We start from the raw sequence: 72,089 nt of genomic DNA on the forward strand, positions 1-72,089 counted from the left end.
ATCATATGCATACATACAAAGAATTTAAATTTTCATCCTCCGACATTTATTAAAAGTACTGCTACTGTATAGAGAAATTTAACATCTATTAAGCTATACAGTTCTGATGCTGAACCAGTGCTAGCATTTGTCACTCACAAATCATGAAACTTTATCTGAAAAAAATTAGGCCAACATTTGCCCATCAAACAAAATGCCTATGACATTTTACCATATAACCATGCAGCTAGCCAAGTTTGAATTTTTTTCTTCTTCTTTTTCCCCCTTGCCTTGCAGGACATTTCTAGAATTTTTGTCCAAATTTTTTTTTCTAACAGTATTTATTTGGAAAACTATAAAATATTCCATGATGAAAGAATACAACTGAACAAATCCTGGATGATATTTAATGTGAAGAGAGAAAAAGTACGACGGACTTCAAACACGTCTTTGAAATGTGACATGCATTATATATGTGCCCAGGGTAAAGTCAGAGAGGTGACATTGACAGCTGTGGGTCAGGACAGGAAAGTCAAATGCTTGTCTAGACACCGTCTTTGATAACAATGGACATTTTTAGGTGACTATAGAGAACATCTCCTTTTCTAAAAGGTAACCAGAGAGGACGAGGTGGTCTCACATTACCAATAATTGCCGTTAGAATTGAAAGTATAACATTGTCCTTTCCCCAACTGGCTTGTGTATCAGGTTAGAAACCGTCCTCTCTTTCATAAATGATATTCAGTGAATAGAAAATAATCCTGGTTTTTATAAAAGCAATGCATTGTTAGAGACATCATTATCCTGTTAGGTAGCACACCAACTTTTATAATGGCCCCCTCTTTTAGTAGATTATATGAATCTATATGGATGGGCAGCTTTAGTCGTGGCTCCTTAACGTTCTGCTATATGCTCTCCAATCAGATGCTGCTGGCGCGTGTTTGTTCCTCTCTCCGCCTTTTGTTATTAACAAGAATGCATATACGATATAGAACAAAGTGCTGCTGCTCCCCCTCCTTCCTCTTTCTCTTCGAGGCCAGGGTGAGCTGCTGCTTGCCGTCCTGGGTAAAACCGAGACTGCAGGCACAGCGGAGCCAGCTGAATTGGACCTTCATCGGGTTACAATGCAGACATATCGTGACAAAAGCCCGTGTTCCATCTTGCCTTTTGATGAGCGCGGTTCAAAGCAGAAACTGTTCCCATTTAGCACCGACTGCCAAATTTCTAAACTGGCGCCCTAATTACAGCCTCGCAACGTGAAGACCCGTCCCTTTGCGCATCAGTGGAAAGTAAATCCTGCATTGTATTGGGGGGTCGGAGTGCTGTCAGTGAGTTTCCAGAGTGTGTAAATGACTCTTTGTCTTAGGCGTGGAGGGGGAGGGGGTTGTCCCCTAACAGAGTAGAATGAAACGTTTTCCAATGTGTAGCAAAGTTGAGAGAAAATTTCCAGTGAACATCTGTATACTTTCCCCCTCAGAGTCTCCCATTATCGGCTAATTATGCATAGCTCAGCTCAGATTTAGCTCTCCATCCACACCTCCACCTCAAAGTAATCCATAGTATTCTAGTAAAGCTTCTCCAAGTGAATCACAGCATTGCTCTCCCCTAAACACTTCAGCCTGAGGTAATGATTTTGATGAAGAAAATGGATGTATTTCTCCCTAACCAACTTTGAAAGGGCAATTTTAGAGAGGCGGATGAGGGTAGAGGAGCTTATATCCAGGAACAAAGACGTGAGGAAAAAATAAGTTTGGAGAGACCCCCTAGGGTCATTTCCTGGTGCGTTACTCCAGTCTTGCTGGAATTTCAGTCAATATACCTTCTTTTGGCTCCTGAGAGCAGGAGGGGTTTTCTTATCATCAGACTTTCGTGACCTTCATGGGGATCGGCAGCACGCTAGATGAACTCAGGGCCACGTAATGTTCAAACTCTAAGAATTGTTAATAGATACTGCTGTTATGCCACTAAGCCGATTGTGAACAGGCCGTTTGCTATCTGCTGTTAGAATTAAATAGTGTATTTCGGACAACTTGGGCTCGGAATGTGATACCCGTTCCCCTTTCAGGAAGCTTTTCAGACACTTTGGTATCCCCGCAAAATATCACATTATCTTTCAGCTAAGCAGTGAATGAATCTTCCTAGGTCACAGGCAGTTCGGTAGCTTAGCAAGAAGGCTTAGGGTGTGGAAACTCAGTGATACAAAGTGTCCTCACATTGATGGTAGACTAATCCGCTTCATAGGAGTCCCTACACTCGAAACGCAAATAAATTAAAGGGGTAGTGCTCAGACTGACATATGCGTGGAATGAGGGATTATTGTCCTTCAGAGTGCTCCAGGTTTCAGTGATTTGTGGAGCGAAGTCACGGTGCAGAATGTGAATCAACTGCACAGGGCAGAGACCCAAGTAGGGCACTCCTAGTGCCAGAGGGTAGAGGGCGGGGGGGGGGGGTAGAAAACAGCTCTAACAGGCTAACTGGGGTCCAATCCAAGAATGAGATAGAAGGGGAATAATTCAAATTTTATCAAGGTTAGAGAGAAACAAGGAAAATATTTCAGGGGGGTTAAGGAAGATTACCGATTAACGTGACAGATTGAGAAGGAAACTGACTGGAGAGATGCAGGCACTGACAGGTGCGCATTCTTTTACTGAACATGGAATTTGGTTCATGTGATTCTCCAAAGCGGGAACCTCTGACTTTCTGTTTTGTCCAGAAGTGTCTACACGACCAAGGTTAAAGTCTGGACCTGGTCTCACCCAGCTTCGACTCAGTACTTCAAAGTGTTTCTATCTATGTAGGTTTGGAATCAGTGCTGTGCCCCATCTCTCCAAGGGAAGCTCCTAAAGAGTGTGACTGGAGAAAAGGCCAAAGATGGCGGATTATTTTGGTCTAAAGGAAAAGTACTACAGGATGAGAAATTTTCAAGAATATGAGTCTTCCAATATTAGGGGAAGTTTAAGAAATTTTCCTAAATCATACTGAATGTTAGCTAAAAGCATTGCATCTACAATAGTATCCTTTGGGGGAGCAAAATGGTGGGAATGGGGAAGGGGGAGAGCAAAGGAATGGTGAGGTGCAGGGTGTAAAAGGGGGGGGGGAGTAAAAGGTAAATGGAGGTGAAACATTTCCCAGTATCGAGTTTTTTATTTTGAAATTTCCTCCTTCTCTTCTATAGGAAACTACATTACTTATAGTTTTCTTAGGACTTAGCTTATACTTTCTATAGCTGTGCTTGGTTGACTCACATTTTAAAGAGAAAAAAAATAGATTAAATAATAAATCCCAAGATATGAAACATGTCCACCAATTCGATTCATTTTTACGTGTATGTTTGTATGTCTCTGTGTGTCTGAGCAGCTTGTAGATGGCAGGAGAGGACAGCAGATCCCCAGGAACTGGAGTCACATGTACTTGGAAAATGGAGGAGAATCTGTTGTGGATGCTAGAAGCAAAACTTTAGCCCTCCTAAAGAACAGGAAGTGTCTAACCTCTGGGCCATCTCTTCAGCCCCACAAATTCTAAGATTATGTGCTTATTTTATTCAGCTGAAAACTTCATGGCCCGTGTCCTTTCTAAAATCCATGGTTATGTTCAGCTCAGAGCTCAGTGGACAGTAAGCATACATCCCACTCCTCTTATTAGCTTCCTTTGGTACAGTGTATGCATGAACATTCCACTAGAAAATAAAAAATAAATCAAGAATTAGATAAGATATAAAGTCTTAATGGAAAAAACAACTCCATGGAAAGGAAATGCCACCTAAAGTTTTTTGGAAAAGCCCTCAGAAATCATTAGTGAAAAAGTTGCTTTGCCACTGCTGTCAACAGCCTCATCCCCTCCCCCAAGTGACCTCCCTTCCCTTCTTCAGCCCTTACCGACACACATGAACTCTTGGTTCATAGAATGTTTGTCACTTTCCTAATAAGAAGGAAGCTTAGAATTTATCAAATGGGGGCACCTTTCTCCTCATCCTTTGTTCTTTTCACAAATACAGAAGTCAATGCTCATCTTCTATCCAGTTGCCATAGCCAGCAACCACCCATTGTCTGCTTGACAATGGAATGAATTTGAATTTTAGCATAGGCCTAGTTTTAGACTAGGGACAATCAATAAGCAATAAATACAGGCCCAGGAGATTCTGAGAATGAAAATCGACACCACCTTGTGCATGCTGAAGGAGAAAAGGCTGATCTGAGAGCCTAGAGGAAGGGATTTACAACAGAAATTGGATACAGAAGTTTTCTGCGTTGTTGCCAGAAAAATGGATATTTTGTCATCATGTATGAGATTTTCAATCTATTCAATTGTTTTCAGTATTGTGCAAAGGGCAAAAACAAACACAAAGCAAACCAAAGCAAACAAACAAAACACCAGTTAATTACAGATATTTTAAATGGTTGGCAAATTGGCAAATACAGATTTTTTATTTGTCTTCACAATTTTCCTATCATTTATCCATACATCCATATACTATAGATACTATGGATACTATGTATACTACCCATCCACCCATTTATCCGCCCACCCATGCACACATCCTCCCTATAAAAAAGACTGTATCTCGATATGTATAATGTTATGAAGAATGGAACACACATCCTTCCTCAAGGACTCACCGTGAATTCCTGTGAATTCTCAGTGAGATGATAAGCATATCTTTCAATTCAAGGTTTATATCTGGGTTCATGGAGCACAGTCTCTAAGGACAGAGGATAAAAATGGTGTGTCATCTTGAGAGTTTTATTTTTGCTTTTCGGCTAAATTATTGGAAACACCATTTAACAAGTCATTTAAAAATTTCATACATAAACATAGAAATGGTTTATGGAATTGGCAAAAATCTATAGAGATTTAAAAGTATCGAAGCATTAACAATGAACCTGCCTGACATTCTCCGATGCTGAAAAGGTTTGCATTAAAGCTCTGAGAAGGAAGCTGAGTCGGTGCAGATATCCTTGGGCAAGCTTTGGGAGCTACACTGCCTGGTAGGTGAGCCAGCTTGGGAAGGGCCTAGAATGCAGTGCTGAGGAACTTGGACTTCATCCCAGAGGTTCCAGGAAGCCAGCCTAAAAGAAACAATGGGATGAAACTCCCAGAATGGGCTCAGTGCTTGGGTAAGCCGATAACAGATACTGCAGAGAACTTGATGAGTCAGCAAAATAACCTGAATGAAGTGCTAGAGACTATGAGTCAGGAAACCTCCCTCCCGGTGCTACCAACCACTGCCCTATGAGAGAACTTATATATATGCTCTTCATCCTGATTGCGATTCAGACGGAGGTGTCTACTGAAGAGGGAGAAGGCTTTTGTTCTTCTGTCCCTCCAGGGCCATTGTGCATCTCAGGGGAGACATGGCCATGAATGCTCTGGGTACATGGGAAAACACTGAATGATACACGGGATGCTAATGAGTATGAGTCACCCCAACTGTAGCATAAAAGTGCTCAGTAAATATTTTCATAGATTTTTCTAAGTGAGTTACTCAATGCTGTTCTCTCTCTCTCTTTTTTTTCCCCCCATTTAAATTCATGCAACATGCCCTTAACCAGAGGATTAAAGCTTCATGTTCCTTCAAGGTTACTGTTTCTCTATTTTCACAGTACCTAAGCACAGCCTCCAGTACAGTAATTCAGCAGGTACTAGGTAAGCATTCTTACATGCCAGTGTTCTGGTAACCAGTCATTCTATAGGCAGTCCTTTTATCCCTTACTCAACAACAACAACAACAGCAACAGCAACAGCAACAGCAACAGCAACAGCAACAGCAACAGCAACAGCAACAGCAACAGCAACAGCAGCAGCAGCAACAGCAACAGCAACAGCAACAGCAACAGCAACAGCAACAGCAACAGCAACAGCAACGGCAACAGCAACAACAACGGCAACGGCAACAGCAACAGCAACGGCAACGGCAACAACAACAGCAACGGCAACGGCAACAGCAACAGCAACAGCAACGGCAACAGCAACAGCAACAGCAACAACAGCAACAGCAACAGCAACGGCAACAGCAACAGCAACAGCAACGGCAACGGCAACAACAACAGCAACAGCAACGGCAACAGCAACAACAACAGCAACGGCAACAGCAACAGCAACAGCAACGGCAACAACAACAGCAACAGCAACAGCAACAGCAACAGCAACAGCAACAACAGCAACAACAACAGCAACAGCAACAGCAACAGCAACAGCAACAACAGCAACAACAACAGCAACAGCAACAGCAACAGCAACAGCAACGGCAACAGCAACAGCAACAGCAACGGCAACGGCAACAGCAACAGCAACAGCAACGGCAACAGCAACAGCAACAGCAACAGCAACCGCAACAGCAACAACGGCAACCTGTTTCTCTCTTATTTCTGAACTGCGGGTTCAAAAATATGTTTTGAAGCCCCAGGAGTCCTCATCACTGTTTTATTTGTGTTTTTCTATGCCATTTGCTGCTCTCTTAGAGGTAGACGCTTAACTAGGTCTTCTTCTCTTTCATGATATGTGTATTTATTCCTATAGCAAGCATGAAATGTGTCTCTACCTTGAACAATACTAGATTCTAGCAAAATGATAAGAGTATTGAAGGTCTCTGTTTCTGATGTCAGGGGCCTCATAAAGGGAGCAATGCTGGAAGAGATTGCATGCAAAGCAATGCAAGAGGAGGAAGACAGGGGCAAAGGAAGGCTTGTGGGCAATGATTGGCATGGTCTGCACGGTATTGAAGAGGAGTCATAAAACCCAAGGAATTAAAGGATGTCAAAGAAAGGAAATGTGTTGATTAATTTAATCTGGTACAAATTGCCCTCAAAGTGGTTTCAGATGTATTTCAGCATTATAGACAATGTGTTTGAAAGTAAATGAGAAATTTGGGACACTGAGCAAAACAGGAAGAGGAAAATAATATGAAAGCAGGGTGAGATTAGCCTACACAAATAATTAAGTTAGATCCCAAGGTTTGTGATCTTCATGGCAGATTTGGAGCTCTCACAAAGATGAGTAACATTGTATAAAATAAACCAGAGTATACTTAAAATAAAACACAATCCAACCATTTGTTGCTCTCAGTCTTTCTTGACACTGTAAGACATGGCTTTGGTTGCCACATGAGGAGAGTCTAGTGAAAATATAAAGCCACATGTTTGTAGAGTGTCGCTGTACCCAACAGGACAGCTGAGGAGTTTGTTCTCACAGCCATCCTGCTGGGAACCAGTGCTGATGTCTATGCCAAGTCCAATGAAAGCACTTCTGTGTTGTCAAGAATATAACTCAGAACAATAAATACAACTTTGCCAGGTTGGGCTGATGTTTGGAGCTGAAAGGACAGGACCTGCTATGGCAAAGAATTGGGAAAGCAGCGAGGGTGGCTGCAGAACCATGCAGTTTAGCATGCCCATAGCTTAGGGTGTGTCTGGGAGCCTCCTGATGCCTGTAGGGTGAAATCCAAACCCTCAGTGTTACATCAAGGCCTTGATGATATGATGTCTCCTTTTGTGTGCCACCATAAGCATTACCCTGTTCTCACCTTGGAATCATAAATTTTAATTTCCCTTAACTCTTTATATTCTGTTTGTTTGTGTGTTCTCTCCTGGTTATCCTATACTTTGTCATGATTGTCATACCTAGCTCCTGTCTGGTCAAAACTCAACATTGGAAGGAACCTACCAAGATGAGTTGACATTTTTGTTCTGGACTTCTCAATACCTCTAACATTTTATCATTATTATTATTATTATTATTATTATTATTATTATTATTATTTTATTTTGTCTCTTGTTATGTGATCATAAGTATGATGGACTTGTTCTGTCCTCTCTAATCTATCATATCACTGATATAATAAGATTCTGTCCCATTCATTTGCATTTCTCTACTACCTGGTGAAATGTCTTACACAAGAAGCCACTCAATAAATATTGGTAAAAAGAAGTGGAGATAGCAAAGAATGAAGGTAAATTAGGGTGACAGGCCATCAGGACATTAGTGTAGTTGACTGAGAAAAGTTTTAAAGGATGGCATATTTTTGCTGAAAATATTGGGTTTCATATTCTGTAAAAATGAAGGCACAGGAAGGAGTGAAGTTGACAACACAACATTTGGGAGGGATTGCTGGATGCATTGTTTGACAGGACCAGTGGCAGGTGGCTCAGTAGGCACTTTTCCAGAAGTTGTGCTGATGTGATATAGTACAGGTCTAGGCTGAAATGGATCTGTGGGAACAGTCTGTAAACTAAATCGCTAAGACTTTGTAACTATTTCAAAAATACATACTTCATCAGCTAGTACTTTCTTGATATTTTTAATAATTGTAAAACAGATACACATAGTGTATACTAGCCTTAAACATATAAGGCAATGAATCTGATACCTTTATACAGTTGTAGCTGTCACTCTAACACATCAGAAGGCTCCTCAAGTCTCCTCTTAGACTTTCTCACTCCCTAGGGGTAGCCACTTCTCTGCTTTATCACCATTCACTGGTTTTACATGCCCAAACTTGGTGTGAATGGATATACAATGCACACTTTTATGTTTCCTTTACATTGCATATGATATAATCATTTTTATACGCACACAGTGTTCTACCACTATGAGTAATAAATATTATTAACTTATTCTATTGTTGGATATTCAGGCTATTTCCAGTTTTTACATATTGTGAATGAAACTTTATCACTTTAATACCTTGAAGTATTCCCTGGAAACTACTGTTATATTACACAACACTTATATTACTCAACAACTTGAACGTAGGGTCTAGTGCTGTCTGACAGTTTGAACTGTATTGTATTTGTGAACAAAACCAGCTCCATTCTTAGCAAAATGAAGATACCACTGTAAGCCTTCCACTTGACCTAGGAGTCCCAAAGCACACTAGACAATTCAGTGGTCCAAATGACACTAAAAAAAATTCAGTGTCGGTGTGAGATCATCAGGTGAGTCTGATTCACTCACTGTTGGAGTTAGCGAGTTTGACATGCATTAAACGCCCCCAAATTGTTGAATAAGTCAATGAATGTTAATAATAGTTAGCAATTTCACCCTTCATCTTCCCTGTCTAAGCAATAACCTTTCTCATAGACATTTTAGTCACATAGCAAGCCAGCCCAGAATTCATGGGTAAATGACTGAGGTACGGCAGCAAGTCTGCTTCGATGGCTCCTGTGCGCACCATACTGGGTTTTACAGTGTGTATGTTACACCATTCCTGCTGTTTTCTTAGTCACTGTTTCCTTAACATGACATTCTCAGGGAGGTGAAAGTGTTGTTTGATCGGGTTGTGTGCTCCATGGAGCACGTCTCAACACCGACTTATGATAGAGAACAGATGTTGCTTGCCTAATGCTCTATGTTACAGCTTTAATCTCTGTTCTACCACATGCACTTAGCCCTTATGAGTCACTGCAGATACTTGTAATATTTACCAAACAGACACACTTGTGTAAGAGCAGCCATTGTGAGTGTATCCCTCAGAAGCTCGCTCTCCCTGGTATCTATACTCAGCTGCTTCTGAGGGGGCCCCCCGTCATAGCCCTTTACTCGGTGCCAAAACAACTATTTGCTGAATGAATAATTAAATCAGTCTAGTTGTTTTGATTACGTGATATCCAAATAGCTGTTTGATACATATAGAAGAGGAGACTTTTTTCCCACAGGGAGATGGGGACATTTTTAGAAGAGAAACTACAACTAATTTTTATACATTGTTAAACTGAGACTATTTTTGATGATTAAATCATGAGAATAAAACTAAATCTGTCTGTACTTTCCCATGTCACTCAATTTGGGGCTGTAGTGTAGACTTCTGGGGAACTGTCTTTAATAAATGGCAAGCTTCTTGTGGGTGATTAAGAATCCTTTCGGTCCTGTGGAGGTTTGATGCCCCAGTATAGGGGAATGCCAGGGCAGGAGGCGGGAGGGAGTGAATGGGTGGGTGGGGAGCACCCTCCTAGAAGCAGGGAGAGAGGGATAGGATAGGGGGTTTCTGAGAAATGGATTAACATTTGAAATGTAAATAAAGAAAATATCCAATAAAAGAAAAGAAAAAAAATGTATTCTAGTTTTCCTTCTAGGTACCATGGTCATCTCTCCCAGTGAAAACTAGGCATGTCAGAGTCTCCTTTTCATTTTTTATAAACATGGTGTAACCTTATGTCCTTGATCATGAGAAGTCAGTTTGTATGAACTAGTGCCCATTCTCCCAGACACTATGTCAACCAATCATACAACTTGGTGACATCCTGAATTGGTCCACTGCATCTATGGCTCCAACCTCCTCATTCTTCCTACCAGTAAGGCCCCTTTTCTTTACACTGTTATTACTAAAGACTTACCACCTCACATGGATGGATTACTGTCTTTTGTTTCCTTTTCTTCTAAGACCAAACCTTCTCCAACTCAGACACTGAATTTTACTTGACTTGATTTTTTCCCCCTTTAAAATTAACACTACACAATCTTACTTTTGCCTTAAAAACCTCCACTGATGAAGTCTCCAGAGAACAAAGAGTCCTTTGTCCAGGCCCTTTTGTGTGTGTGATGGCCTTGGCTTGGTGCTCCATCCCCAGCCTCAGCTTCAGCCTCACCCTTCTCTGGCAGGCATCTGTCACCCTTATAATAACAAATTTCTTCAAAGGTGTGATGCAGTTGCTCTTTGCGGTAGTGACTAATCTTCTTCTTTATACTTACATGATTCCAAGATGAGAACATTCTTACTATAAAAAGCCCCAGCATGTTCAACCATGCAAAGTACCATATAGAAGTCCCTTCCAGCTCTATACTCCCGGCCCCTAGTCTGTGCTAGTTCGTATTTATGAATGTGCATGTATTCTCTTTCCCCACCCTGAGTTGTCCTCCCATTCACTCTAAAAAGATTCATGTTCTCTTTTAATTCTTGGGCTGAATGCTGAGAAGCTTTGTCTAATCCTTACCTTTGCCTTGCAACTTCTTACACAAGCCTGAGAAGCAAGCACATGGGTGCTTGTCCTGGAAGTTCCCAGCTAGAGGAAAGGTTCCTTGCAGGAAGGCAGAGTGAGCTCAGTTGTAATCCCCATAAATTATCCTTAGCAGATGTTTACCACAAAGTGAATAAGAAAATTGTTTATCATTTGAAATATGAAGCAGAAAAGAACCACAGAGAAATTTACTTTGGGTGATTGAAAGTGATATTCTGTAGATCTATACAAGTAATACTGGATGGACTGAGCATGTCATATTATTTATTTAGAAATATATGGAAATGTATGTATATGCATACATGTGCTTATAGACACACATATATGTGTATACACAATTATACCTATAGCCACCATCTGTCTATCTATTCATCTATCCATCCATCTACCTCTCTATCAACTATCTATCTATCTTCTCATCTATCTATCTATCTATCTATCTATCTATCTATCATCTGTCTATCTATCTTCTCATCTATCTATCTATCTATCTATCTATCTATCTATCTATCTATCTATCATCTGTCTATCTGTCTAATTAAAGAAAAAAAGACCAGGATTTCTAGGGGTTTTTTTTGTTGTTGTGTTTGCATTTAGTTGTTTTTTTTTTCTTTTTTTCTTTTTCTTTTTTTCGGAGCTGGGGACCGAACCCAGGGCCTTGCACTTGCTAGGCAAGCGCTCTACCACTGAGCTAAATCCCCAACCCAAGACCAGGATTTCTAGATAGATACATCAAAGGGATCTGGTACATGGAAGGGGTTGGAAGAAGAAAACAATGGGATAAAATGATATATTTTAGTTTAAGAAATAAAAGGAAAAATGGCAAAGATTTGTTACCTGTAGCAGGCACAGAGACCCCTGCAATAATTTCCAGTGCAAATCTTTCTCCAGCGATGGAAACATGGGGTTCTTATTAGAGGGCCATACAAACACCAAGAGGTGGGTCAGTTTCCAAGCATTTCCGAGCATGCGCATTTTAGAAACGGACTGTTAGCAGGGTTGTTGCCTTAATACTTTAATTGAACTTTAAATGTCATTTAATTTCATCAGCATTAAAGATAAATTTGTCTTGTTTAACTTTTGTCGAATTTTGGTTTTGATAATTTCACACATATAGAGAGCTCATTCTGATTATAAATCCCTCCACCCTGTCAAATTTCAATCCCTTCGCTATAACTTGCTCACTTTCTCCCTAAAGTTTCCTTTCCATCATTCATGTGTTTATTTGTTTATGTTTTTGTTTGTTTGTTTTAGGGATATTTGTTGTGTTTCATCTACTGAGCCTAACCAAGGTCTTCTGATTGACCAAGGGTTTGGAACTGTTTATTGGAGCTTGGTGGACTCCTAGTAGGTATGCAAATGAAGACAATGGCTGTCCTTCCATTAGAATCCATCAAAACTCAATAGATTCATTAGGGAGTCCAGTGAGCTCTTCTCTGAGCCATGACTGACTATTGACAGGGCCAGTGCTGTATAAGCAGCGAATACAGTGAAAGAATGATTACACTGTGCTATGTCCAGAATGCTTTTTTATGGCTCTTTTCCTTCCCTTCCTGCTCTTACATTCTCCCATCCCATCTTCTTGAATGATCTTTGAGCCTTAGGGAACATGGTGTAAATGTCCTCTTTAGGATTAAGCACTTAACTACGTGTCACCCTTAGCCCCTTGAGCAGCCATGTGTCTCTTTGTTGACTTCTGTTCATTGTAAAGAGAAGCTTCCATGATTGGCCAAGGTAGCACTTCTTGATGGTCATGAACATAAATATTTAAAAGATAGCTTGGTGCTATGACAGTTCAGCTAAACAATGGTAGTAAGTTCACTCTAGGGCCAAAGACCTCAGACAAAGGTTTTTGATGGAGCTTCCAGTACCAGGCATGAATTCCTTTCCTGAGCCTGGGTTATCTCGCTCAGTGCAATTATTTTTCCATTTTCATCCATTTATCTACAAACTTCATTTTTCTTTACTGCTGAATAAAATTCCATTGTATATATGAGCCATATTTTCATTATCTGCTCATCCTTCGATGGACATCTAGGCTGATTGCATTCTTGGGGATTGTAAACAAAGCAATAATGAACTTGGTCAAGCCATTATACCTGTGATAGGATATAGAGGTTTTTACTTATGTGTTTAGGAGTAGTATAGCTAGGACCAGTAGAGCTTTTGAAACTCCTAACACTGATTTTCATTTTAGCTGCTTCAGCTGGTTCTTCCCCAAACACGAACAGTGAAGAAGTGTCCTGTTTTGGGAATGTTTTCTAAAAGTCAGAAGTGATAGTTGCATGCATTTTATATCTAGATGCTCTTATATTCTATTTCATTGAGCTGCCTGTCTATTTTATTCAAGGACCATGGATCTTATAATACTCTGGCTCTGTAAAATAATTTGAAATCAGGAATGTTGATCCCACTCATGGTGTTGTTTCATTTGGGATTGCTTTGACTATGCTTAGTCTTTTGCCTCTATATGGATTTTAAGGTGTTCTTGTTTGTTCGGTTCTGTGAAGAATTGCCCTGGAATTTTGATTGGGATTACACTGAATCTGTAACATAGTTATGGTAGCTATCTTCACAACATTGGTTCTTACTACCCATGCGCATTGGGAGCTCTTTCCATCTCTTAGTGTCTTTTCTAAAAAGGTAATCGTCTTTCATTTAGTTAAATTAGTTTATGTCCAGATAGTTTATTGTGGCTAGAGTGAATGGGATTGTTTCCCTGCCTCTGTTATACTGTATTTGCTGTTAGTTTAGAAAGCTATTGATTTTTGCCTAGTAGTTTTATATCCTGGTACGTTGTTAAAAGAATCTGTCGACTCTAAATGATTTTTGGTGGAATTTTTAGTGTCTCTTATTATAGAATTATATCATCTTCAAAGGCAGACATTTTGGCTTCTTCCTTTTCTATTCGCATCCCCTTTATCCAGTCTCTTGTCTTATTGCTCTAGGTAACAATTCAAGCACTGTATCAAGTAGACATGGAGACAGTGGACACCCTGTCTTGTGGCTGATCTTAGAGCAAAGCACTGTGTGTTTTTCTCCATCTAGCATAATATTGGCTATAAGTTTTTCATACCTCCCTTTTATTATGCTGAGGTTTATTCCGGTCATCTCTATCCATTTCATTTTATTATTGAAACATTGGATTTTATTAAATGCCTTTATCATATCAGACCTCCCTCCAACACACACACACTCCAAAGTCATAGACATAAAGAAACTTCTCCCAGAAGCATAAGAGAAAACACACTTGCAGAGCTGAAAGAAGGTTTAACAGTCTGCAGAGTCTAGGTAGATCAAAGAAAGAGATAGAAATTGTGAAAAGAATTGGATAACACACATTCTCTAACTATAGGTAAAGTGACTTTGTTGTGGTCTCTGTATGGACAGCTAAAACCAAAATCTACATATGAAGAGACATCACCACATAGCCAGGACTTCACAGAAGGCCACGTGCATACAGTCTGGTCTGAGATGGCCTGTACCACAGTGGATCAGATATTTCAGAGGATGAAAAGCAAAGCGATTCAGGAATAGGCCAAGACAGCATGTGAGCGCTCCTGCCTGTGCTCCTTTTAACTACCTTTAAGGCAGTGTGACAGCTGACTAGAATCTGATCGCCATCCCTTCTGAATATGCTTATGAATGACTGGCTCTGTATTTATGCTCACTTAAATGCATGTATAGAGTTTATTACTCAGTATAAAGATATTCTGTTTAAATATGTTTCTATTTTTATAAGTCTGCAAAATCCCGTGGAGTCATCAAGGTGGAATCTGAATGAAGTAGGTCTGAATTAACCTGACTTGCTTTGCTGGGCGGCTGCTTAGATAGAACAACTGAGTTGCTACAGAGGTTCGCTTGGTACCGCCTCGGACCACTGCTCAGATAAGAAGTTATATGAACAGAACACACCTCTTGGAGCTTGGGAGATGTCTCAGTGGGTAAAAGCACTTGCTGTACAAACATGATCCCCCATATCCATATAAAAACCTAGGTGTAAGGATAGAGAAATGTGGATAACGGATGCATTCTAGCTGTCTAATCTAGCCAAATCAATGTTTCAGATCTAGCAAGGACCATGGCTCAAAAAGTAATGTGGGATGTGATATAGGAAGACACAGGCATTTACCTCTGAGTGCTGCCTGCATGCACGTGAGTGAGCACACCTGTATACACACCTGCATACACACCTGTATATATACATACACACACATACACCTGTATATATACATACACACACATGTTCCCACTTGTGTTTCATCCTAACAACATATTAATTGTCTTCTGTTTTCAAGATAGGTTTCCAGAGTTATGTAACGTGCTTAGACACAATGTAGTCACATTTTATAATAGCACTAAAAATTCAAAATGAAGACACGAAGGAAGTACCGAGTCAAGTAACGGGGAAATTAGGTTACATTGTTTCTGGCTTGATTTAAAACTGATGCCATTAAGGGGAGGGCATCAAGCAAGACTGGACAACAGGAGCGATGACATTTCCCAACCAAGTTAGAACCATAAAGCTTTCAAAAGGAACTAAATGTGGAATAATGGCTACTCCGGAAAGGTCAGTGTCAAAAAAACCAGGAGATAAATGAAAGGGAGAGGATTTAAGGGAACTGGGGCCCTGATTTATTCAGCCTCTTTGCTGTTGCTAATTTAAAAGCTTATGCTTTGAGAAATGGATAAAAGTTAATTGGTTACACTGAAAAAAAGATCAGTAAGATGAAGTCATTAAGTGGCATATAAATAGCATGGCTCACTTGCTTATGACAGGTAAGAAACACTTTAAATGTGAAAAGGAAGTACATGAAACTGGATTCAGTGTTCTGGGAGGAGGCCCACGTGCACGTTCACACTCCTTTTTTGTTGTTTGGTTTTGTTTTGTTCAAATTGCTGTCACCTGTCTTTGCCTCCATGTACCCAATAAAACCTTGTCCCTTCAGGCTCACACGAAACCTTTCTGCCAGTCTGTTGTACAGTTAGATTCTCCCCACAGCTGGCCTTTCTAGAATCTTTAGATAGACGACTATTTTCAACTTCATGGGATTTTCTCTTCTGTTGACACACCTCCGGTCGTTCTCTAGAACTTTACCTCAGACTGCTCAGACCGTGTCTCTCACCAGCCTCCTGCACCCCAGCACTAACCCTCCCATTTCTAGTCAGTCTGGACCCTTCTCACTCTTCTATCAATGCTACTTCAACAGGTTCTTTGTGAACACAGACAACCCCAATGCATCAGGCTTGATTTCCACAGCGCATTTCTCCCAGACTTTATCTCAGGACCTCTTGTCCTCTGTGAAGGTGTATAGTTCTACCTCCAGCTTCGACTCTCTACATGGCTAGGTAGTTTTCTACCTAAAATGAATGGGAGACCCAGAGTTGTGGCTCATTATTACAATGCCAGTCTCTCTAAGGAAGAAGGGGGAGGTGAGGTGGTGAGTTTAGCCTGCCCTACATAGTAAGACCTGTATCACAAGTTAAGTAATTAATAAAAAGTGAATACATTTGAATACCCCAGATTCTTCTCCTTCTATGCTCTTCTCAGGGGAAATGGCTTGAATCCACACAGTTGCTTGAGTTCGAGCTTTTATACATCTTAGAACCTTCACCTTTCTTTACTCAGCAATTAGAACCCGTTCTGTCACCTCATCCTTCAGTGTTCTATTTTTTGTCTAGTATCCCCTTTATCCTTCTGCTGGGCTCAGGCCTGCATTCTCTTGCACATTAACAGTTTCTGCAAGTCAGTCAGAATCACAACCCCTCTCCAGCCCTGCCCAGGCCTCTTAATTTCATCCCTTTATTTTCTCCACGGTGATTTTGCAAAAATATCGTCAGAGTCACATTGTTGCTGAGATTTATATCCTTTGCTGGTTTCCAAATGCTCTGTAAGCGAAAATCCTACTCACTGCACAGAGAAAACCCACAATTGAGAAGCAACCGTGCCCACAAATGTTTACCTGGGTTGCCCCAGACCTACCTGCCAAAGCATGTTGAGACCCACCCCTCACCAACACACATGACCATGGAATGCTCTTTGGCATGTTTTTCTCTTTCTGTCTTCCTGCCTTCCCATCCATTCCTTGCCTGGTGAACTCCTCTCTTTTTCTCTAAGACAGAAGTCAACCATTTCCTCCTCCAAGCAACCTTTCCAGGCAGTTACTCCTTCCTTGGCTGTCTCGTGATCCTATGCACATGTTCCTATCATCACACTTCCCAGACAGACAGTTTTGTGACCATCTGTTTACCCACTCGGTTTCCCCATTAGGCAGAGTTCTTAATATTTTTTTCAGATGTGACACATTTCACAGATGACATTCAATAGTGCAACACATTTTCCCCGATATTCCCAGTGAGGTAGCTGAAAGTCACTTTTCCCCTCCTCGAAAAGAAAGTGCATTATAGAGGGAGTGAGAGTGGCAAATGACAGTGACCCACTTTCTGCCCATGAGCACATTCCTATGAATTTATTTCTATTTGAAAAGTCATTTAGAAGTCTCATCCTGGAGTCAGTCTGCCCAGTTTAAATCCTACTTTGACCACTGTTGCCAAAAGCCCAAAAGAAATTATTTAACTTCCACAAACCTCAGTTGCTTTCTGTGTTGACCAAGAATTAGAATAGGACAAAGGTGTGTTGAGAGAATTAATACTGTCACAAAGGAAAATAGTTATTGCATTACTCTCTGGCTGCCACCAACTGATGCGCATCGGTTGATGTCTCTGACACTGAACAAGCCCCTCAGTGATTTTTCTGCTATACAATCTAACGTGATTCAGGTATTTTGGAGAAGACACAAAAATAGTCATTGATGAAATCTTCTCCAACTCCAGTAATTCATAAAATTGTAAAACTGTGGCATTGTATAAAGTGGGGGGTGTACTATTTGAGAGCATCACGTACATTTTCTTTCTGCACCGGGCACTCAGGTGTTGGGTCTCTTCACCTAAGCACGTTTGCAAGCCAGGGGAGGAGAGGAGAAAGCTCTAGAGCTGGAACAAGGTTCAGGAAGACAGAGACGTCAGCACCGCCACAGGAGGCTCCACCAACTTGAAGGCGAACAAGAAAGAAGCCGAGTTATTGGAAAGAAATTCGAGTGTGAATTGCTCTGAGTACAATATAAACCTTGTCTATTATGGGATTCCAGCTGTCAGTTTATTACCTTTAATTTCCCATTACTGGCTCCATGTCTGGAAAAGGTGTCTGGCCTCCAGGAGAGGAGTTAAGGTCAAACCTGTTGTTCATGGCTCTGCCAGCATTCCAAAGAGTGTTTAAACAAATCCACTGCAATGTCATTTATCTGCACTCCGTGTTCTAAGGAATATTTGTGATTGTAAAGCTTCTTCTTGCTGCCCATCTCTCATCAGGACGTTGGCCTGGCATAGGAGCCTTTTATAATGTGTGATGTAGAGGTATTCCCCACTGGAGGAGGGCAGAGTGGGAATGGTGTGGGTAGGCTCTGTCAGCTTATTTTTGGCCGATTTTACTCCAAAGAGATCTGCCTCTGACTCTATATGTGATGTCTCCATGCTGGTAGAATTTAGTTGTGTTTTCTGGTATATTAAATCGAACAGCACACTGTGGTCATTGCTACTTTTGCAACTTTTCTAACAAACAAAAATCGTCTTCTCTCAACTTAAGACACTAGGAACTACTTTGGAGCACTGAAGGACTGTTAAACTTTCATTGATTTGTTCCCAGAAGTTTATCTTTAGCTCTGAATGGACCACTACCAAGTGCGTGCGTCTTGTAATGGTTACACGAGAAGCTTTGCAGAGCTGAGTGTGGATTCATTTTTCTTTGTTTTCTCATTGTATACAGTGATCTCTCTCTCTCTCTCTCTCTCTCTCTCTCTCTCTCTCTCTCTCTCTCTCATATGCCTTATTTTCAGATCTTGCTGAGGCTTCATGGGATCAAGTAATGGGATACAGATGTATCCGTTTGACACCCAGAATGTGAAGTCACACAATTAGTTTAAACATTCAACAGGTAAAAATGCTAACTTCATGGTAGCAGCATAAGATTTCTTAGCTCTACATAGTAACACAAGCAATATATATTCTGTGCAATAATATAATGAACTGTTGACCTGCAATTACCCAACAGAATAATTCCAGTCAGAGAGTGTGATATAGTTAAGAAAATGCAAAATAGCATTGCATATCGTAAATCTCAATGGCATCTTGTGAGAACTTCGATTGGAAGCGATAGCGTCACTCATTGTTCAGTTTCTGGTCAGGCCCTATGTTCTCAGGAAGCAATCAGCAACTGCCAGTTGGTCATAGTGTTTTCTATCGAGCAGTACAATGAACATTGTTGGTTCTGGGTATGCTTGTAGCTCCCTCTTGACTCTACATAGTTCAAGTCTTTCAATTAATGCATAGGGTTTTATGGTGGCTCATTGTTAATCTTGTGGTTTATAGTAATGCCATTTTTGTTACAACCCCACTCCTCATCTGGCATTTAAAAAAATAATACACAAGTACTTACATTTCTGGCAATGTTTTCCATACCACCACATAGCAGAGACCCAAAGTCAAAAACCCTGCGGTGCTTCAGCTCGCACTGTCATGATGCTCCTTTAGCAAGGCTGAGGCAGATGGTGGTCCAGAAGGGCTGGGAGACCTCAACTCTCATGTTCTGAAAAAGCAGACACAACTCTGCCAAACCTTGCAATTTTTGGCCTCAAATAAAGTTGGACCTCATCCTTCTGTTGCTCCATCTTTCTTCTACCTTCTGTAGTAGGCATTGCCTGTCTTAGTTACCATGCTGTTCAAAAGCCCTGCCAAACTGGCATGGGTATATGGCCCAAATCATGGAATCTGAAATGTAGGAGCCACCACCTTTGTTATTTACCACCAAGCGAGAGAAGTTACAGGGAGACACTCTGTGTGAAGTCTGATGGTATTTCCCAAGGTGGAGTAATTTTAAATTCTATTCATCAAAAAGTGCTGTTATTTTGTGACCTGTTTTATTTTAATTTAATTTTTTTTAGGTTTTGCTGATGGCTGTATCTGCATGATATGAAATTATTAGGTTACACAAAACTGTAGTCATCCAAATGTTTGGTGCCTGTGGTGCCAATCATACTGAGCGATGAGATTTAATCACGAGACCTATGACAAAACATTCACGATCAACTCAAAACAGATTTTATTTTTTAAAAGGCTCTTGTCTTAATTATAGTCACCAATACTTTCATACCTATAATCAAGAGATAGTGTTCAGTGGAATCAAAACCTCATCAGGATCCATACCACAAACATGTCAACAGAAAATTTAAGCTAGCATTTTCCATGTCACTGTCCTTATACCAACTGCGAGCTTCCATTTCATCTGCTTGGTGGTTGAGTTTTTCTTCTTTGGAAGAACTCACATGATAGAACTTAAGACAGTGGTATTTTGATACGTTTCCACTTAATGCTGTCATTAATGTCCCTTTCCTGCCTTTATTTTTGCCTTTGTTCTTAGTGAGGTCACACATTTCATCCCCATCTGAACTCACTCTCCAGGTACTCTACTCACTGAGGAGAGGGCTACATTGCCACTCAGCTTATTTTAAATCAATGTCCATGTGTCATGCCTCTTAAGAGAATTTCCTGTCATTCTTTCTCCATAAACATCATAGGAGAACCATTGAAAAAACATTTTAGAGTCATTAAATACAAAGTTGCAATGAGTCCAAAAATGGTTTACATTCTCCATTTTATTCCCCTGATTTCTTTTTCATAAACCCTTTTTAATGTCTCCATAATCTGGGTATCATAGAAGACACTAGGAATATATAATATGAAGTCTTTCCAGAAAACTACTAATTTACTATTAATCTAGTAAATGACATACCAGATGAAGTAATTTAATAAACAATGGTATTACTTCTGTGTCATGAGGGCAGATGAGGAAGAAAAAGAAAAAGAGGCACTTGTTTTATCTGAACAGGTAAGACAGGACTTCACAGAGGAGGTTGTGTTTGATCAAGTTCCTAAAGAGAAAGTATAAGTCAGCCAAGACAGAGAAGAGAGGGTGATAAGACGGATGGGTGAAAAAATAGTTTAGGTATAAAAGAGTGTGGTGGTTTGTATATGCTTGGCCCAGTGAGTTGCACTATTAGGAGGTGTGGCCTTGTTGGAATAGAGGTGTTTGGGTAGGTGTGTCACTGTGGGAATGGGCTTCAATACCCTAGTCTTAGCTGCCTGGAAGCCAGTCTTTCCTAGAATCCTTCAGATGAAGATATAGAACTCTCAACTCCTCCAGCACTATGTCCCATGCTAACTGAACTTCTGAATCTGTAAGCTAGCCCTAATTAAATTTTGTTCTTATAAGAGTTGCCTTGGTCATGGTGCCTGTTCACAGCAGTAAAACCCTAACTAAGACAAAGGCTATATAGGAATGAGGTGATACTGCAGATTCAGGGATGTCTAGGGAGGTCACATAGCTGGAGTATAAGAATCATAGAACAAAAGAATTCATGGGGACTGGAGATGTGACTCAGCCAGAGAAGTAACTGGTAGAAAATATGAAGACATGTTTTTGGGTCCCCAGCATCAACTTAAAAACCAGGTGAGGTACGTCTTTGTAACCACAGAACTGAAGGAAGAGAGACAGATTTCCAAAGTTCATTGTCCAGTCAACTTGGCCAAATACTGAATGACCCTGTCTGAATAATGAAAAATATTTTATGAGGACTAGCAAAGCTATTTAATGCAGATGGTTGTAGAGGATTTCTTTATGTTGCTATAGTAACAATGGTGTTCCCATTCTAATAGTCTGATGTACAATATAATTGAGCTATGTTCTCTGAAATCTCTAGAAGGATTTTCAATGTTGATGGGACATAACCAGATTTACTTTGTCAGAAACAAGAAGCCTGGAGGAATAGCTCAGCAGTTAGAAGTAGCTGCTGCTTCTGTGAAGGATTAGTGTTTAGTTCTTAGCTCTCACATGACTGCTAACAACCTTAAGTAATTCTAGTTTTAGGGGATATAATGCCCTCTTATGGACTTCACAGACACTGCACACCTATGGTGAGCATACATACGTGCAAGCAAAACACATGCGAATAAAATAAAACAATAAATACTTTTAATTGAAACAAGGAAAATAATGTACTACAGTAAGACAAGACCAGTCACATATTAATGTTATATAGTTGAAACACTCCATATAATAAAATATGAGTGAATTCACAAAGAATACGGAAGCCAGAAGACAATGGTAACATCAACTGGATTTGGCCAATCACTAACTGAATATGTAAAGGATTGCTTCTTCTTATGCAGATAGTTACACTGTATGTCATGTCAAAGATATCAAGTCTGTGGGAAAACAAAGCTCAAACTGAGGGCATGTTAAATAGTGAATGAGAATGAGCTCTATAGCCTAATTACACTGTAGACCTTTAAAAAATCTGTTGCTTGGGCAATGGCTGATACATTAGAAGTCATCAGCACCAAAGTGGCTGTGGTTATCAAGAAGCCTCTTGAAAAAAAGAATATTGACACAGGGACTATGGTGTATGTAGAAATTTAGCAAAGGGAAGAATTATCACTGGAAGAGGCCAAGAGGAAAACTTTGGAGAAATGGAAGGAGTAGGGAAGGGTAAAGGGTTAGAGGAAATAACAGAACTAAATTACTAAGTAAGAGAACATTACTAAATAAGTGTTCTATGGAAAGAAAAAAGACAAGAGTGAGGACACAGAAACAAACAGAAAGACTTTCCCATTGACAACTTTTGAAAAAGTATAAACAGGACTGACCCTGAAGTGCCACTGACTAGAAGTCACTGTCCTTGCAGAAACATAGACAAAAAAGGACACAGTCACATGTGAGCTTGTCCTGTGGAAGGGGTGTCAAGAGATGAAGTCAGCGTGAAGACCAGGCTAAGGAGTTTGAACTTTATCTCAGCAGCAACATCAAAGCCTTGCAAGTAGGGCAGAGATAATTTCAGAGTTGTGCTTCAGAGAGAACATTCTGACAGCTGTGAGGAGGAAGCATGGACTAGGGCCAGCATGACAAGGAAGATAAGCCGAGAGCTTTAGGAGATCTCAGCCAGAAAGAGGGGGACCTTTGTGAGGGCATAGCAAGTGGGCAGTCAACCCATGACTACTTTCTGAGACTTGCTTTTCTGTCTGATAATGGTGGCTTCTCACTGGATCCTAGAGCTCCCGATATCAGCCTGCCCAAGATAGATCAGAATGAGGTTGTTCACTGTGGTGACATTGTCTGATTGCCCTTGGCTTTCAGTAGGACAAGATTCTAGTCTGCATTTAATTATGGCCTCAGCTCTAGTCTCAAGGGCAGATGATGTCCATTGCAGAGACATTCAGATACCATCAAATACAGTCTGATTCTCTTCTGTGCTTCATGAATGTCATTGGTGTGGCATAATTTCTATCAATTATCTGATACTTTATCCCCTACCTGATCATAGATCCAAAGTCAGCCTGTATTTGAAAAATAGTGGTACTCACCTAGGGGTATGTTCCCTGACTCCGGACAGCAAGTGGAGACATTTTAATTTTAACAATTGGTCAAGGAAAGGTAGATCGTGGCTGGTATCTAGAAGATGGAGGATGCTGTTAAGAATCTTGCAGTATATCAGGCTTCTCTGTATCAAACCCAATCCTACCACAAAGAACCTCATAGTGCCAAAGTTAAGCAAGTAACCCAAAGCCTGGGATATTATTTTTTAAGCAACACAATCTGGGTGTTCTTTATCGTAATGATGCGTATTTCTAGTTATCTCCTTTCGGGCCAGTATGCTTCCATTACCAAGTGAAATGTGCCATTGACTGCGGGTTGACTATCCCAAATTTAATTTTAAAACCTTTCCCAACTTGTCAGTACTTTTCTAGCCATGTTTTAACCTAATATTTGAAAGCATGAACATCTAGCTGAATGCCTTTGCCTTCATTGCATCTTCAGACAATGAACAGATAAAACTCAAAGGAAAACATCCACGTAGTTATTTTTACCAGATTGAGGCAGAATTATTAACATTTTTGAGTATCTCAAGTTTCCTGCATCCACTACAAGGCTGAGATAGCATAGAAGATAACCACAGTGCTGTTCTGTTATGGCAATGGGCCCTGAGAGGAGAATACACTGATCTTTGCATTCGTGTATTGAGACTGAGGCACAGATCTGAGATATTTATTGTCTTTCTAGGATAGCACCTTCACAGTCTCCTGATTGCTAAGAAAATAGATCATGTTTGTGCTCCAGTCTTCTCTCCCAGGATATTTCTAGGAAAGAACAAATTCTGGCAGGATTCAATAGGTCTGTGCCTTTATAAGGCAGGAGACAATTCACACTTCCCACAGCTACTAAAAATGTACTGGGTTTATATTAGAAATATAATCTGTACCCTCAGTAAAGCTCCATTTTTGTCTCATTCTGACTTTTTTTCTAGCAATTATTTATGATGCTAAAAAATTTTTTGAACAAAACACTGCATTTACCATAAACATAATATATACACCTGTAAGGCAATATTTATCATCAACATTTCAAGCAAATGGTTAGAATTTAAAAAAAAAGATTTTTTGTAAGGGTTAGGTGTTATACACTGATATAATGTAATGGCCTAGAATTAGCGACAGGTCACCTGAGGGTACTGAGAAGGCAACATGGGGTGAAGGCCAAGCCGTTTGTATTCATCTCTGGGTAGTATTCTCCCAGAAACTTTTCCCGGGCTGCATGTAAATGCCTTTTTAAATGTCTTCTTGATATTTCTCTTTGCACTCACATTGTAGCCTGTGTTAACTTTGAGGGGAGGTTATCATGAGAGTCACAGTTGTAGCAAGTACTGTATTCAGCTCTGGTGAAAAGACTGTGATATAAATACAATTATAAAGACCCTTCTCTGGCTGGAGAGATGACTCAGTGATTAAGAGCACTGGCTACTCTTCCAGAGGGCCTGAGCTCAATTCCCAGCAACCACATGGTGGCTCACAGCCCTCTATAATGAGATCTGCAGCCCTTTTCTGGCCTGCAGCTGTGCATGCAGATAGAACGCTCTTCTTTAAGATCCTTCTCACTATCCCTTACTTTGAAATCTATTCCTAGTATTTACTTGGTAATTTAACTTCCAAAGAAGGGGACCCCTGTCCATCTAGGCAATAATCTGGATGAGGAACTACTGTTGCCTCTGCCATGTTACCTTTACCACTGCATGCGTCACATTAAATTTGAATTATCTCTTTATGTGGCTGTCCCTTCCATTAGAATGAGGACCTTGGTCCAAGTGGTCCAAAGACCTCAACATAAAACTGGATACACTAAATATCATAGAGGAGATAGTGGTAAATAGCCAATGAAAGCATTGGTGCAGGAGACAATTTCCTGAACAGAACACCAATGGCTCAAGTTCTAAGACCAACAATTGATAAATGGAACCTCAGGAAACTGAAAAGCTTCTATAAGGCAAGGGACACTCTCAGTAGGACAAAATGGCAGCCTGCCAGTTGGGAAAGGAACTTTACCAGCCCTGCATCTGAAAGAGGGATAATATCTCAAATTTATAAGGAAGTCAGGAAGTTAGACACCAACAAACCAAATAACCCAATTAAAAATGGGGTACAGAGCTACACAGAGAATTCGCAACAGAGGAATCCAGAACAGACAAGAAGCTCTTGAAGAACAGTTCAGTCCTTAGTCATCAGGTAAATGCAAACAACTCTAAAATTCTATCTTACATCACTTTGAGATAAAAATAAACTCAAGTGACATCACATGCTTATGAGGAGATGGACTAAGAGGATCTCTACTCCATTGCTGATGGAGTGCAAACATAGACGACCACTTTGGAAATCAATTTGGTGATTTCTCAGAAAACTGGGACCAGTTCTACCTCAAGATCCAGCTATACCACTCCCGGGCATATACCCAGAAGATTCTCCACCATCACACAAAGACACTTGATCAACCATGTTCATAGCAACTTTATTCATAATAGCCAGAAACTAGAAGCAACCTAGATGTCCCTCAACTGAAAAATGGATAAAGAAAATGTGGTGCAGTTTATGGGACACCATTCAGCTATTCAAAACAAGGGCATCGTGAATTTTGCAGGCAAATGGATGGAACTTGGGAACATCATTGTGAGTGAGGTAACCCAGTCCCCAAGGACATGCATGATATGGCATTGTAAGTATACATTAGCCATAAAAGCAGGATACCCATGCTACAATTCATAGACCCAAAGAAGATAAATAAGAAGGAAAGCACAAGGGAGGATGCTGGAATCTCACTTAGAAGGGCAAATAAAATTTTATGGGGCAGATGGAAGAAGGGAAATGAGTGGGAGAGGGGATGAGGAAGGGAATGGAGGGGTTCATGATAGGTGTAGGAAGAGATAGGAGAGATGGCCAAATGGCCAGATGGCCATGAGAATGAGTGGAAATCTGTATCTGATAGAGATGTGGAGGTGAGGGCATTTTCATGACATGACAATGACCTGGGATAAGGGAAGTGCCCAAGAATCAATGTGAATGACCTTAGCTGTGACCATAGCATTGGGGATATGGAGTCTGAGAAGGCTACCCCCTATAGCTAGACAGGAAACCCCGTGGAGCCATAGGGCACCAACCCAGCCACAAAACTTTGGACCCAAAATTTATCCTGTCTACAAGATATTCATGGGTGAGGATGGAACAGATGCTGAGGGAACGGCCCAGCCATAACTAGTACAACTTGCGACCCATTCCCTGGGCAAGCATCAATCTCTGACACTATTAATGATACCCTATTATGCTTGCAGGGGGAAATCTAGCATGGCTGTCATCTGAAGGGTTCTATCCAGCAGGGGACATATGTAGACACCAACAAACAAACAGTACATGCAGCTTGGGGACTCCTGTAGAAGAATAGGAGAAAGAATTATAGATCCGAAGGGGACGGGATCTCTACAGGAAAACCAACAGAATCAACTAACCTGGACTCTCTGGGCTCTCAAAGACTGAACCACCAACCAAAGAGTATATACAAGCTGGACTTAGGCCTCCCCACACATGTATAGCAGATGTGTAGTTTGTTCTTCATGTGGGTACTGAACAATTGGAGCCACATCTATCCCAAAAATTGTTGCCTGTTCCTGGAGTATGTTCTTCTAGCTGGGCTGCCTTGTCTGGGGTCAATGGAAGATGGTGCTCCTAGCTTTACAGAGACTTGATGTGCCAGGATTAGGGGATAGAAGGAAGGACTGTGTGACAGGGTGACCAGGAGATGGGCAGTGAGCAAGATGTAAAGTAAATACAAATAAAAAAAAAAGGAAGGAAGGAAGGAAGAAGGGACCTTGAGCTAAATGTGTCTACTCAGTTTTTTTCTTTCTGTTACAAAGTTTTTTCTGTTCCAAGTTGTAACATGACATTGAACTTACCTTTCCCCATGTTTACCACTTTGTAAATAAATGTTGTAAAATATGACAGTGAAGTGAATTCAACTGCTTTTTGTCCTGTTTAATAAAACACCTAACTAAGGTAGAACCCTTTCAGCAGCCACCTCTGTTTTACCATCTTGGAAGTTTCTTTTTCCACTCCAGACACCTGGAAGTCCTTTCTGTCTGTTGAGGATGGTAAGCAAACCCTCAATGCAGGGACCTTGTGTCATCCTCTCTGGATCTGAGAAATATCTCCTGCCCCATGTAGCTTCTCCTGAAAATAAATTTACCTCTTTAGAATACTCTTCCGACTACCTGTTCTCTGTAGTCCATTTTTATCAGACTATTGACAACTGCTTTACTTAATGATATCAGCGGGAATAGTTACTTTCCTTTGCTGAACTAGTGCCCTAATGAAGGCACTGGATGTTATGTTCAAGTCATGCTAGAAAGAAGCTGTGTCTATTCCTGATCTTCCTAGAGCTTCTGGCTTAGCAGAGTTTAGGTCTTTGCTGTCCTTAGCTTTAGGCCATGCTCAGATTAGGAGAAATCCTTTAGCATGTTTGACGACATGAGGATACCAAAGATGTGCACTAATTCTACATTTTATATAAAATTGCCAAAAATGGAAGGAAATCCCGGTCAGAGAGTTAATTCATAATATTAGTATGAATTCAGTATCTTTGTAGAAGGGAAAATGTTGTAGAACCACATATTACTATTACTAATGTTAGCTGGCCCTCACTTTTCATTTACATTTTATATTTCTAAGCCAAATTAATGAAAAATGACCTATCCCTCTAATGAATAATTTGTCCCCAGGCATAAATTGGATGTAGTCATAAACACATTAGCAGTTTCAGGCTCACCAATTTTAAAACTCTGATGTTGGAAGGGACCTTAGGGATCAACTAGCACAGCCCCCTCATTTTCGTATTTATGCTTACAGCACTAATTATTACAATCTGCGGCCATGGGCAATGGTCGGAAGGCATTAACGGACCCACAGGAGTGCTCCACGAACCTGGCCTGTAATTGCCAGTTACAACTCAATCCTGGCACGAGAGGGAATGCATTTTTCCTTCTTTACTGTGAACGGATAGCCTTAGTCCACACCAAGTGTTTCCATTCATATTGAAAACTGAGGGGAGGAGGGGCAGGGAAACACATTGCAAATCAGCTGAGACTTTCTCTGTGTGGAGAAAATAATCTAGGTGGAAAATTAATTCAATGTCACAAGCCATTCTAATATGAATAACTTGATGCCAGAATTCAGTAGAAAGAGTTCGTTATGCAAGAATGAGGTCGAGAGTTTGGATCTCTACCTAAAAACTTGGTGTGCGGGGAGACATAGCTGTAATCACAGAAAGTGGAAGGCAGGGACTCCCCAAAGCAAGCTAGCAAGTGAATTAACTGACAGTGAACTCCAGGTTCAACAGACCTGAAGAAGACACTCAATGCCAAATTTCAGCCTCCACACAAATGCACACATCGATGTGCACCTTCATGGATGTGGAACATAATACCCAGTGCACATGTGAACATACATAGTCACACACAGACTTTAATACATCTGAAAATAGTGAAATAAATGTTTTCCTTAGATATACACTTCATTATGCATTGGATTAATAATCGTTTATACATATATACTGTTCGTTGGAAAAAGTTTCAGAAATGGTAAAATCTAAATGATGTTTTGATTCTACAATATACAACATCTGGTTTAACTAACTTTCACATGCATTCACTCGTCGCCTCTGGATTGGGGACATGGGCTAAACTGTTTACCAAATGGGGTTTCAAGCCTGTCTCCAGTGTTAAAATTAAACAGGGCTAAGCACTCAAATATCGTACTTTCTGATGACTAATAACTCCAAGCCATAAAGCGCCTTAGATAGAGATCTGTGTGTTGTAATGAAAATGTAATCATAAAACTCACACTGGAGTTTCTATCCTGCCAAGCCAAGTTACCATCAACAAACATGTTAATACCTGCCAGCATATTTCAGCACCTTCGTGTCAGAAAATAAGGAAATGCCAATTACGCTCAGAACTCAACAGATTCCACCAACTTAGGCATCTCTCAACTTGTGAGTTGAATGTGCTTTTACAATTCCGATTACTCAATCAATGATATCCATCTTTTAGGATGGGTGTTCCTTATTGGAGAGGCAACTTGTAATTTATAGCAATGGCTTTTTTTTTTAATAAAATGTTTCCAGTGTCTCACAGCAGCGCTCAGCTCCTTTAACAAGGGTGTTTTATGACAGAATTATTCTACGGCTTTCTCATGTCCCTTGTTGTGCCTAATCCCATGTGTCAAGACAAATGCCTTCTATCATCCAGACTCCTTTATACATTTTATGATTTATTCGTAGTCATTTGTTCCACAAACATTTCTGGAGCTCCTTTTCTAGGGCAGGCAGTGGTATGTTAGGTTTTATTCAATGATGAATAAAACATAGTCCCTAACCGCCAGGTGCGCACGAGGTAACAAGATAGGCATTTATGTGAATTGATGCCTGCAATACACTTTGGTAAATAAAGTAATCAGGTTGGGGATGAAGACACCGATGCTTCTAGGGAAGGGATGATTGTCAGCAGAACAAGGGAAACTTGCAAAGAGAATAAAACATGGGTTTTAAATTCACAGAAGTAAGAATTTCCTCAAAAATAAAAGAAACCAGAAGATGATAGATACAGAAAAGAAACAAGGAGAGCCGTGAATGGACATCCACGTAAAGAGTGGCAGGAGGTCGCCTGGAGAAGTCTGCTTCAAGTGACACTGAAGAAATGAGGCAGAAATATCTTATAGAATCTAATGCAGGCCATGCTGGGAAGTTGGATTTTCCCCTAATAAAATGAAACATTACAGGGTATTAAAATTAATTTAGGCTTCTAAAATTATTTCCTGTTATTTTACCTGTCAATTAAAAATTAACTTTTTTGGCACTTACATTACCTATGTTCCTACTAAGAAAGCTTTAACACAAGAATCTCAAGGCTGTGAAGTACACTGTATAAAACACAAATCACCTCCCCTGCAAAGAGCATAATGTCTAGATATACCTTGAAGAATAAATTAGGGAGCTTCAGAACAATCCATTGATGTCCCTATGGCTATGGCTGGCACTTCACAGATTTATAAATGGTTGAATTTTAAAACATTTTAACAAATACTAGAAGAAAGATTTGTCCCAATTATCTAATATCCTCAACCTTATCCCACTCGAAATAGCATCAGCCTTTGAAAAGCCTGTGAAGTCATAATCTTACTTGGGATGTTCACATGAGTGTGTGGTCAAGCAAAGAGCTAGTCACCTAAAAGATGCCTGGTATTTTAAAACCTTTTGATTTGAAAGAGACCATAAATACACTTAGATGTGATATATTATGTGTCCAAAGAAGGATATGACCAAATGTCACAGGAAAGCAGAGAGCCAGGACCTAGAATGGGTAGCAGAAGTATGGAGTGGTTTTCTGCCATGATTATTACATCTGCACTCATTTTGAAGGTCTATAAGGACAACAAAAAGCCAACAAAGAAACAGAATTACATGTGTCTAGGAAACTTACAGGAGCATGCATACCAGGTATTAGATTTGTGTTACCTTTTCCCAGCTCTGAACGTATCCTCCATCCTCCCAGGATGCTTGTTATTTGTCTCAGGCACTATGGTGCTTTCCCATTCAGCATCCTATTGGTCCTATTTATTCCTATGAAGTGAACATCTTTTGTGTATCAACTCAGTCTGACTGCCACCACCTGCCTCCACCCTCAGTCTCCTGGAGAGTTCTATGGTTTCCAGATGGGACTTAAAGGGTCCTGGCATTATGTCCTGGTCATTGTCTGATGCCTGCTACTGTCAGTTATAAAGCTGAGTGCTTTTAGGACTCCATAGTCCACTTTAATGACGATACATCTTATGTTGAACTCTCCCCCACTGTGTCAGTCCTTTGTGTCAGCATGAGGTAAAATTCACCTCTTCTATATCAAAGCCCCTGTACACTTTTTCCCATCTAGTAACTTGCCATTCCATGTTTGAATAGGTCCTCCTCTTCTGTTTGCTTGTACAAAGTATTGAGGACTGAGTGTCCCAGGCCTACTACATGGTAAGACGTTTGGTCTAGAATTTCTGATCCATATTAATGACATTCTCTGCAGATGCATATTGGAAGATATGGAAGATAGAATTGGGCAGGTACATACTAACACTCCATTGTCACTTTCTACATTAACATGAGATACGTGCTCTTATAAACCCAGATATATATGCTTTATATGTGTGTATATACATATATGTATGTACTTTACATGTATTTATATTTTACATGATCTAAAAATGTCATCGGTAGACATCACTCCCTACCACCCTAGAACAAACAAAAGGTCACCTGTACATTTAGAGAGCATTAGACACTAGAGGGATGTTTCCTCCTTAAGAAGAGATAACTATGTTTTTCTTGGCTCAAAGCAAGGGCCTACCTTTCTCTCAACAAATATGTGTACATATACTATGGATGGTTTCAGTTTCCTTCTGCATTGTGTTTTCTTAAAATCTCTGCAAGGACCCCATTTCACTAAATTTTCTAAGGTTCAGTCATGAAACACAGAAGTCTCAGGGAAAATCAGAAGTTTACAAAGCTTTGAGACAATGCCATAATAGGCGTTTCATTCAGCATTTATCACTTGTGGTGATTTGAAGAGTTGGGCCCCCATATACTCCTTTGTTTGAATGCTTGGCCCATAGGGAGTACCACCATTAGGCAGTGTGGCCTTGTTGGAGGAAATGCATCACTATGGGGGTAGGCTTTGAGGTTTCCTATTCTCAAGCTCTGCCTAGTGTGGAACCATAGTCTCCTCTTGGCTCCTTGGGAGGAGACAGCCCCCTGATGCCTGTGGATGTAGAACTCTCAGCTCTTTCTCCAGCACCATGTCTACCTTCATACTCCCTTACTTCCTGCCATGATAATAATGGACCGAATCTCTGAAACTGTAAGCCAGCCCCTTAAATGTTTTCTTTTATAAGACTTGCCCTGATCATGGTATCTATTCTCAGCAATAAAAGCTAACCAAGATGTCACTTCAAATAGCAAAGTTGGACCATAAAGACAAAGTTCTTAAATGTCCCAAAACCTACAACATTTAAAGAAAGTGAAACATGTACAGATCTCACCTGTGCCTTAACCTATTTTTCAAGATAACAACATAGATCCTCTGCCCCCCCCATCCCCATGTTCCTGACAAGAGAAAAATCTATATCAGATGATGAGGGAGTCTCCATCCATTTCTGTAATTTTTTATTTACTCTACTTTTCTATTTTCTCATGATAAAGAAATTTCTTCCTAGTAGAAAAGAATATAACAAAACTGACTGGATCTAATTCTGCTAAGTACTCACAATTTCATAATAAAGTCTTCAGTTGAAACAGCAATAATCCAGGACATCTCTGAGCGTACTTTCTCCTGAAACTCAACAGGATTTCTCACAGGTAGGTGCCCATCTCTGGAACCCTGGCAGTTTTTAGAAGCCAGGGTATTTGCAGAAAACAGGACATAAAATCTGTCACATGTAATGTCATCAAATTAGTGTCTCTGGCCTTTGAGTCCAAATTGCAATGCCTTAAATTGATATTAGTAAGCTCATTGAGATCTCTCAAGAGTTCTGAAGATATTGCACCATGGTGGATAAGACAGACCTAAACAGAGAAGGCTCTCAAAAGATGAAAAACAAATGCCTGGGAAACAATTAAAAAAAGTTCAACATCCTTAGTCATCAAGGAAGTACAAATGAAAGCTACTTTTAGAATCAACCTCGTACCAGTCAGAGTAACTAAGATCAATAAAACAAATGATAGCTCTTGTTAACAAGGACATGGGGTACGGAGGATACTCATCTAATACTAGTAGGAGGATCAACTCTTACAGCCACTATGGAAATTGATATGACCACTCTTCAGGAAACTGGAAATAGATTGACCTCAAGATCAAGTTATATCATTCTTGGATATATATCAGAAGGATTATACATCTTACTATAGAGACATTTCCTCATCCATGTTCATTGCTGATCTATTCATAATAGCAGGAAATTGGAAACAACTTAGATGTCTGTCAACAGATGAATGGATTATAAAAAAAAAGGTGTTACACTTATACAATGTAATACTATTCATCTGTTAAAAATGAAATCATGAAATTTAAAGATAAATGGATGGACCTAGAAAAAAATCATCCTGAAGGAGGTAACATAGACCCCAAAACAAATATGGCACATATTGCTTATATGTGGATATTGGTTTTTAAGTCTTTGATAAGCATTCAATGATCTTCATATCCTCAGAGGTTAGGTATAGAGTATGGGATTAATGGAGAGGGAAGGACTTCTCAAGGAAGGGGAAATAGAATATATTCTTATGAATGGGCTGGACAGGAATAGAACAAAAGGATTAAACATAGAGTGAGAAGGACAAAGAAGATAAGGGAGGGAATATAAGGAGAGACAGCTAAAACTAAGGGTCACTTGAGGAACATATGGAAATCTATAGGAAAAGTTTATTAAAATGTATACATATCAAAGAAAATGAAGTTGAACAATTAAATATTGGGAGAGGCCAATCCACAAGTAGACCTCTGTCACCAGCAAATGAAACCTATAGTAGACTTCTGTCACCAACCTTTAGTGCCAAGAATGGATTATATCTATTTGAGTTGTTGGCCAAAGAAGCTTTATGAAAATCCCCGAGCAACTCATGCTATTGCCAATATATTGATAAGTTCTCCCCAAACCGATAATAAGGCCCTATAGCTAAAGACAATGCCTACATAACTCATTGAACAGGGAGATGTTGATTTGGTACCTACTCAGAGCCTTCATCCCTAACTGATTAATATTCGTGATATTAGAGAGTACTCTGCACCCTATCATAGAAGAAAGATAAACACTAGCTAAACTAGAAAGACTTTGATCTATAATGGTGACCTGCCTATAAGACATGCTGGGATAATCATATCCCAAAAGTTGTGAGAGTAACCAATCACTACATGATTGGATTTAAGGCCTGCTTCATGAGGTGGAACCCATGGCTTGGGTGGCAATGTCAGGCTCACAAACCTGAAACTAGATAGGCTATGGAACTAAGGAAAAATAATACCACGGTTCTTCTGAAGGAACACAGCGAGAAAATGATTCCTAACAACTTTCTGCTATACTCATAAATCAATGTATCTCTCAGCCTTTAAAAGAGAAGTTTCCTCCTTCAGTATGTAGACACAAATACAGATACCCATAACTGAACAATATAGACTTTGAATCGTTCTAAATACTCTTTCCATCAAATTCCCTGCCTTGGGATTCAGAGAACTTTGTGGAAAGGAGAGAGAAAGATTATAAGAGCCAGAGGGGGTGGAAGACACCAAGCAACAATGCCTTCTAGACACTACAGAACTGACACACAGATGAACTCAGAGACTGTGGAAGCATGTACAGAGTACATGGGGTCTGGGTCTGACAGGATCTCAGTGCCCCCACCCCATCTCTAATTTACAATTGCTTACAAAGGAAAATGCTTTTCTTTAATGGAGTAACACTCTTTATATAAACCATACTTATGGGCAGGCTCCAAGACCAGCTGTAGATGAACAATGCAACTTGAACTCAATGGTAATTTTGGAGGGTTTGTTTAATTTTTGTCTCATAATGCTTTGTATGGACACTTTTCTTTCTTTCTTCCTTTCTTTCTTCCTTCCTTCCTTCCTTCCTTTCTTTCTTTCTTTCTTTCTTTCTTTCTTTCTTTCTTTCTTTCTTTCTTTCTTTCTTCCTTCCTTCCTTCCTTCCTACCTTCCTTTCCTTCTTCCTTTCTCTCTTTTTCTTCATTTAGCTTTCAGATGTTTTGGGTATATTTTAGTTTCTAATGTGTTTTATGGGATTTCTGTGTATGCAAGTGTACTGTGGCTTTTCTTTGGCTCTTTGTTTTGTCCTTCTTGAAGTTTATTGTCAAGAGAGAGAGAGAGAGAGAGAGAGAGAGAGAGAGAGAGAGAGCGCTTGGGTGGTAGGGATGTGAGGAAGACCCTGGGGGGTAGGGGAAACTATTATCAGAAATATTTTATAAGAATTATGTTTCCAATCAAAATTAAAATTATAAAACAAAAACAAACCAGACACATAATTGTGTGCACACTTATCTGTGTTTAAACAGGTAAATCACAGATTTAAGGCTTGTGATCTTAATAATTTTCTTTCTGATGAAGCACTGAATATGCTTTTCTTTGAGTCTAGAGGGATGGCTCATCAGTTCAGAGCACTTGTTTCTTTCACAGAGGACCCTGGTTCAGTTCCCGGCACCCATGTGATTGTTCACAGCCATCCATGTATGATTCCATTTCCAAGAGATCACATGCACTCTTTTGTGCTCCGCAGACATCTGATACCCATGTGGTTCATATATACCCATGTGGGCAAAACTCGCACACATAAAAAATAGAATCAGTTTTAAAAAATATTTTTAAAATATTCTCTTAAAGGTTACAGATATCGATGAATATAACAGATAACAGATTTATCAATTGCAAAATATATTACTCTCCAAATATGTGACTATACTGATAAATATTTATTTGAAATGCCTAACTAATTTAATTACTTTCCACTCTTGGGGCAACTTGAATTTAGGCTAGCTGAAGCTCATAAAACTACTGTATTCTTTGAACTATTTCTCTTCTTTCAATTCAGGTGTTTTTCTACACGTTAAAAATTATATGTTAGAATGTGTCTCATTCAGATATTGGTTATTAAATTGTGGCAGTGAATAATGTCCTATGCAGAGTGTCTCCTAGAACAAAAGATTGTCTCCCAGTCAATCTACACGTCCATTGGAGGCACAGTGAGGACAATGTGAAATATTTCAAGCCATTAAATCATTGACTTGACCCAAGAAAAAGAGAAACTTCGAAAAATTCTATCCCGAAGGAACTTGGGTTACTTTTGCTCACATTCCCGTAACCAGAACAGACAATAAGAGTTTTATTCAGGTCAAAGGGGGAGGAAGAACACAGCATCACCATGTGCCTAGCAGGAAGAGAGCAAGAAACAGCAGAGAACAAGAAGGACTTAATCCAGATGGGAAGGATTGTGGCTGTTGTTGTTTCTTTACTCCTTGGTAATGTCCCCACTTTAAGCTCTATAGTGGGCTATGTAGTGCCTTCCCATGGCCTGGACACCGTTGTGATATACAATTTGCTTGAAGACACCCGGAGGCTATGGGCCATGGGAAACTTAATCAGTTGCTTCCAATCCAGACTTTGGATTGTATAACTTCTTTGGAACATTAACTTCTTACACAGCATCTTGGTTTTCACAGTTGTATACATAGCCCTTTTCATGTACTGATAGCACTCCTGCATTTCGTTCCCTGTATCTCCCTGTTTAATGGACACTCAAGAGATTTCCCAAGGCGTTGCTGTAAAACCAAACTAGAAGCCATGTCTCCCTTCTTGAGACACTTTGTGGAAAGGCTATGTTCTGATTAGCTTTGCTACTCTAAGATTTCTTAGCATGAGCCTTTGCGATTGTAGAATGAAAACAATTGTTATTTCGCCGTGGTCCATGTTCTTTAATTTGTAGACTTTTTATAATAATCAGGCAATCTTTTTCTGAGTTCTTGTTTTTCTTATAACATAGGTTGTCAAATCTGGCCAACAACACTCATCGCACACTAACAAGCTAACGGTCTAATATTTTTACCTCAAAGAGAAGAGTTTGACTACCTAAGCTGCTGTCAGAGCTACTGTTGTATTGAACACAGTTTTACTAAACCCTTCACTATAGCCTGGGCATGTCTTCAGTATTCATTTCTTTGCTACTGGTCAATGAACACCAAGACATAGCTATGTATTCCCTGGTATTTCCTGGCTGTGTTCTCACATAGCACATCAAATGTCTTCTCCTATCTGGATTAGTTCAAAGTATCTGAGCTATGTTAAAATAAGAGCCGATTCTCAATCTTCAGAAACTGAATGCAACAAAAGTTTTTTGTTGTTGTTTTGGTTTGGGGTTTTTTTTTTGTTGTTGTTGTTTTCTTTCTAGTTAGTTTGCTTTTTTGTCATCCATTCTACTTGCCTGTCTCAAAGTTTAGATAGGCCGAGTTACCTGAATTTCATGCAACTCTTTCACTTTTCCTTTGGGAGAATTTTTGCTCATTCCAAGTGCATCTTGATGAAGACTGAAGAAAGGATTCTGTCAAAATGCAATTTAATAAACATACGGGGACATGGGTGAGATGCTACTCATAGAAGGCTGACAGACCCTCACACAACGTACCCGCATAAAAGCTTATCCTAACATTGAAGGCCTTGTGAAGTCTTAATTCAGTCCTACACCTTCCCTGTGCTGTGCGTCACCCACATAACAATCCTGAAACCTATTCTCTGGCACTCTTAAGGAATATTGTTTCAATATTTACAAAGCTGCCTTCTAATTACATATCTACCTGCTTGTTTTTAGACTTTGGGCTCTTGGAGGATAATGTTTCACTAATTTTTCAATTCCAAGCACCTATTCACTGTGAGGAACATGATAGATTCTAAAGAAATTACTATGGAGGGAATTTGTTTTTGAAAAATTGATTATATTACAGATTCTGTAGTTGATTTTCCCCTCTAGATTAAGATTCTAATTACACATTCTAACATAATGAGATTTGAATTTTAATAAAGAAATTTGGTCTTATAATTGTTACTTATTTGAAACACCTTTTTTCCATCCCATCTCCCATTATCACAGTCTATGGTTTCATAACAGCAGACTCTGTATACAACGGCTGCTCTGTACTAAACGTGTTTAGTTTTATTTCTTCTCATTCATTCTGTGTCTAACATAATTACTTTCTGTCATTAAAAACTTATTTTGGACATATTGGCCATAATGATTTTTCTGTCCTTTGTCTCAAAGTCCTGCTGATTTCAGGATTAAACCAAGACACTCTTACAAGTTTTCTGAGACCTCTCAGGGCCTCCCCTCTTCATTTCACTCAACTCCCATTTCTCCATCTTCGGTCCTCCAGCTCCCCACACTGATAAGAGCACCTCTAAGGCATCTGCATTCCTCAGGCTTACCACATGTCCCGTTTCTGCATTTTTGTGGCAGAAACAATCTCCTCCTTTTGGCAAGTCAAATTCTCCTCCCCCTTCTGATACTGCTTCTACCAGAGTTCAACCATTCTTGACTCCTCCTAGATTAGGTCAAGTTATTCTTTTAATTTTTTCCAGTATCCTATATGCCTGTATTTTAATAATTACTGTGCTTTTTGATTCATGCCCATATACTGATGTAAGACCGATGGTAAAACTCATCCTAAATTAATGGTTCTGCTCCTGAGGTGTGACTTAGAATATCTACAGGTAACTTTGATTGGTCAGATTGGGAAATGCTACCGACATGTGATGGGAGAAGCCAGGGGTTCTGCTAATGTATATAGTATATTATATAGCCATGTACATATAATTTATGATTCATCTTAAACACACACACACACACACACACACACACACACACACACACACGGTAATATACTTAAAGTGCTTTTATGATTGGAGATTGTGAACCAAAACAGGAATTTATACACTGTCAGAAAAACTTGCAATAGATGCTTGATAAAGGTTACTGTTTGCCTTCATTGAAAGGCTGGTTAGAGTTTTGAAAATCATGTCATAGAAAGTGCTCAAGTATCTGTGATTGTGTGGAATATAAAGCAGAAGATGAAGGGCCTTGTTATCTGTTTTCAAAACCCTGAAAGATTATTTTGTAGAAGGATTTGTTACAGTGGTGTACCTCCAGAAGGCAGAGCTAAGATCAATGGAACCAAATACTGAAGACTATTTCAATACCACGGAAGGAGAATGCTCTAATGATTTTGCCATTGGGGTGGAGAAATGAGTAGTATTGTGCTGTAGGCAGTTGTCTGTTGGAATGAAATGTGGGACAAAATAAGATACATGATCATCAACACAACCATTGTAGAAATGTATTGTTCAAAAGTCTGAACAGACTTAGATGACATGAACGTGAAAGGAAATAATGGGTATGGAGGTACAGGTGGGGAGAAGATGGTAGAATGGAAGCGACGGGTGGAAGGGTGGAATGAGAGACAACTGGCACTAAAGGTGTTTGAAGAGGTGTATGAAAATCTTCTATTTTACGGCACGCATATGTGTATATATGTGCACACACACACACTCACACACTCACACACACACACAGGCTCATATAAAACAGTTTCATTTTTGTTGCCTTAGAACAGAAAATGATGCTTTTCCTAGAAGCCATATGAACCAAATGAAAAAAACCTGAAACCAGACGAGGCTACCTTCCCTTGAGTTATTTATTGGTCAGTGGTGTTCTGGCCACGCCCACCTCCCCACCAAGGAACACGGGTGATTTCCATTACTCTTGTTTCACACAAAACCATGATGGTGATGTTCTACTGCTGAAGGAGCCACCCAATTTGGTCATAAGACAGAGAAATCCATTAAGTATTAGCTAGGAAGCTTCCTCCATTCTGCTTAGCTTTCAATAGTACCTGCAGCTGCTGCTGTGTAGGTCCATGACTAAAATCGTGGTACAAATGTTGTGGGAATAACCTCCTGCTTTCTGATTGGATTTAGAGCCTGCTTTATAGGAGGAAACTGCAGTCTGACTAAGAACCAATGGTTGCGGTACTCACAGTCTCCAAGGATGAAACATGTGCTACTATTATTCTACTAAATGGACATAGTATCAAACTGTCCTTTAGAGTCATATCTGTATACTCGGGCTTTATTAGAGAAGGTTCTTTGTACAGTAGATGATGGTTAAGACTGAAACTCATAGCTAGTCAAAGTGTAGAGAATAAATGTCAATGTAGTGCTCAGCCATAAGCAGCACCTCTATATCTCATCCCCTAAGGCTTCAGAACCGCCATGGAAGGGAGAGTAGAAAGACTTTAAGAACAGTTGTTGTGGAAGACCTGAGTAATACTCTGTCTTCTGGACATGGAAAGCTCACACAAGTGAACACACAGCAGCTGTGGTAGCCTGCACAAGATGAGCACAAGATCAGGCCAGTCAACATTCTAGCATGGATGGATTTTAGGGGAACCTCTCTCTCAGGTAAGAAACTGTTGGAAGTTGATGGCTTCTGTGGGAGGGGGAGTCAGTTTTCTCTAAGCATATGGTCCTTAGTAGGTTGACCATGCTGCAGTGCATAGATGGCTCTACTGACAAGAGTATATAGACAGTACTGATTGAATTTAATTGGTTATTAAAAATAAGAAAGGGGGACACAAAGTTTGGAAGAGTAAGGAGGTGATGGGTGCTTATGGTGAGAGTAGCTGGAGTATATATGAATAAAATACAATGTGAATTCTCAAAGAATCAGTAAAAATGTATGTCTTTAAAAAGGAAAAAAAATTGAATAAAGTTTCAAACAGTTCTTCATGTCCTCTAGGGTTCCACATTATGTGTTTAAAGTAAAAGATGAAAACTCGTGCTTAGGGGTATACCGTGTTTTAAAAAAAAAATGTTTTCAACAGCAGTTTTGAAATCAGCACTGAACATTCATAAAGTGTGAAACCGTAAACAAACAATCCGGGCTTCACTTATAATGTGAAAAAGTAGGTCAGCTTCATGGGAAATGTAATATTTTCATATCAGAAGTTCACAGTGGAAATAGGAACCCGTAAAAGCATGACCTTGGGAGAGTGTGATATACTATCCCTAATATTCCTCAACACAATGACACTGTTACAAGCAAGAGACAGTCCCAAAGAGATACAAGCAGTCATGGTCCAAGATGTCTGTTAGTCCCTGAGAAGGTCACTTCAGATGATGGAGAGCATTTAAACAAGTTAAGCTCAAATGAAGCTTGCATTAAAATAGCCGCATTATCTTGTTGAACTGAAATAAAAGTTTAATTTCTGTTATTTGTGAAATTACATTTTTGTACTTAATGGAAAAAAAGTAGAGTACAAATAGGAAATATGTCAGTGAATCTGGTGAACTTGTATGCAGTGAATAGGAAGCGGCCTTTATATTGGTTGTGTAAGATTCTTCTCTTCGGATCAGGCTGACAAGGAATAGTATACACGTGCCTTCTGACATTGGTTACTATTCAAAGCGGAACCACAAAGGCCAGACCTGCAGGCTCATTTATTCTCCAGAGCTAAACAATCTCCTGAGGAAGACAGATGCATTTCCTAAGATAGGCTTTTATCAAAGAACAGCTGATACTGACTAATCAGAGCTGCCTGGTGGCTCAAGCTCACATCTGTTTCAAAGATTTGCTGACTACTAACAGAGCACAGCTTTTGTTTGAGACTTCCTTAAGGTCACTCATTGCCTACTATCATTAGACCTGGGCACAAATTGGTTTGCACGATGCCATCTACTATACCAAACCAGAGGGGAAAAGAACAATCAGGTATGTTTGAGATGAAATGAGGTAAGTCTTACAGAACATGCTCATTAATGCAATAATGAAAAGGATTTTTGTACTGGACTGAAGGTTTTATTCATTACAATAAGACTCACAGTTTACATATGGGAGGCAGAATGAAGTCACTCAGAAGAATGTCCCAGTAGAGAAAATCAGAAACCACACGAGACTTTTAAACAGTCTACTCTGTTCGCAGACCTCAAGAATGACTCAGTTAACCTGTTGTGTGCTGCCTTGCATTTCCCTGAAATTATCTGTAACCCACTGAGTATACCTACAAAACTGTAAAAATATATCACAGAAGATCATGGGCTATCCAGATACTTCTCACATTACGTTATGTTAGTCCTAACAGGCAACTGGACTCATAGGACACTTTCCAAGGTACACATTGACTGCTTGACCTAGGTTGTAGATGTAGAAATTAGTGGTACTAAGAAAAGAGAGTTTCTAACAGAAGTTGAGTTTTCAAAAGATTAAGTAATGATTTATATTCAGAATGAGAGTAGCTTGCATCAACATTATGAATACATAGCAAGTGACATAACAGAAATGGATAATTTTGAATGGTGAGTAGAAATTTTGGTGGCATTGAAATGGATTGAATTTTAGAGCAATTTTTTTAAATCACACTCTGGATTAGAGTGATATGTGACTAGATTAATGAATCATTTTTTTTGGAATTTTTATTTGCAGACTTTGTCCTTCAAGTTTTCATTAGTTTTAGACACTCTTGTTATTGAACTAATAAAACCTTGGTTAAAAAACTGATAAGCAATGCCCCCCCCCCCCATATTTAGGAAGCTTAGGTAGAAGGACCCTGTTTGTGAACCCAGCCTTGGCTAGCTAGTGAAACTCTGTCATAAAACAGAATAAAACTAAACTAACACTGGATGAAAACAAAGATAAACACCAGGTACGATTAGTTGTTTTGCTTAGTGGCATTAGTAATAACAATAACTTCTGTCACTGACTGATATTTGGAATTTATCTGAAAATAAGGATCCTATTCAAATTTCAGTTGTAATCTTTACATGTCATCTGTCAAAAGTCTTCCCTGAGGTTAAGCACACAGCCAGCCGGAAAATGTTGACAGTGTCTGCAGCTCTCCTTTTGAGGTAATCCATTTGTCCAGGACTTACTTGTTCAGAAGCTGCAATGACATTTATGTAAATGTCGATATCGTTGACATGTACAATTAATCTGGGTAGAGTCAAAATGCTGCCTCCCCTGGAACAGAAAAGTGATGGGCTTTTGATTAATCAGGATGTACTAGGGCTCTCCTGTACCTGGACAGCTAACATTAAAGGACCACTGAGGTCCTTCCACACCAATTTAAGTTAGAAGAAGCAACTATTTTGTGACTCACTACATCTATAAATCCCTGTAGCCACTTGTCTCTAGTTTGTGTATCTTTTTTGTTATTTTTATTTTTTTTGGGGGGGGGCTGTTTTTGGTTTTTGGTTTTTTATTCTTTAATCCATTTTTATAGTCCAGATTTCATTCCCCTCCAGATCTGTCCCTGATTACTCCCCATCTCATACCTCCTCACCCTCCCCATACTCCCCATCTCCAAGAGGATGTCTCCAACCCCAACCCTCACCAGGCCTCCCTTCTCCCTGGGAGCCTCAAGTCTCTCAAGGGTTAAGTACGTCTTCTCTCACTGAGGCCAGAAAAGGCAGTTCTCTGCTGTATATGTGTCCGGGGCCTCATATCAGCTGTCTTGTTTGTGGCTCGGTGTCTGATTGATCTAGGGGGTCTAGATCAGTTGAAATTGCTGATCTTCCCACGGGGGCCACCCTCCTCCTCAGCTTCCTCTAGCTTTTCCCAATTCAACCACAGGGGTCCCCAGCTTCCGTTTATTGGTTGGGTGCTCGTATCTGCATTTGACTCTTTCAGCTATGTATTCTGCCTCTCAGAGGGCAGCCATGCTAGGCTCCTGTCTGCAAGCACATCACAGCATCTGTAACAGTCTCAGTGCCCCCCTCCCCTTGAGCTGAATCTCAATTTGGGCTTGTAACTGGAACTCCTTTCTCTCATGCTCTTCTCCATTTTTGTCCCTGAAGTTCCTTCGGACAGGAACAATTTTAGGTCAGAGCTTTTGACTGTGGAATGGCAACCCTATCCTTCCACTTGATGTTCTGTCCCTCCACTGGAGTAGACTTTACAGGTTCCCCCTTCCCACTATGGAGCACTTCATCCAAGGTTCCCTCCCTTTGAGTCTTGAGAGTCTCTTACCTCCCAGGTCAATAGTACATTCTAGAAGTTCCCCCCTCCCCCTGCCACTTCCACCTCTTGAGGTTGCCGGTTTCCATTCTTTCTGCTTGCCCTTTGCAGAAGAGAAAATATAGTGCTTAATATTTACTTAATAAGTTTTAAGTGTTAAGCTTTGTATAGAGCCTTGACCTTAGGAACTCTTTAAAAGAGCTCTGAGTGAGGTCCAGTTATCCTCATTTACACAAAAGGGGGCAAGTTAGTTACTCGTTTAAATATACACAACTAAGTTGTGCTTAAGATAGAATTTGAATCCAGATCTTCCCAGCATTGTTATAATCATTATCCTCTTTCTCCCTTCTAATCAGCTAGCAATAATTATTTTTAATCTTCTGCAATTCTACCACTCCAATCACCTCATGTTGATAGGACTAACATTTATTGGTTATTAATGTTTCAAACCTTTGTGGTTAAGGATTTGATATTTACTCATTTAAAACACCATTTGGAGACCTGTGAAATAGATAAAATTGCCGTTGGTCTTATATTACACACAGGGAAACTGAGGCATGGGGAAAGCTTTGTCAACTCCCTGGGGTTGCATGTTTACAGAGCTAAAGCGAGATCGGAGCCCTGACATGTTCAGAGAGCTCGTTCTTACTCTCAGCTGTCTTCAACTGATGTACTCAGTGTGCTGTGCAATGTAAAACAGAACAAGCACAGGCTTAGCTTTGACCTTGATGCATGCAGTGTATCGCTGTGTAATTACCTAATAGAGATGCCACAGAGAGCTTCTCTGGGTGTCTTTCTTCAGATGGTTTATGCACTCGCCGAATCAGACTGAATAAATAATACCAGGCTGAGCTATGCCTTTTACATGTTTAGGAATCAATTTCTTCTATTTAATAAGACCATATTTCAGAAAGACCAATTCTTTCCATTCTATTCAGAACATAGGAGATCCTTCAACAAAAAATACGTATGATTTATATGCTGTTTGCCCACAAAACTATCCTTTCTGTTCAAAATAAATTAATTATGGAGGGTGTAGTAGGTCAAATACTCCAGTGTGTCTGAGTATCCATTCTGTTTCAAACAGAGGACTCAAAGTAAGATCTTAGAATTGATTTGTGTCTTTTAAAAATAAGTAGACATCTTGCTTGCCTTTGAAGAGCCCCTTGCTAATCTCAGATTGCCATCTGAAATTTTAATTAGTGATTTAAAATGTGCTTACACAAAGAACCTTGTCCAAGTTGTCTGTTTCTGCCAAATTAAACTATTAAACTAAGTAACCTAATTAAAATCCTTTTAGCTTTTAATCAATATTTTATTTACATTCATATTTCCTGAGAAGCCTGATGAGTTTTTCGGGATGTGATAGTTATGGCTCCCCTATTTATCAAAGGTCAATTTTAAGGAGTTCCCTTCTCTAAGGCCATGGAGTCAGCAGGAAGCTGATGAGGACACCTTTGGTTCATGCCCCTCTGTCCTCTACCAGCCCCCACTGCACAGTAAGTAATGTTGCTTGGGGTTTGTGCAGTTCTGGGAGATGCCCAGGCTCTGGCTGTGGGAGGCAGGACAGCTTCATTGCTCTCATGTAGCTAGGCTCTTCATTTCTCCTACCAGAGACCCTGGTAGCTTGTACCATGAGGAGACCTTCAAATCCAAACCTGCCCTTAGTCCGTATTCTCAAAATCAACTGACACAAAATGTATGACAGCAATGTGTTTAGTTGTGTCACAACATCCTTCCCATTCATCCCATTTCCAGGACTTTCATCAAGGTATATATCCATATCTCTAAGAACAAATTTCTAAATTTTAGAAGTCAGCTATTAATTTTTAATGATAAAGGCAATGAACTAGCTCCCTTCAATTTTCTCTGGTAGCTGTCCTGTACACACGAATACATCACCACCATGGTAAATGAATCATGCTATCACAGAGGGAATTTAAAACAAAAATCCTTTTCTGTCTGAATTGGTCTCTCCCCTCCTTCTTCCTTCCTAACTTCATTGCCTTCCAGTTTGTTTCTACTTGAGCCTCTGATTCTTCCTTATTCTGATGAGATCTCTCTTCATACCATGAAAATCGATCATTTGTCTTTATGGACCTTGTGGTTGGAGCTTTCTGACAGGCTGCGGGTAGGTTTGTTGGGTTACTCTATCTGGATGATGTTCAACTCGCCTCTCTTAGAGCTTGTTCACTTCCTCTCACCTCTACCTCCTCAGTGACAAGCACTGGGATTACAAGTGTGTGCTACCTTGCCCTGTTTATATGGTACTGAGACTTGATCTCAGAACTTTGTGTGTGCTTGCAGATCACTTTTGTCAGCTAAGCAAAATCCCCACATTCCAATCATTATCTTTATAGGATAAGTATCGCATCTCAAGAACATAGAGACTACTATTATGTCATGAGAGGGCAAGCCAAATCTGTGCCATCTAACATATCTTAAAAATGTCATCATAACACTTTTGCGGTAGTTGATAGTTTCTTTGGCTACAGAATGTTTGGCATGTTTTTTTCTTCTTCTAAAGATAACTATGACACTATCTCCTACCTTATACATTTTTAGACTGTGACTTTGATATTCCTGTCATAGAGAGGTAGCATTCTCACCAACTGCCTTTGAATCTTGACAGAATTATGACTTTAGCAAAATTAACACTACGTGAGTTCCATAGTGTGTGTGTGTGTGTGTGTGTGTTTTGTAAATATGTTATTTTCACCTTGAGACACCTGTTCCAAGAATTCAACTAGTATGCTGATAAGGAACACACACAGTGTACACATTCACATGGAGAGGAAGTTGCAGCCGATCCTGCAGGTGGCTGTCTCAGAAGTGAGTCTTCTGACTTTTGAAGCCAATAAGCTTAAGCCACTTAGAACAGACAAGCCATCCTTTGTGATCAAAGGATGCAAATTCCACATCTCTGAAAAATACTTATGATATGGTACTTGGGGATTGTGTAGCAATGGATAACTGGACAAGATGGGGGAAAAGTCCTGAGAAGTTTTAAAGTAGACCAGTTCTCTGTTTCTTAGATATGTATGTTGCTGTGATAAGAATGACTGATGTTCTAATTTCTGATAGACTTAATATAATGTTTCTTAAAATGCGAGGAACTTTGTGCTACTTATTCATTGGCACCATGCAGAAGTCTTGTCATATTGAACAATGGCATTCCTCTTTTAATTCGTGGTATTCAGACTCAATCATAGGAAGTAGTTTCTTACTTCTCTTCTTGTTTTCTATCTGAATAGGTTTCTGAGTCAATTTCTCTCATCTTCAATTCTCTATTCTCTTTCATTCCTTTGTCTTCTATCTTACTATGTTTTGTTCTATTTCCCGTGATAATTTCAATTCCTATGCAACCATTCTTCGAGACTTGAAATTTCTCTGACCTGAAGTCACAGGTGGTTGGACAATGAGAACACATTCTGAAAAAGTAGTTGTTAGGGCGATTTTGTCACTGTGTGAGCATCATAGAACATGCTTACTCACACTGAGGTGGCTGTGGTATCCCAACGATGCTATTTTATGGGGCTACTTCAGAATATGTTTCATTGTGGGTCACAATGCCATTGTGTGGTCTGTGACTAAAGTCTTAATGTTCTTGAATATTCTCTTTCTTCTGTTATTCTCTCATGATTATATCAGCCTTGCTCGTCTCTAAGATAGAGTTCATGGTTCCCATAGTTAATTTTTTTCTCGATGTGCTTCAGTTTTTTCTTTTGATAGAAATTCATCTGTGGGTGTACATTTATGGTACTTTTGCTATGTTTCTTTAACAGACTAAACCAAAACAGACTAAAATTAATGGCTTTCTGCATATCTACCTGTCCTTTATCTTTCATATTGGAGCATTTCCAGGATCACTGGAAACTGATAAAATGTAGAGGAGAAAAATGACATTAGCATCTTTGGGTCTCTCCTATCCACTGTGGCCTCCACCTCAGGGTTGGTTGTCTAATTGGGCCATTCCACAAGACAATCCCCTTTCTCATTTGAATGAACTAACTTCACCACAGAATTCCTCAGTGTTCTCTGCATAATACTGGCTGTCAGAGTTCTAGTAGGGGAATAAGGAGAAAGGTGTTAGCAATCTCAGAATGCAGAATATCAAGATTTTTTGCCTGGAATCCCCCTAACCATTTCTGGAGAATGAATCTCTTTTCATTTATCTCTAGGTTTTGATCTGAATTGTAAACATTTGCAGTTACAACGGAATTGTAGACTAATTGTAAATTCTCAAGAGACTTTAAAAAATTTCCACCCTCTCTCTTTCTCTGTCTCTCTGCCTCTCTGTCTTTCTGTCTCTCTGTCTCTGTCTCTGTCTCTGTCTCTGTCTCTGTGTCTGTCTCTCTCTCTCTCTCTCTCTCTCTCTCTCACACACACACACACACACACACACACACATGCAAACACACTCTCACACAAAGAGACGTGTGCTCACCCTCTGTGGAGGTCTAGTGCTGCATTTTGTAAGTCATGAAAAATGCAAAGCAAACGATATTCCTTCTTCCCTACGCATCCCTTTCTCTCTCAGTTCTGCTCTCCTCTTTCTTTCTGCTACCCTTGCTTTCCCTCCCCCTTTCCTTCTTTTATCTTTTCCATCTTATGTGTCTACACATTTGTGTACATATGAAGAAGGTGTTTGCATACCAACCAAATGCTGACCCTTGCAGTCATCCCAAACTGCTCTTCTATCATATTCACAGAGGCAGGGGCTAGCAATCAAAACAAGAGTTCGCCTTTGGATAGCTAGTTTTCTCGGAGGATTACCTGTCTATGTTTTCTGAAGCCAGAATTACAGGCAGGCTCCCAAAACAAGTGGGCTTTTAAGTGAGTTTCTGGAGACTCAGACTCTGGTAATCGTTACTGCAAGCTTACATGTCAGAGAAGATGTATCCCCAGCTTTCTATTTTTCTTCTATCTTCTCTTCTCCCCCAACCCCAGCCCTTTACCACCACTTTCTCTTTTTCTTTCTTCTTCCTCTCTTCTCTTTTTCTGCTTCCTCATATTTCTCCTTCTCCTCTCCATTTTGTCCTTCTTTTCTTTTACTAGTTCTATTAACATATATTATTACTAGTCCTTTTTCTTATACATTTTCTCATACTTTTTAATTCTTTTCTCTGTCCTTGTTGATTGATGAAAGCATTCAGTAGAATTAGAAATAATTTTGACTGTCATTATTCTATTGAGCTTTTCAAAGTGAAGTTAAATACCAATGCTATTTGACTATTTCTATGTGACAACATCCCAAAACTAGGGTGTGTGAATCAATGAGCTTTAAGGACATATAAGGAAGTCTGGGAAGCTTCCCTTGTCCAGCTAATCTCTGTAACAGACAGCCTCATCACCTTGCCCAGTTGTTTGGTTACCTTTAGACATACAAATGAGACCAACTAAGACAAGTCAACCTTTGAGCAACTTGCCACCCAAGCTGACCACTGAAATTTTATGAACCAGCAAAAGAGGAGGAACTAAGGCAATATTAAGAGCTATATCTTTGTCCACATGTAGTCTACAGAAAGCTGAACATGCCTGTGATCTGGATCATCCTGAGCCCAACTCAGTTATAAAGACCCTTACAAAAAGTTATCAGGAGCATTAGGGTCAGAGAAGGAAATAAGGTGACAGAAGCCAAAACAGAGTGATGACTCTGTTGAGAGCAGGCCATGAGCCAAGGAATACACGTGGCTTCTAGGAGCCAGAAAAGGCAAGAAATAGAGTCCTTACTTGAGGTTCCATAAAGAATACAACTGTTCCAAAAGCTTGAATTTGGGATTTATGTATGACTCCCCAAAGTGTCAGGTGATAAAGTGATATTGCCTTAGCCCATTAAGCTTGTGATGAATCATTAGAATGGATACATTCTAATTGGATACATTCAGATTCAGTATATTATGGCTTTTACCACACATCTGCTTGCCATTTTTGCACATTTTTGGTTTGGTCATTGGTTTTTAAAAATGTAGTTGCTATGGATGGATCTTAAATTTCTCCCCAGTTCCTTGTGTTTTCTCCTCCTCTTTCTTCTCATCCTCGTCTTCCTCTTTGGTTTTTCTTCCTTCCTCCTCTTCCTTCCTCCTTCTCCCTCTCTCCTCATTTATCCTCTCAGTCTTCAGTCATCGGAACTGCTGGGAAATGATGAACCTTCCTTCTGTTCCCACAGGGTAAGTAGTTTCCTATGGCATCTGTTTTCCTCCATGCCATTCCTTCTTGACACAGATCCAGAATCCACAGAGCCAGTCAACCATGGGTTCGAAGCTTTCTCCTCATATATTGATTTTCTAAAGTTGTTTTTCACAACAATGGAAAGGTTGTTTGGGTTATGAATCTATTTTGAAAAATACCCTTATTATAAGAATTAAAATATTTCTGGAATCCAGAGGCATTATAGTTTCATTATTAATAGGTCATGCCATGACTATCACACCAGGCATAATTACGAAGTGTTTGTTCATATATCATAACAGTAGGCTCTGGTATATAGCATTCCTCAGTTCTAGTTGTTTATATTATTATTGCCTTATAGCTCATCAGTTGGTTATCCAATACCAAATGGCCAGCCTTGAAAACATACATAAATGTAACATTGCATGGCCTGAGCAAATTGCACTTAGGATATATAGGTATATACATATAGGCATGTAACAGCCATCAATATAAAAAGGGACTATGAATTTGAAGGAAAGTGGGGTGGGAGTATATGGAAGGGCTTGGAAGGAGGAAAGGGGGAGAGAGACATGAGTCAATTACATTATGCTCTCAACTCAGAGATTGTGTGCCAATCTTCAAAATAGCTTCAGACGCTTGATTCGTGGAAGACCTCAGGCTTGGGGTACATCAGCATCTCATAATCTTAGTTCCCCAGACGAGGTGACTGGTAGACTTGTGGGAATTCTACAGCCTGTAGTCAAAGTTAATAGAGCTCACCCATCCTGCCTTTTAACCTTTCTACTCTTATCACAAAATGCTACTATTCCTTCGTCTTCCAGTTTCTTTCCTACTCCTTTCCATTCTTAATTTTCTACTCAGGTGAAGATTCCTTTATTTGTTTGTTTGTTTGTTTGTTTGTTTGTTTGTTTTGTAACAAAGTCTTATGTATCCCAGTAGGTCCTTGAACTTATTGTGTAGCTAAGGCTGGTCAAGACTCCAGATACTTTTCCCTCCATATTCCAAGTGCTGCAGTTATAGGCGTTTGCTACCACATCTAGTCTTACATTGACTTTTATAATGATTTGTATTTTTAAAATGACCTAAATTTTCTTGCCTTGGATAGCCTTTATGGATACAATGTACTCCCTAGAGACTAAGAAATGAATTATAAACTTGGGACGAGACATAAGCCACTTCCATAGGCAGACACAGGCATAGTTGTGGTCTCTAGCGCATAGTGGGGATGGGTCTCATGCCTACATGGAGATAACACAAGTCTACTTATTCCAAAGAAGCAACCAAGGGATGAAGGAGCTAAAGTAACACCAATGGGTACAGGTCTTTCATCTTATGGTGACAGCTAGTGGCATCTGAGAACCGGCCATCTGAGCTGGAGGAGGAGTAATCAAGTTCCCTTCTTTTTTAAAGCAGGTGGTCTGAGAAAGTAAGTAGGGGAAATTTGACCTCAGCCGTGACCTTGTTTTCTAGTTTTCCCTTTCCCGTGCTTCTCCTTGCTACTGTGTAGATGTTCTTCCTTCTCTCTATAACATCTTTTAGAGTTATGATATATTTTGTTACCACCTTTTAATCAAACAGGTTGAAATTAAAATGCCCAGAGGTAAAATGCTCTACCTCTGACTTCAAATCACAAAGACAGTCAGGGGTAAATCCAGCATTGAGGGGTTCCTGATTCATCTTCTTAGTTTAAGTGCTAACACTTGTCTTCTTGAAGTAAAGATAAAGACTGTGAGACACAGAGATTTGCAACACTTATTCACAAGCAATGTTTCAAATTGCATGCTGCACTCAGAATTAATTTCGGATCTGGGAATAATATTTTTCTAAAATTGCTTATAATAGATTGTATGGTATTTTGGCCGAGTCCTTCTTTTGTTAACTTGCATGTCCTTGATTGTCAAGTATATTCATTATCTCCTCTCTGCCTCCATTTCTGGGGCAGTTTCATAACAAATGCTTTATAAATTCTTTTTGTTTCCTCTCAAACAAGGTTCAGTGTCCTTATTACTCATAAACCAGAAGAAAATGTAGCCATGCCTCACAGTATTCCTCAAAGGCTCTCCTCAGTGCTCCTCTGCTACAAATCACAGTGTTCTTTTCATTTCAAATAGAGCCTTAACAGTACACCATCTAAGAACAAGCTGCAGAGGAATCTTCTGTTGTGAACTGCTCTTAAAGACACTCACAGTCATTCTTGCATGATCTTATTTGCAAGGTCCTCAAGGTTTATTGGGAACGCCTAGACACCAACTGCTGCTGTTTCTCGTTTCTCATTCAACCAGTTCAGGCAAAGCATTTGAGTTATTATCTCCTGATATCAACACACCGTAAGATAAAAACAACGTTCAGTTTTGCTAAACCAAACCACCTACTTTGTTCCTAGGAAAATGGAATGCATAGAGCTAATCAACTCATTTCATAATTGGCATGGTATCATTATCAAACTGTTTCATAGTTTGCAGTCATGATCAAAGTGAGATTACAGTGTTCATAGTCTATCTCTTTCCATTTGCCTGTGCTCTGAGTTACACCAGGCAGTGGCAATGCAGTCTGAATGCCGTTTCCCAAATGGGGAACACATTCATATTTAACTACAGAATCCTAGTGCCAAGGCTTCCTGTATCTTCAAAATCTTTCTTAACCCTGTCAGCAATTGTATTGTTTGTGTGAGATTGAAACTGTTCAGCAAATCGGTTTTTATAGTTGTTTTATATCTTATTAAAATAGCGCGGCCATCATATTCCATGCATCAACCAAAGCATGACAGTTATTACCATTTCATTAGCATTTTCCTCCATTTTCCATTGAAAACTGTTAAAGTAGTTTTAATAATTTTATAAAAGCATACCAGAACTTTATTTTCGTTCAGTGTGACCCCTCTGAGACCCATGTCCTCAGAGGCAAAAGTGACAGGCCAGATTGGCTTTCTCAGTTTTAAAGTCTATTGTCTGCTTCAAAGAGCATTAATTGAAACACACACACACACACACACACACACACACACACACACACACTAATATACACCTCCATGCACATACATATACATGTACACACACTCATACACTGTTGATCTAGTTAGGGTTACTATTGCTCTGATGAAATATCATGACCCAAAGCAAGATGGGGAAGAAAACATTTATCTCATTGTTTAATATAACAATTCTTCGTCAAAAGTAGTGAGGGCAGGAACTCAATCAGGGCATGAACTTGGAGGCAGGAGCTGAGGCCATAAAAGGGGTGCTGCTTACTGACTTTCTCCTTGTGGCTTGCTCAGTCTTCTTTCTTATAGAACTCAGGACTACCAGTCCTGAGATGGTCAAACCCACAATGCCACAATGCACAATGGAGTGGGATCTTCCACATCAAACACTAATTAATAAAGCACCCTGTAGGCTTGCTTATAGCATGATCATATGGAGGAATTTTCTCAGTGAGCTTTCTTCCTCTCAAATGACTATAACTTAGTGACAGATTGACATAAAACTAAGCAGTGAACAGTGAGTTTCAGTGAGTGACACAAACACAGACACACAAACACATACACACACACATATACATATATATATTCATATATATATATTCACATTCATACATATACACCTACACCCCACTCAGACACATGCACACATATATATAAACATGCACATACATATACACACATACATACATTCATGCCCATATACACACTCATACACACACATATATATGCATGCACATACATACACAGTCATACACATACATATATGCATACATACACACTCTCTTATACACACATGCATGTACTCACTCACACCCATATATGCACATCTACACACGCATACCCATACATACACACATGTACATTGTCCTCGTTTATTTGTTTTCAAGCTCTAATCATTTGGGAAGAGGGAACTTTAATTGGGAATATGTATCCAACAGATTGGCCATTGTTGCCAAGCTTACAGGGCAAATTTTTGGTTGATGATTAATGTGGGAAGGCTCAGTCAAGTGTGGGTGGTGCTACCCCTGAGTGAGTGATTCTGGATTGTATAAAAAGCATGCTAAGCAAGGCATGGGGAACAAGTCATAAAGCAGCACTCCTCCATGGCTTCTGTTTTCTGTCAGGTTTTCTGACTTGAATTCTTGCCCTGACTTCCCTGGATGATGAAGTCCACTTGTAAGATGAAACACACACACATACACACACACATAGACACACACACAGACATTAACACACATACACACACATACACATACAGAGACACATATACACATATACATATACACATACAGACATACACATATACACACACACATGTACATACACACATACATACACAGACACATACACATACGTAGACACACATGAATGCTCAAGTGTAACATATACATATACCCATGTACATAAATACTACACACTCAGACATACAAACACACACATTTAAATAGCCACAGACGAGTAGTTAAGTGTGGATACTGCCAATGTTATTCCCTACTCTTACAAAAAGTGTCCCTGAAATGAGTGTGCATGTAAAGAACAAAGTATTTTCAAGACACATAATTGTAAGCAAGCAAGCACACATAAATTGAAAAAAAAAGAAAACAACAACAACAACAACAACAAAAAAAAAAACTCCTAACACTCTGGTTTACTAGGGCCATGAAAAGGAAAGCATGAGAATATGATAGTTAGGAAGCACAGACCTTTCTTTAAAAAGGGGGTTTCTCATTTTTCCCTTAGTCTAGATGTGTCGTTCTTCTTACTCGCAATGACAAGAATGCATTTCAGGTAGGAGGGAGTGGAGACCATGACCCGCTGCAATTTACAAATGGCAGCCTGTAAAGACTTTGTCATGAATCAGGTTGACTTCAGCCAGCAGGATTTACACAGGGAAACATAGGTTTCAATGCAATCAAAAGCAAGCCAACTCAGAACTACAGGTCTTCAATTGCCCAGGAAGTTCAGCACCAGCAGGAGCCAAGGAATGGAAGTGGATGATTGAAACAGGAAAGTCCTAGGCAGAAACCAGCTTCAGAGGCACCCAGCCAGCTGTGATTGTGGTCATCCTTCTGGAGTCATTAAGAACCAAGTCGGCTTGAAGAACATTTAATGGGGGTAAATTGAGTGCAAGTAACTTTCTCCTGAAGACACAGTTTGGATGTCACTCACTGTTGAGACAGCGTTGCTCCTATGAAAAGTGTTTGGCATGATGATTTGATAGGAAGTTCTGATGTTGTCTCACTCACCCATAGACAACACCCGTAGATGTAGGGCAGCATTCATGATGCAAATTTAGCTGGTGTTTTTAGTTTTAAGGTTTGTAAGTTTTTTCCTTTTTGTTTCTTTGTTTTGTTTTTGTCTCAGACAGGGTCTCACTACAGATTAGCTCTTCTTAGGACTCATTATATCCTGTGATAATCTCAGACCTAGAGTAATCTTCCTGAATGACCTCAGACCTAAGATAATCTTCCTGACTCAATTCTTCAAGTACTGGGATTATAGGCACAGGCAACCATATCTAGTAGTCTTTATCATTGCTAGAAAGCTAAAGTTTGGCAGTCTTTAGAGATCTGAGCAATGTCCTGATTCTCCTGGTGGGATCATAGATCCCTTAGGTCATTTGCACTGGCCAGTGCTACATTAGGAAGAAAATGGACAGCAGTGAGGTTTTCCCTCTACTCAGAATCTGTGGAGATCTAGTGTACACTTGACCATGTTGCTTTTTCTTTGCCACAGTGACCTACAAGTGTGGAGGTTCTGTCATTCCACACCCCTAAGTGACAGTGATGGAGAGCAAAGTTAGAATCAACTTAATAGATCAGTGGGTATAACTAGGATGAGGGGAAATCTGATTTTTTGTTCTTTTTACTCACACAGATTTGGCTTTTTAAAATTACTTCAGCACAGTGCAACTCCTTCTGAGTCCCATGCAACCCGGCTCTAGTGTCCACGGCTCTGGGAATATTTTGTGAGGAAAAGCCAGTAATGGCAGCTTCATCACAGATAACAATTGGTTGCAAATTCCTTCAGTTTATTTGAAATCTTTTTTTTCCCAAAAATTTATGGTCAAGTTAGTGCAAGTATCTCGTGTGGCTTAAACTCTCTTTCCTGGTGCTTGCTAACTACCCCATCCCCCAAATTTTAGAAATGAATAGATTGATCTAAAAATCCAGTGACAAAAGAGATTCAGAATTAATGACCTAATGGGGAAGACTACATGGAGGGAAAGAAGGGTGAAGTTTGCTGCAGTACAAGTCGGAGATAGTTGGACGGTTAGTTGTAGAAAGTAAATTATAAGTACCTCTGAAGCAAACCTGCGATTTGAGACTCTCACTTTCACTCTCCCTTCCCTTCCACCCTCTCTCTTAGTATATGTGAGGGTGCATGTGTATGTGTGTGTTTGTGTATGCATGCTCACACTCGTGTGTGTATATGTGCGTGAGTGTGTGTGTGTGAGAATGTGTGTGTATGTGTGTGTATGCTTGCTCACACTCGTGTGTGTATGTGTGTAAGTGTTTGTGAGTGTGTGTGAGTGTGTGTGTGTGAGTGCATGTGTGTATGTGTGTGTTTGTGTATGCATGCTCACACTCGTGTGTGTATATGTGCGTGAGTATGTGTGTGAGAGTGTGTGTGTATGTGTGTGTGAGAGTGTGTGTGTATGTGTGTGTATGCATGCTCACACTCATGTGTGTATGTGTGTAAGTGTATGTGAGTGTGTGTGTGAGTGTGTGTGTGTGAGTGCATGTGTGTATCTGTGTGTTTGTGTATGCATGCTCACACTTGTGTGTGTATATGTGCATGAGTGTGTGTGTGTGTGTGAGAGTGTGTGTGCGTGCATGTGTGTAGGATCTATGATAAATCCACACCATTAGGGCAGAATAGAGCAGTGTGTAAAGAGGACTAACCCCGGGTGGCATCTTCCGAAGACTCAGGACACACAAATCCTGCAAATTCTTTTCAGTCATTTCTGTGAAATTTCTCATCTATCTTATCAACCATATTTAATATTCTTAACAAGCCACTGCCTTTGCATAGAGGTTCTAAATTAATTTTATACACTCAGTTTACAGTTATTCTTACATGCATTAGGTTCTCTGGGTCCTTTGCAGTAATATTTTAATGGTCCCTGTGGTAATCTGGTCCTTAGGAAATGTTGGATCTATTTTCGGTGGATCCTAGATCACATTAGAAATACTGGGGCTGCTTTCTTAGCTCTAGACACTGTTCATAATTACACCTCATTCTCCACCATGCTTTCTAAAATCTTTATATTCACTTAGAAGTCTAGGGTTTTACTCTATGTGTATCTGCGTGCATACAGATGCATACCTACTGGAATGTTTGGATCTATAATAAACCCACCTGGAGTGCAGGTGTGTGTAGAGATGCAAGACGTCAGCACCAACTGTCTTATTGAGGTCAATCTCCACCTTTGTTTTCAAGACAGTCTCTCACTGAAGCTGGTGCTTGCTCTTTGTGCTTGGCCAGCGAGCCAGCACCTCCTGAAGACCTTCCGTGTCTTCACTGTCGAGGGTTAGAGTTACAGGTGGTCAAGGGTGTACCTGTCCAGATTTTACACAGGTGCTGAGGACCCGAACTCAGGTTTTCATGTGTGTAAAGCGAGTGTTCTACTCACTCAGCCACCTTGGTACTCTCTGTACCCTTTGTGAAATGTTAAAAATAATTTGTCACACTCGGTTAATTACATGCCGTACGTTTCCAGGTAGGACAAATATGGCTTGGAGATTTGTTTGTGGCATTCCTTTCAATTTCTTTTCTGTGTCATGCCCTGTTGATGTGGGGTATTTAATAACTCTATTAGTTTTTATTATGATCTGGCCAATCCCCCAATAATTGAGTCAGAGTCCTATTGATTTATTTAATCAGTTTTAGCACAATTCCTGGGCGATTGCCTCTTAACTCTTTTTCTACATTAGACTGGCTCCAGTTGCACTCCTCTAGTTACTGCTGTTTGAGTCTCCCCTGGATTATTTCTTCCCCCCTAGTATGTCCTCAGGTTGTATATCTCTCAACCACATTCTCCTGGTCTGCTCCATCCCATCTAATGGAGACCTCCCCCTCTCTGTATCTTTTTACTTCTCTCCTGTCTCATGGTCCCTACCTGTGAGTCCTCAGCCCCGGAATTGAAGTTCCAACTACCTCTATTCTCCCTGGCAATTGGCTATTAGCCACTTTAGTTTGGCTAGTCAGAAAATAAAAATAAGCAAAATTTGCATAACATCTTTCAGTGTATGTGAAAAAAATGCTTATCTGGTTTGCAACCAGATCTTGGGGGCCAGTACTTAGCATTCAAATACATAGTATCGCCAGACCAATCCCAAACACTGCCCTTCCTCAATAGATGTCCTTTAAACAGATTTTGATGCCTAGGTCAATGGTAAAAGTCCCCACTTATTCTTGTTCACACTAGATTGTATGAAATATTTTTATTTGCATGTTTATTATTGGCAAAAGATAAGATTTAGAAGCAACTGCATTTGTAAGGTCCTATTTAAAGGGCATCTATCAGTGTTACTTAAAATTGCTTTAAATTCCGGGATTTAAATATTCAATAATTAAAAGGAAGAGGCTGAAGGATGAAAAAAGGTATTTAGAAAAGGCTTATATTGTGATGAATTTATCAGGAAATCCATTCATAATGTAGCCTGCTTTCTTTCAGATAAATGGTCAGGTTGTAGAAAAGAGACAGTCTTAAAGAATAATTCACCGTTTCATTGTTTGCAGGCACAAATGCCCAATCTGATGACAAAATATGCTTCAAACAGCTGTTAAAGACCTCTTTGGCTCATTTTTATTTCTAAGAAAGGGAATATTAATATTGTTGAATGTTCATATTATGCAAGTGGCATTCACAGTATGGCATAGTGTTAATTATCCACTGAATCAATGAAAAGAACAAAAAGCAATTGTTTGATTCAAAATAAAAGGTTGGAGACATTTGAATGTGTGTACACGTGTTTATTTTCTGTTTCTCTAATATCGTGCATCAGGAGACAAACTAGTATTCATCAAAATGAGCTACTTTTATGGAAAATTGGTGCAATTCAGCATCCTTTCCTAAATTGGAGTAATTTAGAGAGAAATAAATTATAATGGTGCTTTTCTCAGGCTTCTTGGTATGTGCCAAAAAAGTACTCATTTGCTGTCCCCACCAAGGCTCAGGACACTAAGAACCACTGTGTGATTCTGTATAGACAGGTTCACATGCCATGACATCACCACCACCAGCCTCAGTCAATAAGATTGTGCATGTTTCCAAGACCAAGAAAGCAAATGAACACGAATCATTTGGGGTGTGAATAGGTACTTTGAAAAAAATGAGCATGTAACTTCTCCCTTACTGGCTCATTTTGCAGTGAATTTGAACTTGTATGTGTTGTTTATAGAAAGAAAAGAGAGGAAAAAATGAAAGAGTGGACATGCTCTGTGCATTAGAAGGCACTGGATTATCAGCAACCAGATGAATAAATTTTAATTCTATTTCTCTATGATGTTGTAGCAAAGCGATTCTGTATTTCATAATCCATAGACCATCACAAAATTTAAGTGAAAGCAATTTGTTAATTACAGCAGTCAGTTTTATCCACAGATAAATCTTTTGTGGTTTTATTTGTTTAACTCTGCGACGTTTCTGCAAGCATTTCATATTAGCAGTCTTGACAACAGATTAATTGAATTTTAAGTGTCTGAACAACAGCTCAAAAATAGGCTGAAATTGTTTTCAGAGAACCTCAAGTACTTTGAAACAGTAATAAAAGAACTACTATGTGTATCCCTGTGGTTGAACAGTGGCAGGAGAAAGGTTGTGGCTGAAATAGAATCTCAAGCAATAACATGGAGAGGATCTTGGACAAGTTTGGAGAGGGGAAAGAATGTGATTAAAATATATCATATAAAAACATTTTAATAAAAATAAATAAATTTAAAATATAAAAAATTGGGGGCTGGAGAGATGACTCAGCAGTTAAGAGCACTGACTGCTCTTCCAGAGGTCCTGAGTTCAAATCCCAGCAACCACATGGTGGTTCACAACCATCTGTAATGAGATCTGATGCCCTCTTCTGGTGTGTCTGAAGACAGCTACAGTGTACTCATAGATAATAAATAAATAAATCTTTTAAAGAAATGTTCAACATCCTTAGTCATCAGGGAATGCAAATCAAAACAACCCTGAGATTCCTCCTCACACCAGTCAGAATGGATAAGATAAAAATCTTATGTGACAGCAGATGCTGACGAGGATGTGGAGAAAGAGGAACACTCCTCCACTGTTGGTGGGATTGCAAACTGGCACAACCACTCTGGAAATCAGTCTGGAAGTTCCTCAGAAAATTGGACATTCCACTAACTGAGGACCCAGCTGTACCTCTCCTGGGCATATATCCAAAAGATGTTCCAACATATAACAAAGACACATGCTCCACTATGTTCATAGCAGCCTTCTTTATAATAGCCAGAAGCTGGAAAGAACCCAGATGCCCTTCAACAGAGGAATGGATACAGAAAATGTGGTAGGTCTACACAATGGAATACTACTCAGCTATCAAAAACAATGACTTCATGAAATTCATAGGCAAATGGAATGAACTAAAAAATATCACCCTGAGTGAGGTAACTCAATCACAGAAAAACACACCTGGTATGCACTCATTGATAAGTGGATATTAGCCAAAAAGCTCGAATTACCCAAGATACAATCCACAAACCATAGGAAGCTCAAGAAGGATGACCAAAATGCGAATGCTCCAACCCCTTCTTAAAAGGGGGAGATGTGGAAGCAAAGTTTAGAGCAGGGACTGAAGGAACAGCCATTCAGAGCCTGCCCCACATGTGGCCCATATATATACAGCCACCAAAACTAGATAAGATTGTTGAAGCTAACAAGTCCATGCTGAAAGGGACTGGATATAGATGTCTCCTGAGAGAAACATCCAGAGCATGTCCAATACAGAGGTCAATGCAAGCAGTAAACCACTGAACTGAAACAGGACCCCCTTGGGGGTAATTAGAGGAAGGATTGAAAGAGTTGAAGGAGCTTGCAACCCCATAAAAAAAACAATGCCAACCAACCAGAGTTCCTAGCAACTAAACCACTACCGAAAGACTACACATGGACTGACCCAGGGCTCCAACTGCATATGTAGCAGAGAATAGCCTTCTTGGGGCACTTGTGGAAGGGGAAGCCCTTGGTCCTGCCAAGGTTGGAACCCACCCCAGTGCAGGGGAATATGAGGGGGGGGCAGCAAGGGGGATGTATAAGGGAAAACTCGTATGGGGTTTTGACGGGAGGGGATGGGGCTTATGGACAGGAAACCAGGAAGGGGAATAACATTTGAAATGTAAGTAAAGAAATATATCTAATAAAAAAAATTAAGTGAGGTTAAAAGAAAATAAAGGAATAAAGGAAATATTAAGAAGACCCCAAGGTTGGTATAAAGCACAAAACAATAGATTCAAGATACTGAATTTTAATGTGTTCCCTTGTCTGTTTGTGGGGTTAGTGCATTTTATTTGGGTTTTTGCCCTGTTTGTTTTCTTTGTCCTGTTCTGCTCTGTTTTTACTTTGATTTATTATTATTATTTTAGATGCCTATTTGCTTTCTAATAAAAGATAGAGGGGGAAGAGCATTTGGGTGGTTGGAGAGACGGGAGGATCTGGGGGAGGCTGTAAGCAGACATCAGAAGTGGCAAAGATTAAATGATACAGGAAATGAGGGTTCTGAGTTTCCTGTGCTGGGTGGGATGCTGGGTTATCTGTGTCTTTTCCTCTCTGTTTCTAACTCTACCTCTTTTTCTGCCTCAATATCTTCAATGACAGGAATTCAGAGTAACACCTGCAAAGATTATATAAAAGATAAAATTCTGAGACAGGCAGATAGACCAGTGGAATAAAATTGAAGACCCAGAAATGAACCCACACACCTATGGTCACTTGATATTTGACAAAGGAGCCAAAACTATCCAATGGAAAAAAGATAGCATTTTCAGCAAATGGTGCTGGTTCAACTGGAGGTCAACATGTAGAAGAATGCAGATAGATCCATTCTTATCACCCTGTACAAAGCTTAAGTCCAAGTGGACCAAGAACCTCCATATCAAACCAGATACACTCAAAAAAGAAAATAGAAGAAAAAGTGGGGAAGAATCTTGAACACATGGGCACTGGGGAAAATTTCCTGAACAAAACACCAATAGCTTATGCTCTAAGATCAAGAATCGACAAATGGGATCTCATAAAACTTCAGAGCTTCTGTAAGGCAAAGGACACTATGGTTAGGACAAAACGGCAACCAACAGATTGGGAAAAGATCTTTACCAATCCTACAACCAATAGAAGGCTTATATCCAAAATATACAAAGAACTCACGAAGTTGGACTGCAGGGAGACAAATAACCCTATTAAAATGGGGTTCAGGGCTAAACAAAGAATTCACAACTGAGGAATGCCGAATGGCTGAGAAACACCTAAAGAAATGTTCAACATCTTTAGTCATAAGGGAAATGCAAATCAAAACAACCCTGAGATTTCACCTCACACCAGTGAGAATGGCTAAGATCAAAAACTCAGGTGACAGCAGATGCTGGCGAGGATGTGGAGAAAGAGGAACACTCCTCCATTGTTGGTGGGATTGCAGACTGGTACAACCATTCTGGAAATCAGTCTGGAGGTTCCTCAGAAAACTGGACATTGCACTACCTGAGGACCCAGCTGTATCTCTCTTGGGCATATACCCAAAAGATGCTCCAACATATAAAAAAGACACGTGCTCCACTATGTTCATAGCAGCCTTATGTATAATAGCCAGAAGCTGGAAAAGACCCAGATGCCCTTCAACAGAGGAATGGATACAGAAAATGTGGTAGGTCTACACAATGGAATACTACTCAGCTATCAAAAACAACGACTTTATGAAATTCATAGGCAAATGGATGGAATTGGAAAATATCATCCTGAGTGAGGTAACCGAATCACAGGAAAACACACATGGTATGCACTCATTGATAAGTGGATATTAGCCCAAATGCTCAAATTACCCTAGATGCACAGAAAACATGAAACTCAAGAAGGATGACCAAAATGCAGATGCTTCACTCCTTTTTTTTTTCGATGTTGTACATTTATTTATTTTTTTTATTAACTTGAGTATTTCTTATATACATTTCGAGTGTTATTCCCTTTCCCGGTTTCCGGGCAAACATCCCCCTCCCCCCTCCCCTTCCTTATGGGTGTTCCCCTCCCAACCCTCCCCCCATTGCCACCCTCCCCCCATAGACTAGTTCACTGGGGGTTCAGTCTTAGCAGGACCCAGGGCTTCCCCTTCCACTGGTGCTCTTACTAGGATATTCATTGCTACCTATGGGGTCAGAGTCCAGGGTCAGTCCATGTATAGTCTTTAGGTAGTGGCTTAGTCCCTGGAAGCTCTGGTTGCTTGGCATTGTTGTACTTTTGGGGTCTCGAGCCCCTTCAAGCTCTTCCAGTTCTTTCTCTGATTCCTTCAATAGGGGACCTATTCTCAGTTCAGTGGTTTGCTGCTGGCATTCGCCTCTGTATTTGCTGTATTCTGGCTGTGTCTCTCAGGAGCGATCTACATCCGGCTCCTGTCGGTCTGCACTTCTTTGCTTCATCCATCTTGTCTAATAGGGTGGCTGTATATGTATGGGCCAAATGTGGGGCAGGCTCTGAATGGGTATTCCTTCAGTCTCTGTTTTAATCTTTGCCTCTCCCTTCCCTGCCAAGGGTATTCTTTTTCCTCATTTAAAGAAGGAGTGAAGCATTCACATTTTGATCATCTGTCTTGAGTTTCGTTTGTTCTAGGGATCTAGGGTAATTCAAGCATTTGGGCTAATAGCCACTTATCAATGAGTGCATACCATGTATGTCTTTCTGTGATTGGGTTAGCTCACTCAGGATGATATTTTCCAGTTCCAACCATTTGCCTACGAATTTCATAAACTCGTTGTTTTTGATAGCTGAGTAATATTCCATTGTGTAGATGTACCACATTTTCTGTATCCATTCCTCTGTTGAAGGGCATCTGGGTTCTTTCCAGTTTCTGGCTATTATAAATAAGGCTGCGATGAACATAGTGGAGCATGTGTCTCTTTTATATGTTGAGGCATCTTTTGGGTATATGCCCAAGAGAGGTATAGCTGGATCCTCAGGCAGTTCAATGTCCAATTTTCTGAGGAAACTCCAGACTGATTTCCAGAATGGTTGTACCAGTCTGCAACCCCACCAACAATGGAGGAGTGTTCCTCTTTCTCCACATCCTTGCCAGCATTTGCTGTCACCCGAGTTTTTGATCTTAGCTATTCTCACTGGCGTGAGATGAAATCTCAGGGTTGTTTTGATTTGCATTTCCCTTATGACTAAAGATGTTGAACATTTCTTTAGGTGTTTCTCAGCCATTCGGCATTCCTCAGCTGTGAATTCTTTGTTTAGCTCTGAACCCCATTTTTTAATAGGGTTATTTGTTTCCCTGAGGTCTAACTTCTTGAGTTCTTTGTATATTTTGGATATAAGGCCTCTATCTGTTGTAGTATTGGTAAAGATCTTTTCCCAATCTGTTGGTTGCCATTTTGTCCTAACCACAGTGTCCTTTGCCTTACAGAAGCTTTGCAGTTTTATGAGATCCCATTTGTCGATTCTTGATCTTAGAGCATAAGCCATTGGTGTTTTGTTCAGGAAATTTTTTCCAGTGCCCATGTGTTCCAGATGCTTCCCTAGTTTTTCTTCTATTAGTTTGAGTGTGTCTGGTTTGATGTGGAGGTCCTTGATCCACTTGGACTTAAGCTTTGTACAGGGTGATAAGCATGGATCGATCTGCATTCTTCTACATGTTGCCCTCCAGTTGAACCAGCACCATTTGCTGAAAATGCTATCTTTTTTCCATTGGATGGTTTTGGCTCCTTTGTCAAAAATCAAGTGACCATAGGTGTGTGGGTTCATTTCTGGGTCTTCAATTCTATTCCATTGGTCTATCTGTCTGTCTCTGTACCAATACCATGCAGTTTTTATCACTATTGCTCTGTAATACTGCTTGAGTTCAGGGATAGTGATTCCCCCTGAAGTCCTTTTATTGTTGAGGATAGCTTTAGCTATCCTGGGTTTTTTGTTATTCCAGATGAATTTGCAAATTGTTCTGTCTAACTCTTTGAAGAATTGGATTGGTATTTTGATGGGGATTGCATTGAATCTGTAGATTGCTTTTGGTAAAATGGCCATTTTTACTATATTAATCCTGCCAATCCATGAGCATGGGAGATCTTTCCATCTTCTGAGGTCTTCTTCAATTTCTTTCCTCAGTGTCTTGAAGTTCTTATTGTACAGATCTTTTACTTGCTTGGTTAAAGTCACACCGAGGTACTTTATATTATTTGGGTCTATTATGAAGGGTGTCGTTTCCCTAATTTCTTTCTCGGCTTGTTTCTCTTTTGTATAGAGGAAGGCAACTGATTTATTTGAGTTAATTTTATACCCAGCCACTTTGCTGAAGTTGTTTATCAGCTTTAGTAGTTCTCTGGTGGAACTTTTGGGATCACTTAAATATACTATCATGTCATCTGCAAATAGTGATATTTTGACCTCTTCTTTTCCGATCTGTATCCCCTTGATCTCCTTTTGTTGTCTGATTGCTCTGGCTAGAACTTCAAGAACTATATTGAATAAGTAGGGAGAGAGTGGGCAGCCTTGTCTAGTCCCTGATTTTAGTGGGATTGCTTCAAGTTTCTCTCCATTTAGTTTAATGTTAGCAACTGGTTTGCTGTATATGGCTTTTACTATGTTTAGGTATGGGCCTTGAATTCCTATTCTTTCCAGGACTTTTTTTTTTTTTTTTTTTTTTTTTTTATTAACTTGAGTATTTCTTATATACATTTCGAGTGTTATTCCCTTTCCCGGTTTCCGGGCAAACATCCCCCTCCCCCCTCCCCTTCCTTATGGGTGTTCCCCTCCCAACCCTCCCACCATTGCCGCCCTCCCCCCATAGACTAGTTCACTGGGGGTTCAGTCTTAGCAGGACCCAGGGCTTCCCCTTCCACTGGTGCTCTTACTAGGATATTCATTGCTACCTATGGGGTCAGAGCCCAGGGTCAGTCCATGTATAGTCTTTAGGTAGTGGCTTAGTCCCTGGAGGCTCTGGTTGCTTGGCATTGTTGTACTTTTGGGGTCTCGAGCCCCTTCAAGCTCTTCCAGTTCTTTCTCTGATTCCTTCAATAGGGGACCTATTCTCAGTTCAGTGGTTTGCTGCTGGCATTCGCCTCTGTATTTGCTGTATTCTGGCTGTGTCTCTCAGGAGCGATCTACATCCGGCTCCTGTCGGTCTGCACTTCTTTGCTTCATCCATCTAGTCCAATTGGGTGGCTGTATATGTATGGGCCAAATGTGGGACAGGCTCTGAATGGGTGTTCCTTCAGTCTCTGTTTTAATCTTTGCCTCTCCCTTCCCTGCCAAGGGTATTCTTTTTCCTCATTTAAAGAAGGAGTGAAGCATTCACATTTTGATCATCCGTCTTGAGTTTCGTTTGTTCTAGCGATCTAGGGTAATTCAAGCATTTGGGCTAATAGCCACTTATCAATGAGTGCATACCATGTATGTCTTTCTGTGATTGGGTTAGTTCACTCAGGATGATATTTTCCAGTTCCAACCATTTGCCTACGAATTTCATAAACTCGTTGTTTTTGATAGCTGAGTAATATTCCATTGTGTAGATGTACCACATTTTCTGTATCCATTCCTCTGTTGAAGGGCATCTGGGTTCTTTCCATTTTCTGGCTATTATAAATAAGGCTGCAATGAACATAGTGGAGCACGTGTCTCTTTTATATGTTGAGGCATTTTTGGGTATATGCCCAAGAGAGGTATAGCTGGATCCTCAGGCAGTTCAATGTCCAATTTTCTGAGGAACCTCCAGACTGATTTCCAGAATGGTTTTACCAGTCTGCAATCCCACCAACAATGGAGGAGTGTTCCTCTTTCTCCACATCCTCGCCAGCATCTGCTGTCACCTGAGTTTTTGATCTTAGCCAATCGCACTGGTGTGAGGTGAAATCTCAGGGTTGTTTTGATTTGCATTTCCCTTATGACTAAAGATGTTGAACATTTCTTTAGGTGTTTCTCAGCCATTCGGCATTCCTCAGCTGTGAATTCTTTGTTTAGCTCTGAACCCCATTTTTTAATAGGGTTATTTGTTTCCCTGCGGTCTAACTTCTTGAGTTCTTTGTATATTTTGGATATAAGGCCTCTATCTGTTGTAGGGTTGGTAAAGATCTTTTCCCAATCTGTTGGTTGCCGTTTTGTCCTAACCACAGTGTCCTTTGCCTTACAGAAGCTTTGCAGTTTTATGAGATCCCATTTGTCAATTCTTGATCTTAGAGCATAAGCCATTGGTGTTTTGTTCAGGAAATTTTTTCCAGTGCCCATGTGTTCCAGATGCTTCCCTAGTTTTTCTTCTATTAGTTTGAGTGTGTCTGGTTTGATGTGGAGGTCCTTGATCCACTTGGACTTAAGCTTTGTACAGGGTGATAAGCATGGATCGATCTGCATTCTTCTACATGTTGCCCACCAGTTGAACCAGCACCATTTGCTGAAAATGCTATCTTTTTTCCAATGGATGGTTTTGGCTCCTTTGTCAAAAATCAAGTGACCATAGGTGTGTGGGTTCATTTCTGGGTCTTCAATTCTATTCCATTGGTCTATCTGTCTGTCTCTGTACCAATACCATGCAGTTTTTATCACTATTGCTCTGTAATACTGCTTGAGTTCAGGGATAGTGATTCCCCCTGAAGTCCTTTTATTGTTGAGGATAGTTTTAGCTATCCTGGGTTTTTTGTTATTCCAGATGAATTTGCAAATTGTTCTGTCTAACTCTTTGAAGAATTGGATTGGTATTTTGATGGGGATTGCATTGAATCTGTAGATCGCTGTTGGTAAAATGGCCATTTTTACTATATTAATCCTGCCAATCCATGAGCATGGGAGATCTTTCCATCTTCTGAGGTCTTCTTCAATTTCTTTCTTCAGTGTCTTGAAGTTCTTATTGTACAGATCTTTTACTTGCTTGGTTAAAGTCACACCGAGGTACTTCATATTATTTGGGTCTATTATGAAGGGTGTCGTTTCCCTAATTTCTTTCTCGGCTTGTTTCTCTTTTGTATAGAGGAAGGCAACTGATTTATTTGAGTTAATTTTATACCCAGCCACTTTGCTGAAGTTGTTTATCAGCTTTAGTAGTTCTCTGGTGGAACTTTTGGGATCACTTAAATATACTATCATATCATCTGCAAATAGTGATATTTTGACCTCTTCTTTTCCGATCTGTATCCCTTTGATCTCCTTTTGTTGTCTGATTGCTCTGGCTAGAACTTCAAGAACTATATTGAATAAGTAGGGAGAGAGTGGGCAGCCTTGTCTAGTCCCTGATTTTAGTGGGATTGCTTCAAGTTTCTCTCCATTTAGTTTAATGTTAGCAACTGGTTTGCTGTATATGGCTTTTACTATGTTTAGGTATGGGCCTTTAATTCCTATTCTTTCCAGGACTTTTATCATGAAGGGGTGCTGAATTTTGTCAAATGCTTTCTCAGCATCTAATGAAATGATCATGTGGTTCTGTTCTTTCAGTTTGTTTATATAATGGATCACGTTGATGGTTTTCCGTATATTAAACCATCCCTGCATGCCTGGGATGAAGCCTACTTGATCATGGTGGATGATTGTTTTGATGTGCTCTTGAATTCGGTTTGCCAGAATTTTATTGAGTATTTTTGCGTCGATATTCATAAGGGAAATTGGTCTGAAGTTCTCTTTCTTTGTTGTGTCTTTGTGTGGTTTAGGTATAAGAGTAATTGTAGCTTCGTAGAAGGAATTTGGTAGGGCTCCATCTGTTTCAATTTTGTGGAATAGTTTGGATAATATTGGTATGAGGTCTTCTATGAAGGTTTGATAGAATTCTGCACTAAACCCATCTGGACCTGGGCTCTTTTTGGTTGGGAGACCTTTAATGACTGCTTCTATTTCCTTAGGAGTTATGGGGTTGTTTAACTGGTTTATCTGTTCCTGATTTAACTTTGATACCTGGTATCTGTCTAGGAAATTGTCCATTTCCTGAAGATTTTCAAATTTTGTTGAATATAGGTTTTTATAGTAAGATCTGATGATTTTTTGAATTTCCTCTGAATCTGTAGTTATGTCTCCCTTTCATTTCTGATTTTGTTAATTTGGACGCACTCTCTGTGTCCTCTCGTTAGTCTGGCTAAGGGTTTATCTATCTTGTTGATTTTCTCAAAGAACCAACTTTTGGTTCTGTTGATTCTTTCTATGGTCCTTTTTGTTTCTACTTGGTTGATTTCAGCTCTGAGTTTGATTATTTCCTGCCTTCTACTCCTCCTGGGTGTATTTGCTTCTTTTTGTTCTAGAGCTTTTAGGTGTGCTGTCAAGCTGCTGACATATGCTCTTTCCTGTTTCTTTCTGCAGGCACTCAGCGCTATGAGTTTTCCTCTTAGCACAGCTTTCATTGTGTCCCATAAGTTTGAGTATGTTGTATCTTCATTTTCATTAAATTCTAAAAAGTTTTTAATTTCTTTCTTTATTTCTTCCTTGACCAGGTTATCATTGAGTAGAGCATTGTTCAATTTCCATGTATATGTGGGCATTCTTCTCTTATTGTTATTGAAGACCAGTTTTAGGCCGTGGTGGTCCGATAGCACGCATGGGATTATTTCTATCTTTCTGTACCTGTTGAGGCCTGTTTTTTGACCAATTATATGGTCAATTTTGGAGAAAGTACCATGAGGAGCTGAGAAGAAGGTATATCCTTTTGCTTTAGGATAGAATGTTCTATAAATATCCATTAAGTCCATTTGGCTCATGACTTCTCTTAGTCTGTCGACATCACTGTTTAATTTCTGTTTCCATGATCTGTCCATTGATGAGAGTGGGGTGTTGAAATCTCCCACTATTATTGTGTGAGGTGCAATGTGTGTTTTGAGCTTTAGTAAGGTTTCTTTTACGTATGTAGGTGCCCTTGTATTTGGGGCATAGATATTTAGGATTGAGAGTTCATCTTGGTGGATTTTTCCTTTGATGAATATGAAGTGTCCTTCCTTATCTTTTTTGATGACTTTTAGTTGGAAATTGATTTTATTTGATATTAGAATGGCTACTCCAGCTTGCTTCTTCTGACCATTTGCTTGGAAAGTTGTTTTCCAGCCTTTCACTCTGAGGTAGTGTCTGTCTTTGTCTCTGAGGTGTGTTTCCTGTAGGCAGCAGAATGCAGGGTCCTCGTTGCGTATCCAGTTTGTTAATCTATGTCTTTTTATTGGGGAGTTGAGGCCATTGATATTGAGAGATATTAAGGAATAGTGATTATTGCTTCCCGTTATATTCATATTTGGATGTGAGGTTATGTTTGTGTGCTTTCATTCTCTTTGTTTTGTTGCCAAGACGATTAGTTTCTTGCTTCTTCTAGGGTATAGCTTGCCTCCTTATGTTGGGCTTTACCATTTATTATCTTTTGTAGTGCTGGATTTGTAGAAAGATATTGTGTAAATTTGGTTTTGTCATGGAATATCTTGGTTTCTCCATCAATGTTAATTGAGAGTTTTGCTGGATACAGTAACCTGGGCTGGCATTTGTGTTCTCTTAGGGTCTGTATGACATCAGTCCAGGATCTTCTGGCCTTCATAGTTTCTGGCGAGAAGTCTGGTGTGATTCTGATAGGTCTGCCTTTATATGTTACTTGACCTTTTCCCCTTACTGCTTTTAATATTCTTTCTTTATTTTGTGCGTTTGGTGTTTTGACAATTATGTGACGGGAGGTGTTTCTTTTCTGGTCCAATCTATTTGGAGTTCTGTAGGCTTCTTTTATGTCTATGGGTATCTCTTTTTTTAGGTTAGGGAAGTTTTCTTCTATGATTTTGTTGAAGATATTTACTGGTCCTTTGAGCTGGGAGTCTTCACTCTCTTCTATACCTATTATCCTTAGGTTTGATCTTCTCATTGAGTCCTGGATTTCCTGTATGTTTTGGACCAGTAGCTTTTTCCGCTTTACATTGTCTTTGACAGTTGAGTCAATGATTTCTATGGAATCTTCTGCTCCTGAGATTCTCTCTTCCATCTCTTGTATTCTGTTGGTGAAGCTCGTATCTACAGCTCCTTGTCTCTTCTTTTGGTTTTCTATATCCAGGGTTGTTTCCATGTGTTCTTTCTTGATTGCTTCTATTTCCATTTTTAATTCCTTCAACTGTTTGATTGTGTTTTCCTGGAATTCTTTCAGGGATTTTTGTGTCTCCTCTCTATGGGCTTCTACTTGTTTATTTATGTTTTCCTGGAATTCTTTCTGGCATTTTTGCGATTCCTCTCTGTAGGCTTCTACTTGTTCTCTAAGGGAGTTCTTCACGTCTTTCTTGAAGTCCTCCAGTATCATGATCAAAAATGATTTTGAAACTAGATCTTGCTTTTCTGGTGTGTTTGGATATTCCATGTTTGTTTTGATGGGAGAATTGGGCTCCGATGGTGCCATGTAGTCTTGGTTTCTGTTGCTTGGGTTCCTGCGCTTGCCTCTTGCCATCAGATTATCTCTAGTGTTACTTTGTTCTGCTATTTCTGACAGTGGCTAGACTGTCCTATAAGCCTGTGTGTCAGGAGTGCTGTAGACCTGTTTTCCTCTCTTTCAGTCAGTTATGGGGACAGAGTGTTCTGCTTTCGGGCGTGTAGTTTTTCCTCTCTACAGGTCTTCAGCTGTTCCTGTGGGCCTGTGTCTTGAGTTCACCAGGCAGCTTTCTTGCAGCAGAAAATTTGGTCTTACCTGTGGTCCCGAGGCTCAAGGTCGCTCGTGGGGTGCTGCCCACGGGCTCTCTGCAGTGGCAGCAACTAGGAAGACCTGTGCCGCCCCTTCTGGGAGCTTCAGTGCACC

Source organism: Rattus norvegicus, chromosome 9, assembly GCF_021556685.1.
Source record: "Rattus norvegicus strain SHRSP/BbbUtx chromosome 9, alternate assembly SHRSP_T2T, whole genome shotgun sequence".
NCBI classification, from domain to species: domain Eukaryota; kingdom Metazoa; phylum Chordata; class Mammalia; order Rodentia; family Muridae; genus Rattus; species Rattus norvegicus.